The 70,552-nt window shown below is 45.9% G+C and overlaps 5 protein-coding genes across 19 annotated transcripts in view; all 5 read right to left on the reverse strand.

Moving 5' to 3' along the window:
• The window catches only part of LOC121305728 (G protein pathway suppressor 2-like), an 11,852-nt gene extending 9,663 nt beyond the window's left edge, over nucleotides 1–2,189 (reverse strand). For 2 of the 6 annotated variants that reach the window (XM_041237460.1, XM_041237461.1), the window contains exons 1-2: nucleotides 2,007–2,185; nucleotides 501–617 (exon numbers count right to left, since the gene is read on the reverse strand). In XM_041237460.1, coding sequence (XP_041093394.1) covers nucleotides 501–594 — 94 coding nt within the window. In that variant the 5' untranslated portion in view covers nucleotides 595–617; nucleotides 2,007–2,185. The other 4 variants (XM_041237463.1, XM_041237462.1, XM_041237459.1 and 1 more) reach the window with 4 other exon arrangements.
• Nucleotides 2,190–5,215: 3,026 nt separating this feature from the next.
• On the reverse strand, nucleotides 5,216–5,749 carry si:ch73-335l21.2 (RING finger domain-containing protein). The gene has a single exon (XM_041237371.1). The coding sequence runs from the start codon at nucleotides 5,747–5,749 to the stop codon at nucleotides 5,216–5,218; it is 534 nt and encodes a 177-aa protein (XP_041093305.1).
• Nucleotides 5,750–18,283: 12,534 nt separating this feature from the next.
• On the reverse strand, nucleotides 18,284–41,895 carry LOC121305699 (insulin receptor substrate 1-like). Of its 2 annotated transcripts, XM_041237399.1 has the most exons (4): nucleotides 41,073–41,895; nucleotides 40,549–40,959; nucleotides 29,785–32,607; nucleotides 18,284–19,279 (listed from the first exon to the last, which is right to left on the reverse strand). In XM_041237399.1, the coding sequence occupies exons 2-4, from the start codon at nucleotides 40,907–40,909 to the stop codon at nucleotides 19,272–19,274; spliced, it is 3,192 nt and encodes a 1,063-aa protein (XP_041093333.1). In that variant the 5' UTR covers nucleotides 40,910–40,959; nucleotides 41,073–41,895; the 3' UTR covers nucleotides 18,284–19,271. The 2 variants fall into 2 exon arrangements, with proteins under 2 accessions (XP_041093333.1, XP_041093334.1); XM_041237400.1 differs by lacking the exon at nucleotides 41,073–41,895 and having other exon boundaries at nucleotides 40,549–41,065.
• A 5,704-nt stretch (nucleotides 41,896–47,599) lies between these two features.
• slc16a13 (solute carrier family 16 member 13) lies at nucleotides 47,600–54,427 on the reverse strand. 6 transcript variants are annotated; one of them, XM_041237405.1, is made up of 7 exons: nucleotides 54,049–54,427; nucleotides 53,566–53,686; nucleotides 50,837–51,047; nucleotides 50,458–50,601; nucleotides 49,035–49,306; nucleotides 48,398–48,905; nucleotides 47,600–48,173 (listed from the first exon to the last, which is right to left on the reverse strand). In XM_041237405.1, exons 3-7 carry the CDS (start codon nucleotides 51,039–51,041, stop codon nucleotides 47,869–47,871), a joined length of 1,434 nt encoding a protein of 477 aa, XP_041093339.1. In that variant the 5' UTR covers nucleotides 51,042–51,047; nucleotides 53,566–53,686; nucleotides 54,049–54,427; the 3' UTR covers nucleotides 47,600–47,868. The 6 variants fall into 6 exon arrangements, with proteins under 6 accessions (XP_041093339.1, XP_041093336.1, XP_041093338.1 ...); XM_041237402.1 differs by lacking the exon at nucleotides 53,566–53,686; XM_041237404.1 differs by lacking the exon at nucleotides 54,049–54,427 and having other exon boundaries at nucleotides 53,566–54,013.
• Nucleotides 54,428–59,145: 4,718 nt separating this feature from the next.
• LOC121305707 (B-cell lymphoma 6 protein-like) overlaps nucleotides 59,146–70,552 on the reverse strand; it is a 14,761-nt gene continuing 3,354 nt past the window's right edge. For all 4 annotated transcript variants that reach the window (XM_041237417.1, XM_041237418.1, XM_041237420.1 and 1 more), the window contains exons 2-12: nucleotides 69,729–69,819; nucleotides 68,127–68,357; nucleotides 67,581–67,802; nucleotides 66,983–67,231; nucleotides 66,325–66,553; nucleotides 64,539–64,774; nucleotides 62,892–63,019; nucleotides 62,309–62,503; nucleotides 61,853–61,983; nucleotides 61,285–61,422; nucleotides 59,146–60,908 (exon numbers count right to left, since the gene is read on the reverse strand). In XM_041237417.1, the coding sequence (XP_041093351.1) occupies nucleotides 60,768–60,908; nucleotides 61,285–61,422; nucleotides 61,853–61,983; nucleotides 62,309–62,503; nucleotides 62,892–63,019; nucleotides 64,539–64,774; nucleotides 66,325–66,553; nucleotides 66,983–67,231; nucleotides 67,581–67,802; nucleotides 68,127–68,350 (1,893 nt within the window). In that variant the 5' untranslated portion in view covers nucleotides 68,351–68,357; nucleotides 69,729–69,819 and the 3' untranslated portion in view covers nucleotides 59,146–60,767. The remainder of the gene's footprint in view (nucleotides 60,909–61,284; nucleotides 61,423–61,852; nucleotides 61,984–62,308; nucleotides 62,504–62,891; nucleotides 63,020–64,538; nucleotides 64,775–66,324; nucleotides 66,554–66,982; nucleotides 67,232–67,580; nucleotides 67,803–68,126; nucleotides 68,358–69,728; nucleotides 69,820–70,552) is intronic.

Consider the following 70,552-nt stretch of genomic DNA (forward strand, 5'->3'; position numbering starts at 1 on the left):
ATCTGCATTGTGTTATATGCTGTTTGTATTGAGTGTGCTCTGCCCTGTATTTCACTGTATTTAATGTATCTGCATTGTGTTATATGCTGTTTGTATTGAATGTGCTCTGCCCTGTATTTAATGTATTCTGCATTGATCCTCACTATCTTGTAAAGCGCTTTGTGATGGTGGGCCACTATGAAAGGCGCTATAGAAAACAAAGACTGATTGATTGACTGGTTGATTGTACATCATCCAGGGTTGGGGTCCTTCGAAGGAACTCGAAACGATATTTGGAGAGACGCTGTAACTGTCGTGATTGTTCTCCTGCTTTTATTTGAAGCCAATTTAATTCATTAACGTACAATGGCTTCAATTTAAAGTAATTTGTCGTAAGGGACTGGGAATGTGGGGGGGATTGATTTTGAAACAGAACTCAGCCCAGCCCTGACCGTAACATTAACAGTACTGTTACGCCCAGCCTGATCAGCCGGTCCGTGTATAAGCCCGGGAGCGCTCACCTTGCCTCTTGCGTTCGCGCTCTCTCATGATGTGGCGGTGCAGTGCCCTCGCCATGGCGTTGGACAGTTTGGGGCGTTCCAGGAGGGCTGGCATGGCGTCCGGCTGGCGCAGTTCACCTACAGGGTGCACACAGCGGGACGGTCAACATCAGCAGACTCCAGTCCTCGAGGTCTCTTCCGGTTTCCCTTCAAACTTAATCTCTGGGTTAAGATTACTGATCTGAATATTTGTTCATCTGGACGGATTTAATATTTTTTTCTAGGTCTTTTTGAGTTGATGATATTTTAATGCGCTTGATTCAAGATACCTGCGAAACATTCTGGAGACCTGGAGAGAAACGTTAAACCTGTCCAGTTTATCAGATCATTAGACAACTGAGTCCCTGAGAGCTCGGGGTGAAACGAAAACCAGGAGACGCAGCAGACTCTCCAGGAGCTGAGTCTGACGCCCTGGTCAATGCTGTGCATTAATCCAGGCAAGGAATTTAAAAAAAATTCTAATCTAAGAGGGTATAGTTTATAAAGAAAGTCATTTTCTCTGAGGTGAACAAAACACTTCTAATATAACACTTTGACAACCACCTGGGATGGGAATAAGACTCCCGCTGCATAGCGGTGTGATCCATTTCAGGTTTTACTAGGAGTTTAATCAGACACACCTGAGCTTGTTCCCTAAACACACTGGGGGGCTGATCAAGCTGGTAGTAAAACCTGGACTGGGTGACACTGCTGTGCAACAAGAGTCTGATTGCAATCCCTGCAACATGTTTCACATTCTCTGGAGTATTATGCAGAGACTCTACAGAATAGCTTTTATTTTGCAATTATCCACTGCTGTCCTAATTAGGAAACCCACATCCACAGTTGTATTGATATTAATCACATTACCAATTAAAATTATGAATCCAGTTCAATCTAAATGGTCTTGCCCCACTCCAGAGTGGTTTGGAACAGTCCCAGTCACGTTACTAAACTGGGCGCATTTCACAGTCAACGATTCACGTTGGGATGTTTCTTTTATACGGTTAACAACGCAGGGGTGGGAAAGAAGACTCCCATTGCACAGCAGTTTGATCCATTCCTGGTTTTACACCTGAGCTCGTTGACTAGACACACTGGGGGCTGATCAAGCTGGTAGTAAAACCCGGACTGGATCACACTGCTGCGCAACGGGAATCTAATTCCCATCCCGTTTATCACGACGTGCAATGAATTACACAACCGCAGAAAACTAAAATGTGCAAACCTGGTGGGGTCCTGGCTGCAACCGACGTTTAAATCAGAAGAATCAGTTCATAACGTTTACGTGAAAACTTACTAAAATATAAACCACTGTCCACTTTCCCTGCGTTATCTGTAAATCTGCACAGGCCCAGCAACAACTACAGCTGTCCCCAGAAACACGATTTATTTTAATTTCAATATTTCGGGCGGTTTTGTGTATTTTTCGAGGGGTGTAACCGCCCTAAGTCTCGTCCCCCTCGGTTTTGTTTTGATCCCCCCTACCCGGATTCCAGTTGAACTCGAGGCCGATGCTCGCGGATCTCCCCAGGCCTCGCCTCCGATTCCTCTGCTTTTGTCGAGTTGTTTTATTTTTTAATCTTTTTTTTTTTTTTTTTTTTTAATTTACTTTCACACGTCGCCCGCCATCTCCGGGAAGCAATTCTCAGAGCACAACTGCGTCGTGTTTCCGGCAGAGCAAACACACACGCACAAGGGAGGAGCTGTACTTCCGGGGCGAATGTGAAGTTTGATGGAATTGTGGTACTTGTAGTTTTTTGTTTGTTTGTTTGTTTGTTTGTTTGTTTGTTTGTTTTTTGTTAAAACAAAAACAAAATGTAACTTTCACTAGTCAAGACGGCAGACGACGGAAGGACACAGAGGATAGACACCAATAGATCGGCGCCAGACGGTCTGTCTGTCTGTCTGTCTGTCTATCTATCTATCTATCTGCCTGTCTGCCTATCTATCTGTCCTGTGACGGAAAGTCTGTCTAGGATCTGGACTGAAGTACGTCAGATAGACAGACGGCCCCGTAGATACTGCAAACTATCTGACGTCGCATGTCTGTCTGTCTGTCTGTCTGTCTGTCTGTCTATCTGTCTATCTGTCTATCTGTCTGTCTGTCTATCTTCTGTATCTATCTATCTGTCTGCCTGCCTATCTATCTGTCTGCATGTCTGTCTGTGTGTCTGTCTATCTGTCTGCCTATCTGTCTGTCTATCTGTCTGTCTGCCTGCCTATCTATCTATCTGATAGATAGATAGACGTACAGACGGACGGATAGATAGATAGACGATGCAGACGTACAGACAGACTGTGTAGACAGTCGGGACGGACCTAGATAGATAGATTTAGACGGGGACAGGACGACAGATGACAGACCGACGTCGGGGACCGATCAAAGAAGAGACCGGGCCAAGGATAGACAGGACGGCATATGATAGACAGATAGCCGTCTGCAGACGTCAGACAGCAGACAGACAGATAGACGGACGGATCTGCTTTCTGTCTGCCTGCCTGTCTGTCTGTCTGTCTGTCTGTCTGTCTGTCTGTCTGTCTGTCAGTCAGTGTGGAACTCGATCTCTCCACGCTGGCGCTGGCGCTTCACTGCAAGAAAAATTGAACATGAGGGCTTTGTATATATGATCCTGTCAGAGGAATGTTGAAGGTTACAACATTCATTTATAAACAATAATGTTATCGCTGGTGTTGTAAAATGCTTTGAAACATTCCAGCTTTGATTACCCCCCCTCCCCTCCGGCGATTTACAAGTTAATCAAACCAACCCTAATTACACACACACAGGTGCCAATACAACACAGAGGCCGCTAGAGGGCACTGAAGTACTGCTAATTCGATTCAAGACTTATTATTTTGGGGGAGTAATACCGTAGATTGAAAATGCAGAGTTTGAAAAAAAAAAAAAAAAGATTGGCGGATTTTCACGAATGAAAGACCGTTCTCGACCTGCGTTGACTGTTTTAACAGAAACAGAAAGTGGCTGTGTTTTTGCTGTAGGAAACTTTTATAAGCGTAATGAACACTCTTACTTGGGCATTTGGACACACTGCTGGAAACCGTGGCTGCTGACTGTGCTGTAACAGATAACGGGCTCATAGTAACTCAGCACTCAGAGCAGTACAGTTCAATGCCAGCTAGGGGAATGATTTGGGAAAATAAGCTACTTTTGTGAAAATAATTCTATGAATTAAGTGAGATCCCTACGCTGTAAAGAAACGTATTTTAAGGCTGCACATTCAAAACAAGCGCATTTCATGTTAGTACCCGTGTTTATGCAAATTCCAACCCACGACTCTCACGACTTCCCATAGCAAAAGCAAGGTGAAGCACAGAGGTGTGGGAAAGCACAGGGAAGCATTGTAAAGCACAGAGAGGTCTGGTAAAGCACAGGGAAGCATTGTAAAGCACAGAGAGGTCTGGTAAAGCACAGGGAAGCATTGTAAAGCACAGAGAGGTCTGGTAAAGCATAGGGAAGCATTGTAAAGCACAGAGAGGTCTGGTAAAGCATAGGGAAGCATTGTAAAGCACAGAGAGGTCTGGTAAAGCACAGGGAAGCATTGTAAAGCACAGAGAGGTCTGGTAAAGCATAGGGAAGCATTGTAAAGCACAGAGAGGTCTGGTAAAGCACAGGGAAGCATTGTAAAGCACAGAGAGGTCTGGTAAAGCATAGGGAAGCATTGTAAAGCACAGAGGGGTCTGGTAAAGCATAGGGAAGCACTATAAAGCACAGAGAGGTATGGTAAAGCACAGGGAAGCATTGTAAAGCACAGAGAGGTCTGGTAAAGCACAGGGAAGCATTGTAAAGCACAGAGAGGTCTGGTAAATAAACCATGGGAATTCTGAAACACGTCTGTGCTTATTTACTGTGCTAACCTTTTATAAAGGGAGTATTCTTTGTGCCATCTAACTAGAGCCTTGTATAGTCTCAGCTCTGTTCCTGTAATCATTCATAAAGAACTGAAGAGTTTAAAAAATACCAGCTTCTGTTTTTACATTGCAGGTCAGGGACCTTTCTGAATGAGTTTTGGTTATTTCTCAATTCAGGGAACCCCAACACACGCACACACACAATGACACACACTCACGCATACACTGACACACACGAACACACACACTGACACACACTCACGCACACACTGACACTCACGCACACACTGACACACACGCACACACACACACACACACACGCACACACTGACACACACACACACACACACACAGGAGCACACAGGGACACAGAAACACACAGGGACATACACAGATGCACAGGAACACACAGGCGCTGAGAGACACAGAGGGAACAGAGAGACACACAGAGACACACAGAGATACAGCCATGAATGGTGCTCTTTCTCTTTTATTATAAATCACAGACAGGTACAAGAAATTAACTGTTTAGAGATGTATTCATTTATAGTGAGGCTCAGGGGTCCAGCGGATAAAGAAAGGGGCTTGATCCCAGGAGGCTCAAATCCTGGCTCAGCCACTGACTCACTGTGTGTGTGTGTGACCCTGAGCAAGTCACTGAACCTCCTTGTGCTCTGTCCTTCGGGTGAGACGCAAAACAAACGAGGTCCTATTGGAAGTGACTCTGCTAAAAGACTAATTAATAATTATGAATAATAATTCATGCATGGAATTATTGAGAGGAAGCTACACTTTTAAGGAAGGAAAGAAGTAGAGCAGGGCATCTAAAAGTGAAAATAACGAGACCCCACAAAGGCACCCACCACACAAATCACGCCGAATAGCGCCCAGAATGCGACGGACAGCAGCTGCACGTACACCACACCCTGCCTCTGCCGCAGTCCCCCGGCCTGGACAGGAGGAGGCAGCGGAGAGCTAGTCTCCACCACCCTCAACATCTGCTCCACCTGCAGACTCAGGGCGGGCAGGATAATGAAGCGGGGGTCGGTGCTGGACTCCACGGAGAAGACCAAGCGCTGGGTGACCGTCGTCTGTCTGAAAGGCAGGGGCACCGGCTGGCAGGGCAGGGAGAGAGCGCCCCCTGGAGTCAGGGGGGTGGCGTGGCGGCACAGCGGGCAGGAGATGACATTAGAAGGCAAGGCCAGATGGATCTTCTGCAGGCATTCTGTGCAGAAGATGTGGTGGCAGTCCAGGAGCCTGGGGCGTTTCACACCCTGGTTATATTCCTGATAGCAGACAGGGCATTCCACCTGCTCTGTACTGCTGGCATCGGGCACAAACCCTGGTATCTCTGCCATCGCTGGACCGCAGGTTTAGCCGGCACACCTTTTAAAACGATTTTACTCCAAGATTGTTCTCTCCAATTTAGTGTGTCCAATAACCCCCCTCCCCTCCCCTCACCGCAGCGATTCCCTCACACAGCTGCTCAGGAGACCCGAAGGTACAGCAGGCGTCCTCTGATCCCTCGCCAGCTTCCTCTTCCACACCCAGGTCGCTCCGGAGGCACGTCAGGGCCGTCTGCACGGGGGGGACTGGGGGGGGGGGGGGGGGGTTACCAATCAATCGGATTTTACTCAAATATGGACTAATACACGATATGTATTGCACAGCAGTGTCACCCAGTCCGGGTTTTGCTACCAGCTTGATCAGCCCCAGTGTGTCTAGGCAAGGAGCTCAGGTGTGTCTCATTATTAAACTCCCAGCAAAACATGTTGTTTCCCTGGTCTTATCTTCCTCTCGTTCCCTGTGTGCGTTATTATCGACGTATCAATAATTAGCAGATCCCATACCAAACGGTTTCCAATTTTAATAATAAAATTATAAATCATTTTTTAAGCAGTAAACTGAACACAGACAATGTAACTCTTTGTATTATTATTATTATTATTATTATTATTATTATTATTATTATTATTATTATTATTATTTTTTGATGGTCCATTACATACGGTCGAAAAGTAAAGCGTAAAGCTGATCTTCAGAAAGTTCAGACTAGTTAACTTTGTGATTCTCTATCTTATTTTAGAAACGGCCTAAGAGAATTAATATGTTTGGAGTTCGTAATATTAGACTAGCTTTTCTGAAGACATCAAAAGCTTTAGAAAACAGGTCGGTTAAATTCAAATTTATTTTAAGGTTTCCAATATTTGATAACGCTTATTATTATTATTATTATTATTATTATTATTATTATTACTGAAAGCCATCTAAATATTAGTTACCTGGTAAATTGGAAGCAAATTCAAGGTGTGCGCTTCTCGGGTCGCATTTCTGTTGTCTTATTGTTTCTTACTGTCGGTTTCCAGATTCACGTTTATAATGTTTGTTTATTTACTGACCCGCACAGATAGCGCATCCCCGGCCTCTATTCGGTCGCTCCTGACTGAAGGATGAACAGAGACCTCGGGGTTCATATAAACAGGTTACCAAGTTACCAGGCCGGCGGGGAATACGCCATTATTGTTATTGCAGTATATTCATTCATCTTAAACTAGCAGCTTTATTTTGCTGTTTTTGTGTGTGGTTTTTTTATTTTTTTTTTAAAGGGAAGGGCAGGAATTGTAATTAGGTTTTACTGAGTGATTCTGAGTTGAAGATTAACGTTGCCCTGTCTTGTTTTTGCAGGTTTTTTTTTTTTTTTCCACAGCTGAAATGGGCAACCAAAGGGGGGGGGGTAAAAGGATGCCCCTTCATTGATGCCAGTTTGAGCAATGTTTCCATGGCAACCCAGCCGGCCACGTTAACCATAACAAGGGACTCTCCATTATGCAAACACCTGTCCAACACCCGTTGAGAACAGACCAGCATATCCGAATGGATAAAAACACACTGTAGCCTTCTGTTGGAAGCCTGATCAACAGCGTAGAGAGAAACACCGTCTCTAATTGACGAACCCAGGACGGGGAGAGCCCCAAAAAGCTGGCTAACAAGGACGAGCGAGATCTGAAGATAGTCCTTCAGGAATAGAAAGCAGACAAGCGTTGAATTGACAACAGAGCTGGCAGAAGGCACGGGGGTCGCTGTCCATCAAAATGACCTTTGACCATCGTCCAATTTCTGTGTCCTTGTGCATATTTTAGCCTTTTAGTCTTGTTCCCCTTTCCTTAACAGAGGCATCCTTACTGCAACCCATCCTTTCAGTCCTGATTTCAAGAGCGACCTTCGTACTGTCGATTCTGATGGACGGCGACCCCTGCGCCTTCTGCCAGTTCTGTTGTCAATTCAACGCTTGTCTTTTTTTTCTGATAGCGCACGGGTTGTTGCCCACTTTGGTCAGACAGCACCAATGCTGACAATGTGAAACACAGCCCCAGGCTACATGAGGCTCTCCTCAAACTCTTCAATCTGGTAATGAGAGCTGGAACCAATGGGTTATAACAGAACCCGTCACTGCTAGAGCAGTACCGTCACAGACCCTGGACCCTGGCTTCAAACATGGATAAGACCAAAATTATGGTATGCCAGAAGATAACCAGGTCTCAGGGAAACAAATAGAAACAAGCTGTGAACTTATTAACCCGACTATATTAACGCATGTACCCTGTTTGCGTATATTTTTAAAAATGCAGAATGCTTCGCCGTTGCTATTCTGCGTGCGAAACCTAGTCAGATATATCCGAAGCTACAACACGAAGTATAACGTAACCCATTATATCCACGAGGCAGATCTCATTTAGTTCGACTTTTTTTTTTTTTCCACTTCGGCACCTGAGAGAGAAAGATATTCAAATTCTGTTTACAATTTATTTATTGCCAGTAATAAAGGGGAATTAGCAACACTGAAACACGTCTGAAAATGAAAACAACATCCCTCTATTGACCTTGCCAAGAAACACAGTGGTGAGGAGAACGCCGACGCAAATCAAACAGCAGGGTTTTTTTGGAGAGGAGTTAATTTCGCAGGTGCTGCGTTTTGGGCACCCCAGATGCGCAGGGCGGTGTTTAAAAAGCGCAAGCGCTCTCAAACGCGGCGCAAGTTTGCATGGACGCGGTTTGACATTCAGCAGCAGCATTACAGAGAGAGGATGTGCACAGAGCTGGAGGGTGGCATTTGCTACGGGCTTTTCAAGCGAATCCTCCGCTGCCCGAGAAAGCACGACTGCAGCCACTGTTTTTGCGAGAGGTGCCTGGCGACTCACGCCCAGGGTAATTGCCTAGGCTAAGGTTTCTCGAGGACTTCGGTTCATATTGTTGACAGTCCCTATTTACCGTCGCTAAGGAAACCCAGCAGAGAAACATCTGGGTTCTGTTGCATGATTAATGTTTTGTTTTCAGTGGATACATGCTTTCATGCATGACATTATTGAAACTAGCCGGGGGGGTAGTTTTGAACACATAATAAATATAACACAGCATCGGGATATATTATTATTATTATTGTGTTATTGAGCCCAACGGGTTAAAATACTGCTCTCGTATTGCTCTTTCAAAGAAGGTTTTTTATTTATTTATTTATTTATTTATTTAAACATTTGGATTACTGTTTTGGCGTTTTCACATTTTAATAGGCAAAAAAAAAAAGGAGAGCCATTTTTGCGCACAAGGTGGCAGCATTGTCAAGCAAAACGAGTGCCCTTTTTATTCCAGTTTGTTTGTGAAATATTTTCTATCAGCGTATAACATTGGGGGGGGGGGGGGGGGGGGGGGGGGGGGGGTTGTCGAGCTGAAAAAAAAGCGGGGGGGGGAAATTAAGCTACAGAACTGCAGAAGAGCGCGGGGCCCGATTCACCCGTTCATTTCCAGTAGTGAACGGTAATTGCGTAGTCTGGTATTTGAAATGGCTTAACTAATCTGTTATTTATTTAAATAAAACATTTTCAGTTCCATGCCCCGGGTGCAGCGTGTTACTGACTCTGCCATCAAAAAAAAACAACAGGAGTGAAATTTGCCTGAATACAAAAAAAAAAAAAAAAAAAAAAAGTGATTTAAAAGTTTTGAGTTGAAGTTTCCGAGCAGGGCTGGAGGCTGGTGTCGCTCCGGGAGTTTTTTCCTTTGGCAGACATTCATTCCCGGTAGCTGTGCGGGTCGATTTGAAAGCCAAGAAGGGAAAGAAATGGAACAAAAACATCTGCTTCCCGTGGGGGGGTCTTCAAGCTTCAATCACCCCGAACCCCGAACCCCGAACCCCTACTCTATGTGGGTTCAACTGCGCCTGTGACAGATAGAGAGGCACCCGCACCCCCATAGTAACAGAATGTGATATTCACACACACACACACACACACACACACACACACACACACAGACACACACAGACACACACACACACACACACACACACACACACACACACACACACACACACACACACACACACACACACACACACACACACACACACACACACACACACACACACACACACACACACACACACACACACACACACACACACACACACACACACACACACACACACAGACACACACACACACACACACACACACAGACACACAGACACACACACAGGCATACAGACAGACACACACACACACACAGAGACACACACACACACAGAGACACACACACAGACAGACGCACACATGTTTGGTACTCCTGCGTCTCTACCAGAATCAGTATAGCCCCCCTCCCTTCCCATTCACAGAGCAGTGACTCACTCAGCAGGGGGGCGATTAGCGATATTGAACAGAAACCGCTGGGATCCGGAGCAGATCAATCAGGCTTGTTTTTCTCATCTCTCAGTACATTGACAGAATCCTGTTTTCAAGAAGAGAATACTGGGGAAAAAAGAACCTGGATACCTGGTCTACTCATTTCCCTCATCTGTGCCTTTTTGTCTGACAGGCGAGAATTTGACACTTTACAAACTGTAAAATACATTTTAAAAAGTTTTTAAAAACCTCTGAAGGTTTATATAAGAGCTCCTAGGAGCCCCTTGCTTGCTGACTTTGGCAGTATGGATTTCATTGTACAAAAAATTGGGTTAAATTAGTATGTTGACTTTTTGAAAGTTTCCCATAGTAAAAGCACAGCGAAGTGTAATAAAGCACAGTAAGAGCATAGTAAAGCACAGAGAGGGCTGGTAAAGCATAGGAAAGCACTGTAAAGCACAGATAGGTCTGGTAAAGCATAGGGAAGCATTGTAAAGCACAGAGAGGTCTGATAAAGCACAGGGAAGCATTGTAAAGCACAGAGAGGTCTGGTAAAGTATAGGGAAGCATTGTAAAGCACAGAGAGGTCTGGTAAAGCATAGGGAAGCACTGTAAAGCACAGAGAGGTCTGGTAAAGCATAGGGAAGCATTGTAAAGCACAGAGAGGTCTGGTAAAGCACAGGGAAGCATTGTAAAGCACAGAGAGGTCTGGTAAAGCATAGGGAAGCATCGTAAAGCACAGAGAGGTCTGATAAAGCACAGGGAAGCATTGTAAAGCACAGAGAGGTCTGGTAAAGTATAGGGAAGCACTGTAAAGCACAAAGAGGTCTGGTAAAGCATAGGGAAGCACTGTAAAGCACAGAGAGGTCTGGTAAAACATGTTAATAAACTGCACACATGTTACTTGAAACTTTTTTGAATCCTTGTTTATCTAATAGAAACCAAGTCACATGTGTGGCATTATTTTGTAAGCTGCCATTACTTGCAAGAACAACTTGGTATTGGACACAAGAAATGAATGAAAAAGAGCACATGTGGTATTTATGACATCCACCAGGGGGCAGTGTTGCAGTGGGACAGGTTAATGGCTGTGCACGGGTGTAGGGGGCGCTATGGAAGCCAGAGAGTCGCTTGAAAAAGTCTCCAGGATTAAATAAAGAGATCTTAAACAAGAATACTTGTCTCTTTAATCCAAGGAGTTAAAACTCCAATTCCTGTCTCTCGAGGCCAACTCTCCTGAGTCACAGGTGCAGGGGGGGGGTTGTTTCCGACGTGCACCCGTGCAATGACTTCCTGTTCTTTGTGTGACAGGGAAACAATAAATTTGAACAACTTCCTCCTTTCTGCTTTTGGCCTCGTGACAGAGCCTATTTTCCTAAAGAGTAAGACACTTCAGATGCCTGGCGTGCAGGGGGGGAGTCACAGAGTCAGGGGAGCGCTGGGGTCCCCGAGGGTCTCCCCTGGTAAAGGCACAGCTGCGTGGTGTGCAGAGGGGAGTCACACAGTCAGGGGAGCGCAGGGGTCCCCGAGGGTCTCCCCTGGTAAAGGCACGGCCGCGTGGTGTGCAGGGGGGAGCCACACAGTCAGGGGAGCGCAGGGTGAACTGCTGCTGCTGCAGAGTCTCTTCCAATAGGACCTCGTTTGTTTGATGTCTCATCCGAAGGACAGAGCACAAGGAGGTTAAGGGTCAGGGCTGAGCCGGGATTTGAACCTCCTGGTAGCGAAGCCCCTTTCGTCAAAGCTGTTTCGTCTCCAGTCTCTTTAGCAGCCCTGACCCGCCGTCCATTAGGGAGGTGCTGTCTGCAGTGCACGATGCATGTATAGAACAAGCGACGACAGCAAAGCAGGATCGGATTTCAAATGGAGTGCAGTTCAAATGGAACAAGCTGCCAATCTCAGCCTGCCTCTGTTCCATTAACACCAATTAGGACAACACACGCGTTCCTTCTAAATGTCCGCTACAGCTCTGGGCAGCTTACAGGCAAGCCCGCAGGTGCCCGGCCAGGCCACAGGGGTCGCTGGTGCGCGGTGAGCCAAGGACACCCTGTCCGTTCTAACCATCCGCAGAGCAAAATCATAATGAAAAATTCTAAAGGCATGGTAAGGCATAGCTAAGCATACTGAAGCAATGTAAAACCAGAGAGGTGCGGTAAAGCATGCTAAACACATTGTATAGTGGAAGCATGTGAAAATCTTGGGGAGAAAGAAACACTGCAGAATTACTGAGGTTTTATAAGGGAGCTAGCTGGCTGTGTGGGCTTTTTTTTTTTTTAATTGGCTTCTGAAATCTCCTTTCATCTCCTGGCACTCGTATTGTGAGGAGGCACCTGTTGCTAGAGTTACTTAGTCAGGAGAAGCAGAGGAACAAATTTACCTTTATTATCTCCTTTCAATATCCCCTGAAAAGGACTGAGCAAGAACCGTGTCAGAAAGCAGAGCTAGGCTATCAGGAGCTCGATAATAGCCTGACAAGATCAACATTAAACACAACAGAAGCGTGGAGACGATGGGGACAGGGTAATGACGTCTATCTCCCCTCCATCGGTGGGGTGATAAGCAGGGCGATTTTAACGTGAGCTTACCTTGGACAGCCTGGCCAGTAGGGTGCGCTGTGAGGAGAAACGTGAACGTGCCTTTACCAGGGGAGACCCTTGGGGACCCCTGCACTCCCCTGACTGTGCGACTCCCCCCTGCACACCACGCGGCCGTGCCTTTACCAGGGGAGACCCTTGGGGACCCCTGCGCTCCACTGACTGTGCGACTCCCCCCCGCACTCCACGTGGCCGTGCCTTTACCAGGGGAGACCCTCGGGGACCCCTGCGCTCCCCTGACTGTGTGACTCCCCTCTGCACACCATGCGGCTGTGCCTTTACCAGGGGAGACCCTCGGGGACCCCTGCGCTCCCCTGACTGTGTGACTCCCCTCTGCACACCACGCGGCTGTGCCTTTACCAGGGGAGACCCTTGGGGACCCCTGCGCTCCACTGACTGTGTGACTCCACCCCGCACTCCACGTGGCCGTGCCTTTACCAGGGGAGACCCTCGGGGGAAATCTCTTTGGAATTCAACTCCAATGACAATACAAATGGATGACATCACAATGGGCCGCCTAAGTCATCAACTTAAAGGTATTCTCTGTTCAATGAAAATCACAACAGACTAAATAAAAGCCAGCCAGGAAGAGAAATCAAATACAGCTGGGCTAGAACTCGTACACAATCTAAAGCAGTGTAGAATGATGATCGTTATCTACAGGACTGGAAGCATCTGTACAAAATGCAGGTTGCATCAGAGCGCAAGCGTCCTTCTGCACTAGTCCCACAACCCCTTAGTGCGTCACTTTAAATATGCAGTTTGTGTTTTTCCACATTTTGAGAGAAGCCAATCTGGCTCACTGTAACCAGACTTCCTGCGCAGCAGGAGTTAGGATCCCCCTCCTGGAAACGAACAGCGAAATCCACACTCAAGCAAAACAGCTGGTTTGAACCATCAGACTTCTTTTAATGGCTGAACGACAAAAGCATTCCATTTTTATAGCAACTTACAGCATTATAGAAACATTGTGTTTATTATTATTATTATTATTATTATTATTATTATTATTATTATTAACCTTTCTGAATATAATAATTGCACAGGGATGGAAATAAGACTCTTATTGCGCAGCATTGTCACTCATTCCAGGTATGTCTAGGGAACAAGCTCAGGTGTGTCTCATTAAACTCCTAGTGAAAGCAGGACTGGATCACACTGCTGTGCAGCGGGAGTCTCATTATTAAACTCCTAGTGAAAGCAGGACTGGATCACACTGCTGTGCAGCGGGAGTCTGATTATTAAACTCCTAGTGAAAGCAGGACTGGATCACACTGCTGTGCAGCAGTCTCATTATTAAACTCCTAGTGAAAGCAGGACTGGATCACACTGCTGTGCAGCGGGAGTCTGATTATTAAACTCCTAGTGAAAGCAGGACTGGATCACACTGCTGTGCAGCGGGAGTCTCATTATTAAACTCCTAGTGAAAGCAGGACTGGATCACACTGCTGTGCAGCGGGAGTCTGATTATTAAACTCCTAGTGAAAGCAGGACTGGATCACACTGCTGTGCAGTGGGAGTCTCATTATTAAACTCCTAGTGAAAGCAGGACTGGATCACACTGCTGTGCAGCGGGAGTCTCATTATTAAACTCCTAGTGAAAGCAGGACTGGATCACACTGCTGTGCAGCGGGAGTCTGATTTCCATCACTAACAAGAGGAGAGGAAAAGGATTTTCCTGTTGAGTTTTCGTACTGTGAGAGTGAGAATGAACATCGCCCCCTGTCTATCAAAGCTGTGTACTGCAGGGTGAAATCTGTCTTGTATTTCTAGTCACTTGGTTGGGTAGACAGTCTTTGAATGTTACAATACATCCCTAGTTGACCGGTACCTTCTTACACAGTGGCTGTTTTATCACAATACAATGATTTTACAAACATCATGACACAATAAGAGAAACGAAAAACACCGAACTGAGACCCTGGCATATGAAGCATCCATTTACTTTCAAACAGAAACAGCAGATACTGGAGAGGTAACACTTTGAAATAACGGACGCAAATTCATCAGAACAAAACATGTCGAAGAGAATTGCTCAGAAATATATATATATATATACACACACACACACACACACACACACAGCTGTGGTCAGGAGTTTTGCATCATTCCTCTATACAGAATGAACTGATTCTGCTTCATGAAGTCGAATGAAACCTGCTCGATAATGTTAACGTATTGAATCGCACGCCGCTTTGTAGCTTTCCAGATAATGAAAACAAACGACAAAATTGAAAAACATTTGACATTTCGAAATCTAACATGAAATACTGTGCTGCTATTACGGCTTCCGTTATAGACTTTTTTTTTTTTTTTACAATATAATTTGGTATTTTCTCTGATCGCACAATGTTTAATAAAAAGATCTTGAAATCATGTTCGTATAGTTTTTGGTTTTTAATGATGTATCAATCTTAAAATTCTAGGTTACGTAAAACGTTTGGCCAGACCTGTGTGTGAATTTAATATGGCACCCCCACCCCCCCCCCTCCAAGATAAACATAGATTTTTATTTTATTTATTTTTTTAAAACATACCTATATTTACACAAGGAAACATTTACACAAAAAGTTCAAAGAGCACAACATGGTTTTATCATACTTTCTGATTTAAAGTCTGTTCCAAATAATTCTTAGGAACCTCTGAAGCCAGCAGTGTCATTTTTATCCCGGGGGAGCGTTGATTTGATCAAACTATTCCCAGGATTTCATTTTGAGCCTTTTACAGCACAGGAGAAAGCACCCTACATTAAATCAATCACTGACAACATCTTATAATCTTAAAAACAGAGGGCAGCGTTTGAAAACTGTAAGATTATTCCAAATCAAAACACCCAGGAAGACCACTGAGGCCTTCTCTTGAGGGCCTTACAAAAAGCCTTCTTTTAAATTTACAAAAACATCCAATATTATGGCCTCTAATTCCGGGAGCTTGACAATCACAAACAACAGCTCTGTAACCATGGCAGCAACTGGGACTCTGCTACTAAGAACACAGTTATTTCTGACCGATTTTTGTGACTGGCTTCCTGGTAGCCCCGCTCCCTGCCCTCCACATGAGCAACATATCCTTACAGAGCTGCAGGGAGAAGGACGCTCCAGTTAGTTTACATTGTGAACAGAAAAAAAGGCATTTTTTTGTCCCTCTACCGCCCCCCCCCCCCCCCCCGAGTAAAAAAAAAAAACCTTGAAAAAGCATTTTACAATAAGGCAAGCGAGCTACAATTTTAGACTGAACCCAGTTATCTCTGGGGAAAAAAAAAAAGTCTTCAGTTTTTAACAGGTTACAAAAACCCATCAGAGAAATACTGACAGAAACCTAACGAATTCAATGTCGAGCATTTCGCCGAGGAGTCTCTCTCAGCGTCTTCATCACTGGATACAACGGGTTACAAACACGCTGCATTTGGGTTAAAAGTTTGTAAGTATTAAGATGTTTCCAGTTTGTTTCCCCAATACAATTTCGTTAAGCAGATGAAGAATCCACGGTCCTGCCAGTCAGTCAAGAGAATCGCCTCGCTGTTTGCAACCCTTCCCCTGTTCTGATTGAGTGTGTAGACCATTCAAATGGACCCTGTTAGACTTTCAATAGATTCTGGGCTGCAGCGGGCATGGCGCTGGCCTGATTCGTACATGCATAAAAAGACAATTTCTCGACCTAGAATTAACCAGACAGACAGACAGACAAGAGAGGCACTTGGTGTATTCTTGTGTTCGTGGGTGTGCATAGGCATTTGAACAGGATGCAGACTGATGACTCACCAAGAAGGAACAAAACAGATGCACCATTTCTTTCAGGGAGGGGGGAGCTGTTCAGTCTCCGTGCCTCAAGCCTGCCCTGGACTGAAGGGAGCCCCCTTTCTCTTAGGGGGTGAGGGAGCAGTTCAGTCTCTGTGCCTCAAGCCTGCCCTGGACTGGAGGGAGCCCCCTTTCTCTTAGGGGGTGAGGGAGCAGTTCAGTCTCTGTGCCTCAAGCCTATCCTGGACTGGAGGGAGCCCCCTTTCTCTTAGGGGGTGAGGGAGCAGTTCAGTCTCCATGCCTCAAGCCTATCCTGGACTGGAGGGAGCACTCTTTCTCTTAGGGGGGTGAGGTTGAAATTCACAATATTTTTGTGCTTCTTGCTAAAAGCGAAGGGTTACAAATCAGACATTAACAAGCAGGTCAAGTTTTCACTGTGTGTTTAGAAGTGGATCTACCCCCTTTCCCCTCCCCGAAAAGCAGCTAAATCTCCTCCCCCCCCCCCCCCCAGCTCCTCACTGGGACGTTCTTAGCATCGCCAGGCCTTTTTCAGCACGCAGGTCTTCCACATTCCTACTTTGGAAACCGACCGAAATCATGACCAAACGGCTATTTAAAAAAACTGCAGAAAAAGCATTTATTTTGGTACACTCAAATCTCTATCTAAAGATGGGTTTATCTGAGTGTGCCAAACGGTTTTTTGAAAAAAAACATTTATATATATATATATATATATATATATATATATATATATATATATATATTTTTTTTTTTTTTTTTTTTTTTTCAAAATATGTTGCAATCTTTGGCACAATTTTTTATTCAACACACTTTTTATTCAACACATATATTTATTTTTCCCGTGGTCGACTCACAAGCACAGGGGTCTACCGGAAGGGAGTTTTAAAGCAACAAATAAAGTATTTGCTCAGGAAGATGTTTCCCCTTCAATGGAGCTGCCGCAGGGGGAGATATCAGCAGCGCTTTCCTACTGATGCAGTGTCACTGCTTGCCGACGTATTGAATTTTTCCTGTTTGTTTTATAAGGCGATCAGGTCAGGTTTAAAACCATCTCATCTGTTAATAGTCGTTACAGCGCCACAATAGCCAAGTTCTGCAATTATACAGCGTGGTGGTTCCATTAACGCTCAGGCCAAAAGTTTTGCATCACCCTTAAACAGAAAGAACTGATTCTGCTTCATAGAGTCCAGTGAAAGCTGCTGAATAATGTTCCCTTGATATCATATTGAATTGCACCCCCTCTATATAGAATGAACTCCCTCAGCTTCATAGAGTCCAGTGAAAGCTGCTGAATAATGTTCCCTTGTTAACATATTGAATTGCACCCCCTCTATATAGAATGAACTCCCTCAGCTTCATAGAGTCCAGTGAAAGCTGCTGAATAATGTTCCCTTGTTAACATATTGAATTGCACCCCCTCTATATAGAATGAACTCCCTCAGCTTCATAGAGTCCAGTGAAAGCTGCTGAATAATGTTCCCTTGTTAACATATTGAATTGCACCCCCTCTATATAGAATGAACTCCCTCAGCTTCATAGAGTCCAGTGAAAGCTGCTGAATAATGTTCCCTTGTTAACATATTGAATCCCACCCAATTGCATTGTGACATTTTGAAAATCTAACATGAAATACTGCTCTTTTGTTGTGTTTTGCGATCTCTTACTTCTTAGATTTAAATAAAAGATTTGACTTATGTTCACACACACACACACACACACACACACACACACACACACACACACACACACACACATATATATATATATATATATATATATATATATATATATATATATATATATATATATATATATATATATGGCTCTTTGAGCTAAAATGTATTATTATTTTTTTAAAATTATGTCTCAATCCTAAAATTCTAGGTGATGCAAAACTTTTGGCCAGAGCTGTTCTCCATCTTCTCGACCCCAGAGCTCGATCGCTTATCCGAGCCACTGTACCGACTATCAGAAAGGCAGACCTGCACCTGGCATGGCAGGGGTAAGATTGACAAATATTTTACATCTGATAACTGTGGCTTTTCCAAAGCACGCTACAGCGGTCAGATTGCTTCCCAGTGTTCTCCAAGAGGGTGCAGGAGGATCCTGGATCAGCGACCAGCCAAACGAATCTGAGCCAATGTGTCTGCGAGGAGGGAACAGTCTGGAACCTTCTGGAAAGTCTTAGAATGTTCTAGAACCCAGAGACTTGGCTTGAGGCACAACACACAGTAAATAAAGGCTTTTCTTCTTCAGTTTGGATAAATGTTTTTAGTTTTTAAATACTTAAGGCGGATATTTCTTTGCAAAGAAATGTCCAAAGTTTTATTTATATATAAAATTTGAGAAAAAAAATTAAATAAGGACCATTTTCTCAAACTACAAAAAAAAAAAAGTCTGTAAAAGTAAGAGGCACTTTGAGAATTAAGTTTGAGAATTTAGCTCCAGTACTTCGATCATCTTTGATTAATTGTTTAGTTTTTTGGGTTTTTTTCTGGCAAAAGAATTAAAAAAAACTAAAAAAAGTTCCCACTCCCCCTCCCCTCCAATCTGATTGGCTCTCCTTTACAGCAAGACTTTTACACCGCTGTTCCGATTGGCCGAGAGTCCTTGTCAGGCGTTCTGAAGGATCTTCCTATTGGTTGAGCAGTTTTCCACTCCGCTAAATTAACCAAAAGAAACAGATTTTAAAAAAGTAAGAGACACTGCTGATTGGGTGACCAGGACCTCAAATGGGCATCCAATGATGTTAAAGCCTGCAGCCCCTCGCCATGCTATTGGTCGCTGCAGATGAGGAGGCGGGGCTGAAGTGAAGGCTGCTCCTCAAATCCTGCGGTATCCCAGAATTCTCAGAGACTGTCAACATTCTGCAAGAAGAAACAAGCATATTTTTAGTCGGGATCACAGAGGATGACAGATGTCATTCTAATTGCTCGCTGTACAGTTGTGAGGTGTTTACAGATCACTCTAAGTTTAACATTGAGTTCTCATTCGTCTCCAGATCTGTTTTGACCCGTCTCTGTGCTTGGCTGGAGAATCCCAACAGCCGGACACCGGACAAGCTTCCCAATTCCATTCAAATCACGTGACAGTGCCAACTCTGCCAGTCCCCAGCTATTCTCAAAACGCTCTTCCACAGAAGAGCGTGCAAATCTATCAGAGCACCCCTCTGCTTCTGGAGTTGTGACTGGCTGCGTGTACGAAATCAAACCACTGGATCTGGAAATCTTGCAGAATTGTCAGGCAAATTAGCGATTGTCTGATTTGACTGATGACTTTAACAGACACTCTGCCTTTAATGTATTTTAACCTGCACTGATCTGCTCTCTGTTTTACTGTATGTAATCCTGCACTGAACCCAGTCTACAGTATCTTGTATTTCACCTGCACTGATATCTAACTCTCAACACTTATTTGCTCTTGAACTGCCCAGATATCAAACAGCACCGTGTTTGGTATTCGCTCTTATTAGGACTGAAGTCAGTGTATTTTGTATCTTGCTTTTATTTGTATTGTAATTTTTGATATGCATATTTTGTATACAACTGTAAGTCACCCTGGGAAAGGCTGCTTGCTACAAAAATAATAATAATAATAATAATAATAATAATAATAATAATAATGACAGACATGCAATTCATTTAAAATAGTCAGAGAAAAGGAACACAGAAAATGCAGGAGACTTTACAGAAGTTGTTTGAGTGATTAAAGCATAGAGAGGTCTGACATTATCACTGTCTACTGTTTCTATATCACCGATTACTGAGCGGAAAAACTGAGATTTCCCCCACCCAGAGGTGTTTTAATGCAGGCGGGTATATAGAGAAGATCAATGACCCACCTGGGGGGTTCTACAGCTGTATTACTACAGTGAGTTTTATAAAATGTTGTAAAATCCTGCTAGTTACATTATCATGCTAGATTAGGAGTGTGCAATGTTAGAGATTTGAGAATGTCTTAATATAAGAGCACATGTGCGCTATTTTAGAAAATGCAATACAAACGTTTACAAAAATAAATAAAATTGTGGTAAAACTGCCAATGAAAAATATTCCTCAAACTCAAAAAGAAAACAAAAGCACTTTGAATTTGTCTATTTGTGGTTCTGTCCTGAACTTCAGCAGTCGGACACAAAGGGAGACTGGAGCCCTGTTGAGACGAGCGGCAGAGAGAACAAGAGCCGTGTTTACAGAGACAGAGTCGGCACGGTGATAAAAATACACCCACGATGCACTTCACCTTCAAGGGGACTAGACTCTTTCCTGTTTTTTAAAATCGTCAAGACAACCTTCTTTTTATACACTTCTACAGCTATGGCTACAAATAAACTCTCTGTACCCGTCTCAGGGTCAACAGACAAGCCAGCGCTCTCCTGGTGAGATTACACACACACCACTGACAACACACACACCACACTAACACACACACCACACTGACACACACTCTCACACTCCCACAGAGTTACAATGCAAGATAACAACACTGCTAGAATCCAATATGAACTAGGATGCCGTGTATAATAATAACACTGCTAGAATACAATATGAACTGGGATGCTGTGTATAATAATAACACTGCTAGAATCCAATATGAACTGGGATGCTGTGTATAATAATAACACTGCTAGAATACAATATGAACTAGGATGCTGTGTATAATAATAACACTGCTAGAATACAATATGAACTAGGATGCCGTGTATAATAATAACACTGCTAGAATCCAATATGAACTAGGATGCTGTGTATAATAATAACACTGCTAGAATCCAATATGAACTAGGATGCTGTGTATAATAATAACACTGCTAGAATCCAATATGAACTAGGATGCCGTGTATAATAATAACACTGCTAGAATCCAATATGAACTAGGATGCCGTGTATAATAATAACACTGCTAGAATCCAATATGAACTAGGATGCCATGTATAATAATAACACTGCTAGAATCCAATATGAACTAGGATGCAACAAGTTAGGATCACAGTGACAGACAGCCTCTACACACCCCCAGATTCCAACACTCTCAATAACTTTGGCTCAAAAAGGTTCTTAGTAAGTTTCTAGACTAGCGCACAGCACGCTGCCCCCCCCCCCCCCCCCCCCCCCCCCCCCCCCCCCCCGACAGCGTCCAAAGCACATCGTGTCATTCCCCTCATAGGATCTCATTACAGCCATTTGAATTGAAGCAGCGATTGTCTGACTGCTGGAGACTGTCGTCAGCTATTGATGAAAACTGAATAACAAGTCTCACAGCTATTTCTATTAAAGGCAAGACGCTCCAGGGGCTCGTGTAACTGAATCTATCCTATGCGCTTTACTGTCAGCGCCAAGCTGGTCCTGGTATTGAACTATCACAGCAGCATCTGTATTGACGTGCCTCCTTCTGGCTTCAGGGAATGAGATATCTGTTTAGTATTTATTTTAACTTTTAGTAGAATTTTAGGATCGAGACAAAAAAAAAAAAAAAAAAAAAAAAAAAAAACTTAATTTAGATTTTTATTTAAACTACACAATAATATTGTTGAACAGGAATAGCAGTACAGTATCTGATGTTAGACTTTGAAACGCCGCATTTATCAATTTGCCAGTTCCCCCTCCCCTGTTAAGCATATGGAAAACTACAAAGCAGGGGGAATCTGATATGTAGTTTCAAAGGGCAGCATTTAAATATGAACTGTGGAATTTGTTTGAATAGATCTGCTGAAGGAGGGATAGTTAAATTTTGCTGGTCACGACACTGAAAACGTTTGTCGGGTTTCTTTCAGTGCAACAGGCAACACATTCTACAGACACAAAAACAAAGAGAGAGACAAAATAGAGCCTTTTAGGAGCTAGATGTTGCCAAGCGCAGTTTCACAAGATGGGGGGCATCTGGGTATCAAAGGCACAGCCAGGGAGGGGAGAGAGGAGAGGAGAGGTAATTTCAGAAGCAGTAGTGGGACACAGTGTCCTGAGTCAGTTGCAAAATATTAGCGGAGGGGGGGGGGGGGGGAGAGAGAGAGAAGTCCAGTACTCTGCAGTTCCCTGCGCTACCCAGAACTGTTAAAACTCTGAATCGTGCTTCATTTAGAAATACTGAAAAGACCATTAATAAAATTCAAATTCAACAACAAACGTTTCGACTAGAAGCCTTTTTGCAATTAGAATTCGGAGATTTCCACTTCTTATTGTGTGCGTGTGTCTCTCAGCGTGTGTGCGTGTCTGTGTCTCAGCGCGCGCGTGTCTCAGTGTGTGCGTGTGTCTGTATCCGTGTCTCAGTGTCTGTGCTCTGCTGTAGTGACTGGAAGTGCCCTAGGCAGCAATTCCCCAGCACCGTACAAGGCATGACACTATTGATTCATGCGCTCCACTTGCTAGCATTGCATTTCATTTCATACAGGATCTCTGCACCTTCATTAAAACACTGAGCCAGGACTTCAGAGCAATAAACAACATTACAAGAACACCATCCGAAATCACAGCTTATAAACCCTGCAAACAGGAAGCCACTATCTCACATGGTTTCTGAGAGACGTCTAGCAGTATAGGAAAGAGAACTCCACTCTCCACGCTGCAGAGCGCTCTAGCAGTATAGGAAAGAGAACTCCACTCTCCACGCTGCAGAGCGCTCTAGCAGTATAGGAAAGAGAACTCCACTCTCCACACTGCAGAGCGCTCTAGCAGTACAGGAAAGAGAGCTCCACTCTCCACACTGCAGAGCGCTCTAGCAGTATAGGAAAGAGAACTCCACTCTCAACACTGCAGAGCGCTCTAGCAGTATAGGAAAGAGAACTCCACTCTCCACACTGCAGAGCGCTCTAGCAGTATAGGAAAGAGAACTCCACTCTCCACACTGCAGAGCGCTCTAGCAGTATAGGAAAGAGAGCTCCACTCTCCACACTGCAGATTCAAAATGTACCAATGACACATATCCGAGAACTTGAGAAACTTCCCTGTACATCTCCAGAATCTACAGATCCTACAAAATGGTAAATAATGTTAATCCCAAGTTTCAAGTACTCCACTGTACCCCCTGGGACAAGCGATAATTCACAAGAAATTAAAAACACAGGCGCCTGCTTGAGAAGATCGAGTTAATAAAGCATTGCTGTCGATCTTATTTTCACATGTAACTCAACAGCCTCGTGTGGGGAGGCGCGTCAGGGGGGAAGAAGCAGGGGCCGTTGATTTCAGAGCGAGGATAGCCCCCTTTCAACACGGACTCACACTCCTCGAGAACGCACCTCACACTGCAGATCTGGACACAAGTTCTGCATCGCCCTCTACATAGAACAAACTCATTTTGCTGTGTGAAGTCGAATGACGCCTGCTGGATAATGTTACGCTAACATATTGAATTGCACACCGCTGTGTAGTTTTCCCTGTACACTGAACCAAAAAAACGAACGGATTTAAAAAAAATGTACATTTCTACATCCAACATGAAATACCACTGTTCTGCTATTATGGCTTCTGGTAGACTTTTGCGAGATCATATATAATATATATATTATAGCCTAGAACAGTTCCTGAGAACAGGCTAGAACTCTTAATATCCCCCAACCCAGTATCTTTTCAATGACACCTCCCCAATACAACTATATTGTTCCCCTCTCCCCACAATCTTTGCATGCTCCCTTCCCCTCAGTGGGGCAGGGCAGGGTGAAACTCTCGCTCTGGAAATAGACAATGTGTGTGCGAGTGAACCCGAAACTATCTTGACCAGCACGCTGCGGTGGTGATGTGCTGGCACAGTGCCCATATCCTCGGCTCACCCCCCCCCCCCCCTCCCCGTGAGCCCCTCCCCCTCTCCACCTCCCCTCCCCTCCCGACAAGCTCAGTCTGCCTGGAGACACAGAGAGCCCTGGCCCGGGCACTGTTGTGAAAGAATTAGCACCGTCACAGAGAGAGAGAGAGAGAGAGACAGAGAGAGAGCAGCACCATGGAACACTGCTCTGCAATGTGGAAACACACACACACACACACACACACTGTGTACAGTCAGACTCACACACACAGTCAGAGACACACACACACACAGTCAGACGCACCCTGTGTACACACACACTTCTAAAACTATTTTTTACTATGTTCTAAAACATCATTTACATCTCAGTGGATTGGACTGGACTTTCCGTCCATCTGAAGCCCGCGGGGATCGGTTTTGGGGGGGGGGGGGGGGGCTCTGGTTTCGGAGTACATCTGACAAGTTGAGAAATCTCTTGCTACCCCCCGACACACAGGGCAAGCATTCACAGACATACTAAAATCAGCAGGGAGCAATAAGACAGGCTTTTAAAACAGAGTCCATTAGTGGAGCAGCTCTCTGCAAGCTCTCATTCTCCAGTAACTGGTTTTCCATTTAAAAAATAAATAAAAAAATTAAAAGTTAACCGTTTAGCCTACCACCTCTGCCACTGACTGACTGGCTGTGTGTGACCCTGAGCGAGTCGCTTCACCTCCTTGTGCTCAGCGGATGAGATGATAAATCAATCTCCTATTGGAAGCGACTAGGCATATAATGCGCAGTTCACAGCCTGCCTCTGTACAGCGCTTTGTGATGGAGGTCCACTGTGAAAGGCGCTATATAAAGGTAAGATATTGTATTTAGTGCAAACTGCAGCATGTATAGTGCATTACAGCACAGTCTTTTAAGGATTGTAATAATAATAATAATAATAATAATAATAATAATAATGCCAATGACGTCCTTTTTGTCGAAACACAAAAACACATTTTATGAAAGGGTTGCTTCCTCCTGCCCTGTAATTAGTGGCATGTCGTTCTGGTACCAGCCTAAACGCTGACAAAGCCCCATTCAGTGTGGGAATGCGCACTGCGGAAACATGCCAACACAGACAGGCTCTCAATCTTCATTCAGAAAACAGGATTCGTTCAGAGGAAACAAACTCTCCGTGGTGTGGCGCTGTCCTCTTACCTTTCTATGTGGTCCATTGGTTAAAAAAAGGAGCTTGATCCTAGGAGGTTCAAATCCCAGCTCAGCCACTGACTCCCTGTGTGTGGGAGACCCTGAGCAAGTCAACGAACCTCCTTGTGCTCCGTCCTTCAGATGTAAAGCAAACGAGGTCCTATTGGAAGAGACTCTGCAGCAGCAGCATCAGTTGTTGATGATGCAGAGTTCACCCTCCTAGTCTCTGCAAGTCGCTTTGGATAAAAGCGTCTGCTGAATGACTAATCAATAATTCTCACACCCAGACGTGTTCATGCAGGTAGGTATATAAAGGATATCAATGATAAATCTGGAGGGATTTTAATAAATGTGCACACTATTGCATGTGTCATAGATTATACATCTCTCTCTGTCTATATCTATCTATCTATAGATATCTATCGTTGGTCCAATGAAGGGTTTGGTTCAGTAATGGAGAGCTCTGTTTGAATGAAAACCAGCAGACACAGGGGGGTCCCCCAGGACCGGGACTGGGAATCCCTGTTCCACAGGAAACAAGATGTTCGTAACTGCCTGAAGATAATCTGTTGATTCCTCTTACTAACGTGCCAATGAATGTAAATCCCTCGTCGTTGTATCACACTGCAGTACCTCTGTTTCTGTACCGCACTGACGGCTCCGAGAGAAGACAGACAGAAAGGAACACAATCTTCAGAATGAGCCAAGACTGAGGTTTCCCTGGGGGCGACAAAGTGTGGCGCGCGCCAGAGAGCTCTGGGAATCTGGCCCATGGCGAACACAACGACAACAATGAGACCCTGTTTAAATTCGTGTGGTGTTCCTTAAAGCTACACATTTATTTACTGACTGTTTTTTTTTTTTTTTTTTTTTTTAATTTATAGTGACTGTATCTACTCGCGCTACATTTTGTCCATTTGTCTGGAAAAACCGTGAATCCAGTTTTGCTGGAAGCTGTTAAGCTGGTATGTGGAGAGGTCTTTTCTGTACGGAGATCTGTCCAAGTACTGCAAATCTCTCGTGAAATATTCCTTACCGTGACACTAACGTCTCGTTTGCTTGCCTAATATTGCCAGGAGGTGGTCAGCTGGAGTCTTCCGATCCCCAAGCCAACCAATCTCCTCTTTATAAACTCTGCAGCGGGCGTGAGCTACCGCCCCCTGGAGGACAAGCCCTGCAGGTGTTCTGGACAAGCCCTGCCAGGTGTTGAGCTCTCCGGGTGCCACTAGGGGTCGGTGTAGCGCAGTGAGGAGAGGCAGTCACTGTTGATTTTACCTCCCTAACCCAGTGCCAGAGAAAATGCTCCCTGTGGAATCCCCAGCGAAGATCGACACAGCCAGGAACCTGCGCTCCCCTGACTGTGCGACTCCCCCCTGCGCACCACGCAGCCGTGCCTTTACCAGGGGAGACCCTCGGGGACCCCTGCGCTCCTCTGACTTTGTGACTCCCCTCTGGACTCGCGGAATGTGCCTTTACCAGGGGAGACTCTCGGGGACTGTACACAGGGCTGTGCTGTACACAGGGCAATGCTGGCGGGTCTACACTGTATAACACTGATATAAAACCCTGGACAGAACTACAGCAGCTACCCAACACAGTGGCGTCTATATAAAGTAATCCAGTGACATTGCCTGCTGTGTGCTTCACACAGGGATCATGTGATGATGTCAGTTAAAACTACAGACAGCGCTGAATGCTTACTAGAGAGGAGGAGGCAGGGCTGGGAGTTCGCGTCACTCAGGGAACAGCAAGCAGCTGTTTCACTCAGACTCCTATCCTGTCTATCAATAGGATCCGTCTCACTCACACAGGGGACAGGCAGGTACACACACTCACACACACACACCTCCGGGGTTTCCCCAGATAAGACTGGCGGTTCTAATATAATATGGGCGTTGGAGGAAACACAAAAATCGCAGGATCCAGAAAAGTGCGTCCAAATACACTGAACTTATCACAGATTATACCTTGTGTATAGAGCGAGGGAGACTTGTCTAATATGTGGCATCCATCTCGAGGATTGGAGAGGGGAGGAGAGGAGAGGAGAGGAAGGACAGGAGAGGAGAGGGAGGAGAGGAGAGGAAGGACAGGAGAGGAGAGGGGGGAGAGGAGCTGTCACAGTGCATCACAGTGCCCCAACACACCTGTCAGACACGACATCATTCCGACACTAGAGCCCAAACGCTGCTCTGCTTGACTCAGTTTAGTTTCAGTAACACTGATGAAGGCACTAGAGCCCAAACGCTGGTCTGCTTGACTCAGTTTAGTTTCAGTAACACTGATGAAGGCACTAGAGCCCAAACGCTGCTCTGCTTGACTCAGTTTAGTTTCAGTAACACTGATGAAGGCACTAGAGCCCAAACGCTGCTCTGCTTGACTCAGTTTAGTTTCAGTAACACTGATGAAGGCACTAGAGCCCAAACGCTGGTCTGCTACAGCTGGAGGGATTAGCACGGTTCTCAATCTAAGTGTCAGTCTGAGTGGCTAGTTTCCTCTCCTCTGCCGGCTTTCTGAATGGGGAGATTGTGGGACAGCGAGACCGGATTCAAAGTGCAGCTGGCGGGCACCAAGGGAAGGGGGGAGGGGGGTACTTAACCCCTTGCTGCCTGGACCAGAGAGAGAGCGATACAGCATGAGAGAGAGAGAGGCTTAAGTGTGAACTACAAACTTCATTCAAACTGGTCTTTTCTCAGCGAGCGACAGCCAAAAAAATGAAATACCATAGAAGCTGCTTCACTGTTATCGGGAACTAGCACAGTTGCAAACGTGCAGAAATGACTCGGAAGCTCTTTTCAAGATAATTTTGAGCACCTTGTCATGCACGATGACCTCATATGGGGGAACTGATTAAAAAAAAAATAATAATCTCTTCTAGTCTTTATATATTACAATGGGGGGGGGCGTGCGTGTCAGCTTCAACCTGCATCTGGATCTCCTGCCTGTCACTCAGCAGCGAATGCACGCACCCACGTCAGACGGCTGCCCTGTCACGTTAATATCCTGCATCTTTCTAAACAAGGGATTTAGGGGAGCTCCCCGATACGAGCTGAATCTCAAAGCAAGAATTGTGTGAATATAGTGATACAGCTGCGTATAATGGAATTTGAAACAGGATTCATTCATCCTGCTTTTTACATGTCCACCCTGACCCTGGTCCTGTCGCGATGGATTACTGTATAAATCATTTCTGTGTTATGAAACACCTCCTGACAAACCGATTGTATTTATTAAAAGTTAATCATTAACGTTGTAGCTGGTCTGCAATATTTATGCAACGCAACTTTGATAACAGTGGCCCGACTACCCAGTGATAAGACCTCAGCTGACTGATGAATCAAAGCTGACCAACAACTAAATGAACTGCAGTGAAACGAAGCTTTAAAACTCCGTGCAGGTCAGAATCGCAGGGAATCGAATCCCAGCGTGCCACACACAAGCCTGCCTCCTCTCCCTTTCAGTTAAAAAAACAAAGCAAGCATTTCCTTCATCAAAACGACCTTATAATCTGGAGCCAGTGCAAAGAACACACAGTGCTGCTCAACGGACGAGATAACCCAGCTCCACTGCCTGGATCTCTGCAGTCTAAACAGTAGGCGTGCCCAGGCACGAGTCGGCTGATTATGGGGACACACGCGGTCACTCAGCGGTGGAACAGTAGAACTTCGAACCGGAGTTGTGTTTTTTTTTTTTTAAATCCATTCCCAACTTCTGTTCCTTTTGAGATCAATTCCAAACACTTCACTGATCAAAACGGCAATCCGCAGCATTCTGTTAAAATGAGTCTCTCACACAGTGACTTGTTTGCTAGTCAATTAAAAAGCGGCTTTCTATAAGGCAGTGTGGTCCAGTGGTTAAAGTCCAGGGCTGGTCCCCGGGTTCAAATCCCACCTCTGCCACTGACTGACTGGCTGTGTGACCCTGAGTGAGTCTTTTCACCTCCTTGCGCTCAGCGGATGAGATGATAAATCAATCTCCTATTGGAAGCGACTCTGAATATAATGCACAGTTCACAGCCTGCCTCTGTAAAGAGCTTTGTGATGGAGATCCACTGTGATAGGCGCTATATAAAAAAATATATATTAATAATAACAGTAATATAACTACTATATATTTATAATATAATAACAGTAATATAATTACTATTATAATTATAGTATTCAAATGAAAGCATATTACATCGTCCTCTAAAATATAAAAGCCAATTCCAAAGTCCTTCGCAGGAATGAAAGATTTAATTTAAAAGGGAACTGGACCCCAACCCTGCCTGGGACCACTGAAAACCATAAAACATGAAGGGCCTTCTCCAGACAGAGGCATTGTTCAGAAAAACACATACTGGAGCGAAAGAACGCAGGACCGCTCAGAACAAACTTCTAAATACAACGAGGGGAGCGGAAATGAAAAGGACAGTCGCAAGACAGTCAAACACAAAGGAATCAAAAAGAGCTGGGCGCCTGACCTGTGCCATCCTTGCCGCTGCTCTGGTTCGACCGCAGCTCCTCCGACTTGTGGAAGTCGATGCTGGCGTAGGTGTTGACAGCCAAGGCAGGGGCCCCTCTGTTAGACAGGGGAGAGGAGTAGAGCCGAGGAGGGGTAGGCTGGCCGGACGCTGCTCCTTCGAGAACCGGGTGGGCCAGCTCCTTACTGGCCAGATCCAGGTCGATGTAGTTCAGGCCTTGCTCCATGGAGACACTGGCGGGAGGTGGAGGTGGAGGAGCTGCAGCAGAGGGGTAGAGAAGCAGGCAGGACTGGGAGTTGGGCTCGCTGCCAGCGTCCCCTTTTCCCCAGACGCTCTCGAAACCCAAGCACTTGGCAACCTGCGGGTGATCGGCAAAGACCAGGGGCGGCGGGTTGAGCTGCTGGAGAAAGGTTTCAGAACAGTGTCTCCGGCGCAAGTCCGCCCAGATTACCTTCGCCCCCTGATCCGGACTGGGGCTCAACTTGGGCAGGGGGAAGACCTGCCCCAGGTTGGCCTGGTCCCCAGCCGGCTCCTCTTTGGGGGAGGCAGATCTGGGAGTGAGGGAGCCCGCGCTGAAAGCCATTTCTGTGTAGTCTCCGAAAGTGGGCGACTCCGGTCGCAAGGCTCTCAGACAGGGTTCGCTGGCCAGACCAGCTTGGGGGCTGGGCTTCAACAGAACCGGCCTCCTTTCCTGGACCACGGGGCAGCCCGGGAAGGCTAACGGGGGGCCCAGGTCCATGCTGACGTACTCCGATCCCAGCGGGTCTTGCTGAAGCTGGTTGTGGTAGCCGGCTAGGCACGAGGGAGGTCTTCGCAGAAGCCTGACTGAAGGTCCCAAGTCTCCGCTGGCACCTCCGCGAAACTCAATGCTGACGTACTCCCCTGGGCTCTTGGGTTCTGGAGGGAGGGGGTTCTCCCGGACCCGAGGGAGAGTGCTGGCTTTGGACACGTCAATGAACAAGCTGGCGGGACGGCAACGCTGCCCGCCTTTCCTCTGCCCGCTGCTGTCCTCTTTCCCCGTGGCGCCAGTGGAAGACCTCACGGGACGCTCCTCCGTCTCTCCCAGGCTGTCGCTGCTGGCGGAGCTGGAGAAGGAGGAGAAGGTGGAGAGGATGCAAGACCTGCCTGGGTTGTTGCTGTTGTTGGTGGTGGTGGTGGTGGTGGTGGTGGGGGTCTGCGTGCCTCCTTCGAATCGCGCGGGGGCGGCGTGCTTGTACGAACGCGGGAGGGAGTAGTAGGAGAAGACCATCTTCGGGGGGTCGGCGAGCAGAACGTCGGGGGGCGTGCTGCAGGAGGATCGTCCGCTTACGGGGGACATGTTCATGTAGTCGCTCCCGGCTTTGCTGTCCACGCTGCTCCCTCCAGCCCCAGCGAGCGAGTGCCCACCCCAGATACCCCCTTTCTGGTCTGGGGAGCAGCTTCCATTGGGGGACATCATCATGTACCCATCGGAAGGCCGGGGGTTGATCTGATGGGGAGGGGAGACGCTGTTGTTGGGGGTCATGGCCATGTAGTCGGCCAGCTTGACGGCTTTTCCAGCTGCTCTCTCGTCTTGGCCACCGTTGGCCACGCCGGGCAGCATGGGCATGTAGCCGTTGTCCCTCGTCGGCTGGGAGTCACTGGCTTGAGATTTGCTCCCAGGCAGGTCCAGGTAGCTCCCCCCCGCGCCGCGCAGAGCGAAGGACGGCTGACTGGCACCGCGGGACATCACCGCATAGTCCTCCTCTCCCTCCTCCCCTGCCGCTCCCAAGTCCTGAGGGACCCTCCTCCTAGGCAGGCCCGGGGTCAGCTTCTCCAGGGACATGGGAGGCAGGGAGGCCCGTTTGCTTAGCAGCCTCCGCTCGGCCTCGCTCTCCCGGCTGGAGGACCGGCGTAACACCCTCCGAGCCGGTGGAGACGGCAGCGCATTGGCGGCGCCACTATTCCGCCCATCCTGCCGCCCCATGGCAATGTAATTGGCCTCTCCTAGCGGGAGATAACCGCCCAGGATGTCGGAGGTCAAACTGCGGTCTTGCGAGTGCTCCCCGGGGCTAGAGTCGTACTCGTCAGAGGATCCGAAATCGCCGGGGAACCCTGCCGCAGACGCACCCCCAGCACAGAGACTCCGGACGTAGGCACATTCAGAGCCAAGTCCGCTACTCGAGGACAGGCTAGCGGAGCTGGGGGCTGGGGAAGGGGTGGATTTCGCCAGGCTTGGAGGGGTCTTCACAGAGGGACGGACCGATCTCACAGCCGGGGCAGTGGGGCTGGCTCCCTCGGTTTGGGGGCCGGCGTGGCCGTTCTTGGGGGCCGGGGTAGGGGAGGGGTTGCTGCTGGTGCTGGAGGTGTCGGTGCGGGAGCGGCGGGGGAAGCCCACCTGGCTCGGGGGAGGGTTGGGGTGGTGCCTCCTCGAGGGGACGGTGATGGGGTTGGACGAGCTCGAGGAGGACTGGCTCTTGCTTCTCTGTCGGAACTCCTCGCTCAAGGACTTCATGGCTTCCAGGAGGGTTTCGTGCATGTTCTGGGCGACCACCGAGTCTTCCACCTGCATCCAGAACTCCCCGGGGCCCGTCACAGCGGAGCGCCCCACTTCCACGAAGAAGAAGTTCTCCGAGTGCCCGCACCTGCGCACGTTCAGGAGCTGCAGGACCACGGCGGCCGCGTCCGAGTTCAGCTTGACGAAGTTGACCGTCTTCTCGGTCAGGCACAGCCGGTAGATCCCCACCAGGTTCTTGGACTGGCCCAGGCCTTTCGGCCACACTTTGACCTGCCAGACCTCTTTGAAAGCGGGACCAGGAGCCTCCACGACCAGTCTGTACTCCGGGCTCTCCACCTGGGCCTTACCTGGGGAACCGAAGAAAAACAAAGAAAGAGTTTTTAGAAAACACACTGGGCTGTAAAAAAAAAATTAAAAAATCACCCATACCTCGTTACCAATGAGCACAGATTGACCAGTCAATCCGGAGGAGAATGCAAACTCCGGGAGGGAATTAAAAGCTTACGCACGCTTGCCGCTTGATTGGTCAGGTGACTTATTTCCACGCTTTGGTCGGCTTTGGGAAAGGGTTCGAGCTGCCCCCGACTGGCTAAATTAACATGGGACCTCAGGATCAGGGGCAGCAGCGTTCTGAACCCGGGTTCAGTTACCCGTATCAGGCTCCGATCTGGCCATCATTAAAAAAAAAACAAAAAAAAACACACGTTTCTGTTCTCAGTTTCCGATTAACATATTGGCAACCCATGCAACCAATCAGAAAAGCCACTGGCAGAGCCCCTACCGCAGCTTCTAGTTCCACAGACCCTGATCAGCAGCAATCCTGGAGTGCTCAATGTTAACTGAGATAAAGCAGGCTAAGACTAAAGGCAGTCGAGGTCTGTGAAAACAGCGACCAACACCTGACTTGCTTGTAATTTATAACAGTGAAAGGCAGTGAGCGTTTGATACTTGGCTACCTTTTAAATTTTAACACCCCGAGTGCAAACACACACGGCCCACGTGGAATCCACAGTTGACAAGCCTACACCCAGAACGGTTTTTAGAACTTTTTACAGCACCAGAAAGCCTGCTTAGATTGCATAAACCTGGTGTTTGCAGCGGCGATTCCTGTATGGCAGGTGGTGGTGCTGTAAAATGCTCTAAATATCCAGCTGTGGTTTATCAGGGTGATCAAACAGCCCCCTGGAATAATAAATGATGTGATAGCTCAAGGCAGTTTGCCATGCAGACAGGCACTGTGTGTATAGGGGTCTGTATTTTGAATTATTGGTTCTTTTTTTAGAAGCCAGTATGCATTTTAAAAGCATCACCAGGTTTGTTCGTTATTATTTAACTGACCCTGTTGATTATAGGCATCACATTGCAAAATAAATTATTGCCAACTCCAACCCTCACACCTGTACGGAAATAATTCCATCACATGAGAAAAAACAAACAGCCTGCTCTTGCACGCAATGCGATCACTGGAGCTGCTTATCAGCTGAAACGCTTCTGAGTGTGCAATGAAGCCTGCTAAACCAGTCATACACAGAGAGAGAGACACGAGAGACAGAGAGAAAGAAAAAAGAAACAGACAAAAAGAAAAAGGAGAAGAGATAGAAAGAGAAGAGAGAGAGAAAAACAGAGAGAGACAGACAGAGAGCTCTCAAACACCAGTGCCGTGTCCCTCAGATTTGAATATTCTTGATTCATTTTGAAACTCCCTGCAAATCATCAACAGACAGTTAACACTTCTCTCTGTACCCCCTCGCCCATTAAAAGAGAGGAGAGGACCCCTCTTCTGTACAGCAGAAGGAACACTACATTGTTCGATGTCATGCATTGGTTTTACTTCTGATAAAACTTGCATCTCATTGATTGGCGGGTCAGAATCTCTCAAACCAGCCCCAGCGCAGCTGATCTGTCGCAAGGTCCTTCGACCCTCACCTGATCCTTATTTCTATTATTGCTTAATTCTTAGTGGACGCCCTTGTCCAGGGCGAATTACAAAATATCCCCTGATAAAACACTAGAGCACAGAGTATCGCATTGGAGAATTATCACATGGCAGACAAGAGCGAGTTCGGCCAAGAGCAGTTTTCAGATAAGAGCAATTACAATAAAACATGAACACGGGCACCTAAGAGAATCAAGTCAGCTGACGAGTGATAGTTGACTGCAGGACAGACAATACCATCTCATACCTCACCTGGGCTCAGTCCCAATCAATTACAGAATCGTTTGCTGCAATCAGAATTCTATTTGGTTTAATTACAATTGCACCGAGACACTAAAAAGTAACACAAAACAACCAGACACATTATCTCAATTTATTCTAAACAAGTGAGCAATAAGCACAAACTTGCCCAGCCAAAGTGGTTGGAAATGCATGACTAGCGAATCTCCCTCATTAACTGTCTGAGTCAAGTTTTACTTCGTTTGTGTTCTCACTCTGGCAAGACCGGTGTAACCAGTCAAGATCCTCGGAGAAGAACGTTTGCTCACTCGAGACAAAACACTGACTCCTTCTTACTTAGGAGAAACACCACAGATCTCAAGATTGCAGGCTGGACCTGCAGTCCTAATCGAAGAAGCCTGTTTCGCAAGAATCTGCCCTCGGCAACTGCAGCGCCGAAAAACTACTGATCAAGACGGTACTTGACGTTCTTCTTGGGCTGTGATCTGCTGCAGCAGGAGTCTGGCTGTGTGGAGACCAGGGTGTTCGGCGGACAGAGAAGGGGGTTCTTGATCCCAGGAGGTTCAAATCCCAGCTCAGCCACTGACTCCCTGTGTGTGAGACCCTGAGCAAGTCACTGAACCTCCTTGTGCTCCGTCCTTCGGACGAGACACAAAGCAAACGAGGTCCTATTGGAAGAGACTCTGCAGCAGCAGCAGCGGTTGTTAATGATGCAGAGTTCACCCCCCTAGTCTCTGGAAGGCGCTTTGGATAAAAGCGTCTGCTAAAGGACTCATAATAAAAAACTCAGGTGCAACAGGAGGGTCAGGCCTGGGTCAAGCCTGGGTCAGGAGGTTTATGGAATTAGTTCCTGAGCTACAGCGTCGTTAACTGAGAAACAACATCAAGTACAGGGGGTGTCTGTCTGTCTGTCTGTCTGTCTGTCTGTCTGTCTGTCACACCTCTCTTGACAACTGCTCATCCAGCTGTCGTGAATTTTCCCATTAACACTATGGAGCAGAGATTAGTCCGTGGCTAGTTATCTGTGTGCCGAGCTGCAAGTCACGCGTACGCTGCATTGCTAATTCTTACTCTACACTACTCTGCTGATATAGCTGCTCAGCACACTGCTGCCTCTAAATCTGAATGCTATTTGTTCAATTACAATGCTACATCCCAGGCACAAATACAGAAACACACCACGTCATTATTTTTCAAACAAACGGTGCCATTAAAAGCGAATACCGATCGCTCAGTGTAAAACACAACACGACAACTGGGACTGACTCTGCTTGGAAAAGGGTGGAATGAAACTGTCACGGAATCAAACTGCTCAAGACTTGCTTTCGTTTCTCCCTGCCTCAAAAGCGCCGGCTCTCTTTAAGCTCTGCGGCTCAGTGTGAAGTCAGGCTCCTCAGAGAGGCACAGCTGTCTCTGATTGAGGCCTTGCTTTCCTGACTATCCTCTGCCTGGCCGCAACGCTCCTCCTGCGTCACAAGAGAAGAAACTGTTTACCATCTTTCAAAATCACCGGAGCAAGCAGACATCCGCTACAGAGATCTAGAAACTGTCAGAAGAAACTTCACAAGTTCAGAAGCTCAGCATGTTCTTTTTTTTTTTTTTTTTTAAGAGTTCCTAAAATTAGCTCCACCAAGCGTTTCACTCACAGATGATAAACGCATACAGCTGTACCCTTGCTTACAAAATAATTTCACCTTTTCTGTGCACTTCTAGTCATTACACTGGTCTTGACAGCCTTTAAAGAAACGTCGCTGTGCACAGACAAAAGTTCTGCATCGCCCTACAGAAAGAACTTCACAAAGTGAAATGAAACCTGCTGAATAATGCTGCGTTAACACAATGATTTGCACGCCGCTTTGAAGTTTTACACTGACGAAAAACAGACATGCAAGGGCAGTCTGTCTTATAAAGCACATTGGATCGCCTCTGGCTGTTCTGAAAGCCATACTGAATGCATCTCTGATCCCAATGCGCACGCGCTCACACATGCCCAGGCAAGGCTAACGAAGGCTGCTGTGCACAGCCACTGCAGAAAAGCTTACGCAGGACCTCTGAAAGCTGGGAAGGGACTTCAGTGGTTAAAGGCTGGAGACAGTCCCAGATTTTATTGCAAAACAATGAATGGCACGTTTTTTTGAGTGTGCGTGTGCAGGGGTGTCAGTTTACACCCCCAGGCCTGTCCCCTGTTTATTATATGCGATAGCGTGTTTTAATTATCGCTCTTATAAAGGGCAAGCAAAGAGATTTTTTTAACCCACCGAGTGCCGATCTCCTCATTTGAGGATGGGTACTTTGTAATTTTTTGACTTGGCTAAACACTCGAGCGCTCTTAGCCTGATGGCCCCCTGACTCTCTGGAACTGTCCCAGCTTCAGCGCGTGCGACTCCCACAGCCGCTCGCTTCAGATCAACTCTCCAGACCCGCCTGTTCTCTCTTGCTCTCCGTGCTCTTCAAGCCTGATTTCTATTGCTAGCTGTTGTCTAAATTTGCTATTTCAGGTTTCTCACTGCATCTTATTCGTGTGATTCTGTATGACACACGCATCCACAGTGTCTAGAATTCACATCCTAGCCTTGTATTTAATGCAATATGCCTGTATTTAATGCATCTGCATTGTGTTATATGCTGTTTGTATTGAATGCGCTCTGCCCTGTATTTCACTGTATTTAATGCATCTGCATTGTGTTATATGCTGTTTGTATTGAATGCGCTCTGCCCTGTATTTCACTGTATTTAATGTATCTGCATTGTGTTATATGCTGTTTGTATTGAATGCGCTCTGCCCTGTATTTCACTGTATTTAATGTATCTGCATTGTGTTATATGCTGTTTGTATTGAATGCGCTCTGCCCTGTATTTCACTGTATTTAATGTATCTGCATTGTGTTATATGCTGTTTGTATTGAGTGTGCTCTGCCCTGTATTTCACTGTATTTAATGTATCTGCATTGTGTTATATGCTGTTTGTATTGACTGTGCTCTGCCCTGTATTTCACTGTATTTAATGTATTCTGCATTGATCCTCACTATCTTGTAAAGCGCTTTGTGATGGTGGTCCACTATGAAAGGCGCTATAGAAAACAAAGACTGATTGATTGACCATTTTGAACTGGCATCCTCAACCTGTTATTTTAATTCTCTTTAACTGTACTGTTAAGATAACTGACTCGGACTGTGTGAGCAAAAGTTAATTCAGTTTTCTACGTGTGGCGCTCCGCAGCTGGCGTGAAATTTCACGGCTCAGATTTACACGAACACTTTCTAACAGATTGAAAAGGGGCAAGCCAGTGGATTTTAAACTCTCCCTTCGCATTCCTTTAGAAAGGACAGCGGTTATGTACCAATCACAGACACAGAACACTGCGGATGAAAATAACATTGCAACAAACAGGCAGACAGACCCCACCTGCACAAGCAACTGGAAAAGCAGTTTTTCAGACATGTGTTAAAAACTGTGTGCCGTATCTATGGCCATCTCCGATACAGCCCTGCTAACAGGGACAGCGCAAGAGGTCACCAATTCTATTTTAAAACCTTTTTAAATGGCGAGGGAGCCCATCAGGCTGGTGCCAGTGCTAATAATAGGTCAGAAAGAGGGTTAGCTGTGGCAAAGCTGTGTTAACTGTCTAGCCTGATTTGATCATCATCTCTACTGAAGCACAGACCCTGGTGTTATGCAAGCCAGGGAGAACGATACCAGGGCTCGTTACGGCTCTAATGCTGCCCCGCCTCTCCGAATAAATAAGGCTGCTCAGCCGAAAACAGCGCCATCGCTTCGGGCTCTCAAACTGTCTCTTGCAGGGGTCATACTTTTAAGAAGGCGTTAGGGTTAGGGTAGTTCAAATCTGTGGAAAAGAACAATAAACTGCAGGCTCTTTAGGTGGACATCTGCATCTATTATTATTAACGGCTTACAGAAATTAAAATCCAGTCACTATAGATCGCACCCAACAATTAAAGGGTTAAGTACTGTCAATTTAATGCAACAAGCGTTTAAAATTTTTGGAAAGACACCGCACGAAAAATTTCAATGGAAAAAATTCAAAATCTAAATCACTGCCAACATGCTTTGCAAAATCTCTCGAACATAACCATGTGGTTTTCATTGTAGCCACCCACTGCACTGACTAACCACTCAGCTGAGTGAGGCAACAAGCCAGCCAAGTTACTGTGTTAAAATCTCTTTAGCTTCTGAGGGAGTTGTTGTGTTTGTATTTTGCAGCTGAATATGACAGCAGACAGCTTGCTCCAGCAACTGGATTTGAAAACCAATTTTTAAGGCTTAGGGGCCATGCGGCTCCTTAGGCAAAATGTCTGCCCAGGGTGGCCGTCCAATCACTAGGTAGATCTTAAAATGTGCATTTCCTGACACTACAACCTTTTCCTTTGTAAAAAAAAGAGTCCCGTCCCGTCCCGTCCCCCCCAAAAAAAAAAAACACTTCCTAGGTCATTCAGGGATCTTACTGGCTGGAGAGCACGTCAGTCATTAAGGGAAGCAGCTGGTTGGCTGCCGAGAGGCAACCAAAGGGGCGGGGGCAATTTCACTCTCCGGGTGACCACGGAAGCGCAAGGCTAGCTGAAAACAAGGCTTGCAGACAGATTTCTTAAACTAGCACCAGACATTTTAAAATGCACATTTTCAAATCCCGGCTCGGCCACCGAGCGTGGGACCCTGAGCCAGTCGCTGAACCTCTTTGCGCTGCGCCTTTGGGGTGAGACACCCTTGTGAGCGATGCACAGCTCACACACCCTAGTCTCCTATCTTGTGAATGTGGTCCACTATGAAAGGCGCTATATAAAAATAAAGATGGTCACTTATTTAATTAAGACAATAATTGGTTCAATTAAGTAAAGGAGAAGTCGGTTGAAACGCAAAACAGAAGCCGCAGAAGCTCTCCTGGATCCGGGGTAGGGGACCCCTAATCTAAATGCCACTATCACAGCACCCACAGCTGACCCAGGATGCTGTGCTGGTGACGTCAGCATCACGAACACTCCTGTGTGTGTGTGTGTGTGTGTGTGTCCGGATTTGGTTTACAAAATAATGGTCACTTTATTTGGCTTGTGTTTTTCAAAACACCAAACAGAACTGAAACCCCGCCACTGAAATACATAAATAAATAAATAAAATCGAAATATTTCGGACAGCTCTCCTGCCCTCAATGCAGTAAGATGTAACAATTCTTGAGGTACAGCAGAACCCTGTGTGTGTGTGTTTCCTTCTGTTAATAATAATAATAATAATAATAATAATAATAATAATAATAATAATAATAATGCGGTGTTATGTGTGCATATGTTCGTTTTAATTGCGTGTGCAATATCAATACATTGCGCAAAGACAACAAGGATTGCTCCCGACTGAGGATAAACTTCAAAGTTAGCTGTGAAACGTTTTTGCAAAGACTGAATTAACATTTTATTTTTTGTTATTATTATTATTATTATTATTATTATTATTATTATTATAGGGGGAATTTAAATCAACGTTGTGTATTTAAGTTGAACTGTAGGTTATAAACAGTTTGGTTTTTAAAAAATTGTAAAAACAAACAAACAAACAAACAAACAAAAAGAAAAAACACAAACAGTTAACTTTTCATTATAATAAAAATGTAGCGAATAAGAGACCTGTCGTTCTAAATGTAGACGCGCACATCCGAATCAACCACTTAACCGATATTCTGCGTTTCGGTTCTCTGTTCAGCTTATATTAACCGTATATTTGATTTTAATAAGAAAATAATGCATGCACACAAACATCTTTGCTGCGCGTTTTTGCAGACGCGTGGACTGTGCTGCAGTAAACACACCTACATTCTGTACATACCCCGGCTTTACTAACCTATACTGAGTGGACAACAAGCGAGTCAGCACAATTTCCAACACGCACGCTTAAACACTAAAGCATGCACTTATTTATTTGCAAAAACAACCAGGGCTGATGCTTTAAAATGAACTTTTTTTTTTTAATGTATATGTATTCGAATGCATGCAGAAGCCTGGGCTTATATACATATATGGCTGTGTTTGCTTGTGAGAATAACTATATGAATTATACCTAGCCACACACACACAGTGTCTGTGCGTTTAACCCTGCAGCGGTACTTACGCTGGCACTGAAGTTTCACCATGGCCTCGTACCACCCCTCCTGCTCCTCCTCGCTGTCTGCCGCGATGCAGAAGCTCTCCTCCCGCGTGTACACCACGATCAGGTGCTTGTTCTTCGAGTCGGCCCGCTTGTTGATATTAAAACAAGTCTCCAAGTTGAGGGCTTTTTTAGGGACGGGAGCCTTGGCCCGGAATTTTTTCTCGTTTTCGTAATATTCCAGCCGGGCCGGACCCCTCTCCGAGGGCCCCCTGAGCACAAAGTAGCGCTTGTGCATGGATTTCTGCTTTCGGAGGTAACCCCATTTCCTCACGTCGTCGTGAAACTGTTCGGGGGCTTGGTTCTCCATGGCGTTACTGTTCATATTATTAATCTTGTTGCTGGTCCTATCCCACCTTCGTTCAGTTTTCCACCCTAAAATAAAAAAAAGCCTTTTATTTTTTTAAAAGGACGTTTCTCTCATTGCACGCATGAAGGAGCGCAGCCCTGTGCTCAATACTTTCCCCCTAGACCAATGCAACACTTACTGTACACACTTCACTCAGTCTCTTCTGCTCTGCGGATCAGCGATGCCGTAGGCATTATGCATGTTGTTTTAAAAGTGTTATTAGGTGTCAAAAGTCCAAAACGTGCTGAGCTGTTATTTTCAGTTTGTTGTGTAAACCGAAAAATGTCTCGCTTTGCCGCGTAACAACAGCCGGGAGCCGGCAGCTAAGCTGATAATAAAAATAATCATAACAATAATCATAATATTTGCACTACAACACATACAATTCAGCTGTCATGCTAGCACTCCTGTTTCAATCCATCTTTCGAGGCTAGAAATTAATACATAAACCAACCCTGGAACTCGCAAATATTTCAAATGTATTTAACTTTATTTTGCAAGCTTTTTATTTTTTGTTCGGGCTTGAAAAAAAAAACAAAAAAAAAAAATAATTAAAAAAAAAAAAAACTTTTTTTAATACGATTTTAAGAGAACTACCGGTGTTCTTTCCTCTAATGCAAACATATATAATTAAATGCGATTATACTTTTTTTTTTTTTTTTTTTTTAATAATTCAAGGTGGTCGTGTTTGTTATTTACGATTTGCGGATGTTTTTTTTAACACTTCTACCTAACAGACGCACTGAACTGTGCCAAATTCAAAAGCGCATTTCGTTTTGTTTGTTTTGTTTTTTTTCACACCATGAGTTTGTTTGTAATTCCAATTGTAATAAACGCAACTGTACAGAAATATGAATCCATCTGGTTTTGGTGTTGGTGTTCCTGTTGTTCTCATTGTCCGGAAACGTTACTGTCTAGAAATGTCCTCCTTCTGAAGTTAATAAAACTGCAAGGTTTGACCAAAAAAATATATATATATATATATATATATATATATATATATATATATATATATATATATATATATATATATATATATATATATATATATATACCGTACATAATTGTATTGTTTAGCAGCGTGACACACCAGGTTGCAACGCGCCAGGACAAATGTTTATGTTTGTACAAACGTTTGCGAACGAACGAGGCAGGAGTTTTTTTTTTAATCAAAAAAAAAAAATTGATGCGAACGACTGACGATCCTCTCTAGGAGGTCTCCTCCAGTCTCTCTCTCTTTTTTTTTTTTTTTTTTTTTTTTTGCAAATGTTTGTTTTCCTTTTTATTTTATTGTATTATTCTTGAAGTTATCCGTTTTCTGTCACGTTGCATTTTTGCAATGTCCTTGCTTGGTTAGTTTGCCGTGCCGGAGAGGGATACTAACTTGTAATTCCCCTCAGAACTTTAAAACAAAAACAACAACAAAAAAAAAGCCTCGCTGTTTTTTATTGTAGAGAGACGTCGCTGAATTAATTTTTCTCTCCTTTTACTCGGAGCGTGCGTCTCCAGAGCCAATCCGAGCTGGCTTTGCGTTCACTGCGTTTAAACACATTACCGACAGACTAAACCTGGCAAAAGGCTACTAGGGTCGACCTTTCGGGTCCTAGTGCCCGGGAAATGCAGTATACCATTAAGGTAATCGATATTGTAGACTGAACCCCTCCAGTCCAGGGCAGGCTTGAGGCACGGAGACTGAACTGCTCCCTCCCTCCCTCACCCCCCTAAAAGAAAGGGGGCCCCCTCCAGTCCAAGGCAGGCTTGAGGCACGGAGACTGAACTGCTCCCTCCCTCCCTCCCCCCCCCCTAAGAGAAAGGGGGCCCCCTCCAGTCCAGGGCAGGCTTGAGGCACGGAGACTGAACTGCTCCCTCCCTCCCTCACCCCCCTAAGAGAAAGGGGGCTCCCTCCAGTCGCAGCTGGGGGTGACCAAGGAAGTGAAGCTGTAACAGACTTCCTGGAAGGCAAGGCACGCAAACTGAGAACGTTTTTAAAAGAAAACACAGGTTTGCAATAAGATGTGTTTCTTTCAAAACTCCACCTCGGAGGCCTACAGGGTATGTAGCCAGTTGGAAGTGCAAAATAGGGAAGATTTCTGGAATTGTTTTGAAGAAAATAGCAACAAAAAAACTAACTGGCGATTATTAAATATATATATATATATATATATATATATATATATATATATATATATATATATATATATATATATATATTCTATATATTATTTGACCCGGTGACTTATGGACCTGTAAGCCATTGCTTTCTCCTATAATTCTGAGTGGGTCTGGGCTGCTGAGTTATTCCCTTTTAAAATTTACGACTTGACCTGGCTAGAAAGGCTGTGCTTTGCGGGACGGTGGAGACCTAAACGCCGAGCACCGGCCTGGCCTCCTTCCGGACAAACCTAGCCGCTTTCAACGCCCTGCCTGTGTAGAGTCGGTGGGGCGAGACCCGAAAGGCCGCATCTGCCCCGTGTTTCAAATGCAAACGAGGAAGGCTCCGGACGAGCTCCGAGCCACGCAAAAGACTTAGAGGAAAATGACAGTAACTCAAATACTGAAAAGCAACAGAACTCAAAATGAGATCTGAAACTACTTACTCCTGAGTTCCGCTCCTGGTCTTTGTTCCAACCTGGTTCTAAATCGTTGAACCAATTAACAAACCTCCAGCCAGACCCTCATTGTCTCACCTGTTAAACCTGGAGTGGAGTACCCCTCCAGAACCGGGATTTGACTCCCCAGACTCCTAAGAGCTGTTGGGAAATACCTCAGACAAGCACAGTGATAATTACAGCCTTATAAACACAGTTGAGGTCTTGTCCTCTGTCTCTCTCCTGGGACACTAGCAGCAGTGTTTAACCACAAGCACTACACTGCTATTGTGTGTTGAAATATCTCATGTAGCCCTTCTCTGTTTATATGTTAGTGGTATCAACAGCACAGCCCAATAAATAAATAAATAAATAAATAAATAAATAAATATCATACTTTTATTTAATATCACATAATCAAAGAAAACGATCTCGCAGAACCATAACAGTTCTCCAGTAGAAGTTCACATTAGATTTCGAAATGAGCAGGTTTCATTGAGCAGGTTTCATTCGACTTTAGGAAGCAAAATGAGTTCATTCTAGACGGGGGATGCAACACTTTCGGCCAGACCTGTAGGTCATAAATAATAATAATAATATCTTTATATAGCGCCTTTCACAGTGGACCACCATCACAAAGCGCTTTACAGAGGCAGGCTGTGAACTGCGCATTATATGCAGAGTCACTTCCAATAGGAGATTGATTTATCATCTCATCCGCGGAGCACAAGGAGGTGAAGCGACTTGCTCAGGGTCACACACAGCCAGTCAGTCAGTGGCAGAGGTGGGGTTTGAACCTGGGGCCAGCCCTGGACTTTAACCACTGGACCGCACTGCCTCCTAAAAATATTATTAAAAACTATTGGCATAGTTTTTTTTGTTTGTTTGGTTTTTGGTTTGTTTTTTTTTAGGTCAAATGTGCAGTTGTGAAAGAAACACACATTCGTCTTAAAACACGACCTCCTAATGTCTCAGGATTCTTTGTCTTCTTGTCCGGAAATCTGTTACGTTTGCACTTCCTAGGTGATTCCACGATTCGTGTTACTGGCGGAAAAATAGCTGGTTTTAATGACAGAGAAGATGAAAGGGGACAGCGCCCCCTTCAGGTGACCAGGGTAGTGCAACGCTATCTGAAGGCACTGCTTGTAACGCACGTCTCTGTGTGTGTGTGTGTGTGTGTCCCCTAATGCAGCCTCTCTTTCTATTAATGAGATGTACCTGTGCTCTCGCCTCTATGTGCAGACAGACGGGTGGAACAGACAGACAGACACCGCCATGCATCATCAGAATCTGATACCCCCAGTAAAGTATGCTAAATAATGCGAGTAGCAGCCTTCATAATAATTTAATAGGTCGTTCTCTAGCTGCATGCAAAAAAAATATGAGAGTGGGCAGACACAGCAGCTTCGTGATTGGCTAGTCGTGGCACGATTTCTCACGGTCCTGCGAATTATTTTTGAAATACAGGACAATGGGGAAATTCTGCTATCTTGTGGTAACAGAGGTGAATTACACCCAAACATAATGTTAGCTGTATAGGACCAATGGATGTTTTACCATCGTATTATCACAGCACTTGTGTGTTCTGTTCCAGTGAAGGGCAATTTCACTCAGTGTGGTTCTTTCAAAACTACACATTTCAGAGCTAGATAATGAAGGTCTGTGAATGGCAGAGAATATCCAGCTCCAATGACTTCACTCTCTGTATGAAGAAGAGTCTCCTTCAGCAACATGACTAGGCAACCCATTCCATCCCCTCACCACTCTCTGTGTGAAGAAGAGTCTCCTTCAGCAACATGACTAGGTAACCCATTCCATCCCCTCACCACTCTCTGTGTGAAGAAGAGTCTCCTTCAGCAACATGACTAGGTAACCCATTCCATCCCCTCAGCACTCTCTGTGTGAAGAAGAGTCTCCTTCAGCAACATGACTAGGTAACCCATTCCATCCCCTCACCACTCTCTGTGTGAAGAAGAGTCTCCTTCAGCAACATGACTAGGTAACCCATTCCATCCCCTCACCACTCTCTGTGTGAAGAAGAGTCTCCTTCAACAACATGACTAGGTAACCCATTCCATCCCCTCACCACTCTCTGTGTGAAGAAGTGTCTCCTTCAGCAACATGACTAGGGAACCCATTCCATCCCAGCTGTGCACTAGACGGTGCTGATGTGTACTAACATAAGAACATAACATAAGAAACATATTTATAACTAATATAAATACCCTTTGACTGCCTACATTATGTCAGGTGAGTTGTTTTTCCTATTGCTTTATATTGGGAAACACTGGCATCCTCATAGGTTGCCATGGATTTGCTTGCTAGACTTCCATTCTCTCTCTCTCCCCCTCATTTTACAAATTTTAAAATCCTTTAAAGCTGTAGTTACACCTTTTGACCACTGTGTGCTAAGGTAACATCGGTCAAAAAGTGCAGTTGTACGACAAAGCAAAAAGCAAAAAAAAAAAAAAAAAAAAAAAAAAAAAAAAAAAAACATTATAAAATGTTATTTGGCATCTCTAGTTGTTTAAAAGTGTAAAAATAATAGGGGGACATGACGTTTATATGAGTTTGCCCCTGCGTTTTCAAAGCCTTGTCATTGTCATTCTGTGTTTCTTGTTCAAAAGATCGGTGACATTACTTGACCCCCAGAACAGAGTCAGAAATCAAGGCTTTCAAAAAGCTTTATAAACACTATCATTGACCTTGTCTTTAAATTAGTTCTACCTACCTACTGCACACATTTTTGTATATTAAGCTTTTTTTAAAAAAAAAGCAGCAGATTTTCAGATCAGTATTGCAGATTATACAGCAAGTTGCTGCTGTTTCCTGGTAGCTAGTCACTTTCTGTGCTGTAGGTACAGTATGTCTCAAGCTCAGAGCTCTGTTCGGGTCAGGCAATGTCACTGCTAGATGGTTTTATAAAGATGAAACTGCACTCCAGGCTCGGCCATGTTGGCTCCATCTCCTCCATTTAGTTGATGGCGCTGTGTCCAAGTGTGAGCCAAAATGGTGGCAGTTGCCTGGTCTGTAAAAGCAGTTAATTTCAGTCCTGCTGTGAAATTGCTGTATAGATCTTGTGTCTATTAGTGTTTTAATTGATTTGTTGTCCCCCCCCCCCCAACCCCCTTCTACTTGCCTTGTAGTCTGTGTATCCCTTGCGCGTGATTGTCATAAAAAACATGCAGAATTGCAGGAGCGACTATCAGCTGCAAAACGTAGGTGTGTGTGTGTAGAAAGACATTCAGAATAATTATTAACGTTAAACTTCTCTCCCTTGGCGACTCTAGCATTTCTTTTGGTGTCTGTAGGTTTAAAACACAATTTACTTTCTGCAAAGAATGACACACTCTCTGCAATGGTTTTATCTGCAAATAAGAATATTAAATATTCAAATAGACAAATGTTACAATAAATACATTTCTCTCATTAAAATCCCCATTGCATTTCAATATATAAAGGATGAAATAAGACTTGACTAACTGGCCCCTGTAATGTATAACAGCAGCACAGATACCCCACAAAACAATTGTAAGGATAATCTCAAACACAAACCTTTCTAAACTAGACAAAGAGGCGACCGAGGTTTCTGTACTAGGATAAAAAGCCACTGTGAAAGACACTGTTACACAAGTGAGTGCAGATGTGTTGAAGTTTGAGTCCAGAGATTTGTGTCCTGTTCTTGTGTACACTTAACAAGAACGTTACCTTTTGAATCCTATAATTTTGCATTCTTCAGCTCGACAAAAATTATTCAGGACTGAAAGGGTTAATCAGGTTTTGTTTATACAAGGAGACAGAAAACACACACAAATACCCACCCACCTCCCTACACAGACACACACATACACACACCTACCTATACACATACACACACCCACCCACCCACCTACCTACCTACACAGACACACACACCCATCCTCCCACCTACCTATACAGACAGACACACACACATCCACCCACCTACCTATACAGACACACACACACACATCCACCCACCTACCTATACAGACACACACACACACACCTACCTATACACACTATACAGACACACACACACACACCTACCTATACACACACACACACACACCTACCTATACAGACACGCACACACACACCTACCTATACACACGCACACACACACTTTTTTTCCCATTCTTGCCTCCTCCAGCCCCTGCACACACTGCAGCCCTCGTGTCTCAAAGCAGAAATCAGTGTGGAGCTCTACACAGCTGCAGAGCACCCCATTTGTTTTAAGACGTATCGTGGAATCTGATTGGCCCTGTAGGCTTAGAATGTCAAACTCCTGTTCTGATTGGCTCACAGAGATAGGAGAGTTTGGCTCTGTCAGCAGTTTGCGTTCTCGACCTGCGTGGCACTGTGGTTCTGACCCGACCCGACGAAGGTCACAGTCTCACTTGATCCGGGTACCAGGGCTGCATGGGTTTCTGTGGAGTTCTGGGGTTCTGGTTGGCTGCTGCTGGGGGGCCTGGTTCCATTGGATATTGGTCCAGACTCGGGGCATTGGTTCTGTGGAACCAAACAGGAGAAGAAGCAGGGCAGAGCGAACAGAACCAGCGTCCCGGCCAGGAGGAATGCCCCAGCGACCAGGAACGAGGCAGTGAAATCCCCAGTGAGGTCCCGGAGCCAGCCTGAGGAGAGACACAGCATTCACAAGCAGGACAGCGAGTTACACAAGAGACACAGCATTAAATTAATAACAGTGTAATCCAGAATTTGATCACACGGAAATAAAAACAGACAGATAACAAATGTGGTTTTAATTGTAAAATTTTAAATAAATAAAATTTAACAAATGTAATAAAATTGGAATAAAAAAAAAAATTACAACAAAAGCTCCCCCCCCCCCCCTCACCTGACAGCGGGGACCCCAGCAGCCCCCCCACGCTCTCGATCATCTGCAGCAGCCCCAGTGCCCCGAAGATGCGCCCCACTCCCACAATATCGGGGAGCAGCGAGAACACCACGGGGGTCATGGCTCCAGAGCAGAACCCGTAGACCAGACCCAGGGCGAGCAGGACCGGGTAGGAGACTCCGAGCGGGATGACCAGCATGGAGAGGCCGGTGAGCCCCGTCCACAGAGCCAGGATGTGAGGCAGCCTCACCCTGCGCAGGTCCGACACCCAGCCGGACACTCCGCGGCCCAGGAGGTCTGTCAGCGCGGTCAGAGACATGACGAGGGCAGCCTGATACTCATGGAAGCCCTTCTGCTGGATATGGGCCACCAGGTGGATGTATGGGATGAAGTAGCCGGCATTGAAGAGGGTGACAGCGGCGGTGTAGGTAAGGAAGGGCCAGTCCTTGAGCAAGGAGAGGTCGAACAGGGACCACAGCCTGGAGAGGAGCGGGGAGGAGGAGGGGTGCTGGGAACACAGTGGACAAGAAAGACTTACAAAGCTTCGCATTAGACCAGGGCTTCTCAAAACCAGCGTTCCAAGTGAGCACTCAACTGCTCAACCATTTGCTTGACTGTTTAAGAGCTCTCTCTCTACCTGCGGGCTGGGGGTGATGCTCTGGTCCTCCAGCAGCCTCAGGGGTCGGAGCAGAGCCCCGCACACCACGAGGTTCAGGCTCAGCCCCCCCAGGATGAGCAGGGCCCCCCGCCAGGCGTAGTGATCCACCAGGAATTGGAAGAGCGGCGAGAAAGCAAAGGAGGCCACACCCACCCCCATGAACCCCACCCCCGTGGCCAGAGTGCGTCGCCGGCAGAAATAGCGAGTTACCATGGCGACGGAGGGGGTGAACACCAGCGCCCAGCCCAGACCTGAGAGAAAGAGAGAGAGAGAGAGAGAGAGAGAGATCATTAGATGGCTCAGTACGTTAACATTATCGAGCAGGTTTCATTCGACTTCATGAAGCACAATGAGTTCATTCTCCAGGGAGATGCACAGCTGAATACAACCCCTGTAGATCTGACAATTATATGGCTGATCCCTTGATTTTCTATAAATGATTTGTTTAAACCAGAGGTCCCTAAACTCTATAGTCATGGTGACCTCATTCTCTGGCAGCACGCTGTGAAACTGCAGGACTGCCAAGCGAAGACCGTTCTAGTTTTATTGTACGCAGTGACTGATTTACCTGGTCTGGGTTTCAGAGTTCAAGTGGGTAATATTGCAATCTGCACTTTCAAACTTTTTTGGTTTTCAGTGTTAAGGCCAGGGCCTGAAGTCAGCTGCGTAGCTGCACAAATTAATATTAACTGTGCGACTCCCCCCTGCACACCACACGGCCGTGCCTTTACCAGGGGAGACCCTCTGGGACCCCTGCGCTCCCCTGACTGTGTGACTCCCCCCTGCACACCACACGGCCGTGCCTTTACCAGAGGAGACCCTCGGGGACCCCCGCACTCCCCTGACTGTGCGACTCCCCCCTGCACACCACACGGCCGTGCCTTTACCAGGGGAGACCCTCGGGGACCCCCGCACTCCCCTGACTGTGCGACTCCCCCCTGCACACCACGCGGCCGTGCCTTTACCAGGGGAGACCCTCGGGGACCCCTTACTGTTTTGTGGTGTTTGCAATTGTTCGAACATTGAGTTAGTAAAACATTTTCTCTAAACCTGCCTTTCTGCCTGGCAATTCCCTTCTTTTGGTTTTATAATCCAGAAAGGCAATGAGTTCCCTTAAAAAAAAAAAAAAAGTGCTGTGCTTTTGCAAACAGAGCGTGGATTATGAAATGAAGGACTCTTCTTTGACTGGACTGCAGGGGAGAGAGAGGGGGGGGGGGGGGCGAGACTGGACTGCAGGAGAGTCTCTTTACAGAAATGACGGCTCTGTGCCCTGAACTCGATAAACAACAGACACCACCCAAGAACAGGACAGCTGCCAAACCAGCAAGCGTATACTGAGAGAGAGAGTCATTCAAGATCTAACAACGGCTTTGAAGTGGATAGTGCTGTGCAGGTCTCTCACCTGAGACAAGCCCGATGGACAGGTACAGGTGAGTCAGGCTGCTGGCCAGAGAGCCCAGGATCATCCCCAAACTGGCCAGGAGTCCACCCACCATCACCACCGACCGTGCCCCCCACGTACTGCTGAGCGCACTCGCGAGCGGACCTGAGGAGAGGAGAGGAGAGGGGGATCACAGACCAGAATAACCAGGGAGAGAGGAGAGGGGGATCAGACATACAAATAACCAGGGAGAGAGGAGAGGAGAGGGGGATCACAGACACGAAGAACCAGGGAGAGAGGAGAGGGGGATCACAGACCAGAATAACCAGGGAAAGAGAAGAGGGGAGGGGGATCCCTCCCTTTAACCACCCTTTCTAAGCCCCCCCCTCCGTTGACTGACTTGCAAACTGCTGCACTGCGACCCCGATGGAAGTGATCCAGGACACGGCTCCAGCCGGCTCCTCGAAGTATTCCACGAACTCCACGAAGAACACACCGAAGGAACGGATCAGCCCGAACACCAGCGCCGACTCCAGGAAGAGAGAGAACACAATGACCCAGCCCCAGCCCCCGTCTGGGGGGGAAGAGTACAGTGGCACCGCCATGCAGCCCTGCGGCACAGCACAGCACACACTGGGGTTAATATACAGGAGGAACGAGGGAGGAGAGAGAACACCTGCACAGCACAGCATACACTGGGGTTAATATACCAGAGGAACTAGGGAGGAGAGAGAGACAGAGAGAGAACACCTGCACAGCTCTATGGAGCCCTGCTGCACAGCACACACACGCACTGGGGTTAATATTCCAGAGGAACAGGGGAGCAGTAATAGCTGCAGAGTTTGTAGTGTCCTGCCACAGGATCAGAGACACACAGACGAGCCCGACACACAAACAGCACTCTGTTTATTTCATGTACTATTGCACTGCTAATCAGTCACTGTAGATAGAACTCACTGTGATCTTAACTTGTTGCCTCCTAGTTCATATAAAAGCTATACTGACCAGAGTTGCCAAGAAAAACAATACTTGAGTGTTTGGTTATAAACCTCTGATAACTGCAATCTCACTACAGCTGCAGAGGATGAACCTCGTGGGGGGTGTGCAAGGTACAAACAGACGCAGAGGAAAATAAAAAAGAAATAACAGAAACGTGACACCTGCTTTCTTGATGGCGATTTCTGTCCGTGTCAACTGCACGCAGGGCTTTTCCATTTGAAAGCATGCGGTCGCTATCACGAGTCTGACCAGCTGATTCAATTAAACAGAGGTTCCACCATTATTATTATTATTATTATTATTAATAATTTAGCAGACGCTTTTATCCAAAGCGACCTACAGGGGTAAACTATGCATCAGCTGCTGTTGCTGCTGCAGAATCACTTGCTGCTAACTTAACCCTAACTGCTCTCTAAAGGAATTCAAAGCAGAGAAGATGCACGAGTCAGCGCCAAGCGTGAGACGCAGATACAGCCGAGACAGCGCTAGCAAGCGCTCTGGCTAAAAATACTGGACATGGAAGACACAAGAAAGAAAGACAAAATCCATCCCCTGAAAGTCATCCAAGAGTGCGCTGACTTTACTTACCGTAATGCTGTCTGTCTCTCTGGCGTGGATTAAGGAATGCAGCTATTTGGTTTGATCTTTAGCTCCCTAAACCAGCTGAACTCTGTCCTGGGGGGGGGGGGGGGGGGGGGGGGGTGGGGGGGGGGGGGGGGGGGTGGGGGGGGGGGGGGGGGGGGGTTGAAACCCCTCCCATTTTTATGCAAAACAGGACTGGTGGAGATAAAGCCACTTCCATTTAGGGGCGGGGTTGATTAACACAATAGAAATTTTGTAGAATCTGTAGAATGAAATCATTTTGCTTCATAGAGTCCAGTGAAAGCTGCTGAATAATGTTCCCTTGTTAACATATTGAATTGCACCCCCTCTATATAGAATGAACTCCCTCAGCTTCATAGAGTCCAGTGAAAGCTGCTGAATAATGTTCCCTTGTTAACATATTGAATTGCACCCCCTCTATATAGAATGAACTCCCTCAGCTTCATAGAGTCCAGTGAAAGCTGCTGAATAATGTTCCCTTGTTAACATATTGAATTGCACCCCCTCTATATAGAATGAACTCCCTCAGCTTCATAGAGTCCAGTGAAAGCTGCTGAATAATGTTCCCTTGTTAACATATTGAATTGCACCCCCTCTATATAGAATGAACTGATTCAGCTTCATAGAGTCCAGTGAAAGCTGCTGAATAATGTTCCCTTGTTAACATATTGAATTGCACCCCCTCTATATAGAATGAACTCCCTCAGCTTCATAGAGTCCAGTGAAAGCTGCTGAATAATGATCCCTTGTTAACATATTGAATTGCACCCCCTCTATATAGAATGAACTCCCTCAGCTTCATAGAGTCCAGTGAAAGCTGCTGAATAATGTTCCCTTGTTAACATATTGAATTCCACCCCCTCTATATAGAATGAACTCCCTCAGCTTCATAGAGTCCAGTGAAAGCTGCTGAATAATGTTCCCTTGTTAACATATTGAATTGCACCCCCTCTATATAGAATGAACTCCCTCAGCTTCATAGAGTCCAGTGAAAGCTGCTGAATAATGTTCCCTTGTTATCATATTGAATTGCACAGCACTTTGTAGTTTTCCACATAATGAAAAACTACTAACAACTGAAAAATGTGACATTTAGAAATCTAACATGAAATACTATTATACTACTATTCTGGTTTCCAGTAGACTTTTTTTGTGATGTCATTTTGTAGTTTCTTTGATTGCATGATGCTAAATAAAAAAATCATAATTATGTTTGTACAGTTTTTTTTTTTAAATCTCTCTCAATCCCAAAATTCTAGGGCACGCTAAACTTTTGGCCTGCGATGTACTACTGAAGTATTTAAACATAATCCACTAGCAATATTGGACCTGCTTTTAAACCACAACATCTGAAAAGTGTGAACGAATATTCGACTCTCTAACCAGCACAGCTAAGCATCCGAACATGAAAATGAGAAGGAAGGACAGCGAAAGCAAAATATGGAACAGGGTCAATAAAGCTATAGATTAAAGTCAGCACGTGTTTCAAATAACAATAAAAAAATTAAAAAAAACACTGTTTATTACGGCAATAAAACCTCGTGGGCGTTATCTGACCACTCCTCTCATCCTGCAAAGTGACAGTGTGGATTTTTTTTTTTTTTTTTAACGTCACAGTGGGTCCCATTGACAGCACAGCGACAGAAGCCTGTAGCAGAATGACGGATTCAGTTATCACATAATTACAAAAGAACATAGAACAACACACTTACAAAATAACACATCACCATTAAAGCGCTCTGTTGTAACCAATATTCATAAGCTCTCATAACAAGCGTTTATTCAATTATTTTGTATATATATTGTTATGGTTTCTGGTCAAGTAACCCGCATCCTGGGCTTGCATCACCTTTTTAAATGCATTACTTAGACAGCCAGATAGAAGCAACGTGTTTACACTGAAACTGCTACCCCGTCACTTATTTCAGGGCATCGAACAGGTAAATTCAAGAGTACGTTTGCAATAATAATTTAAAACAAACTAACAACGAATTATGCAAAATGACTCACGTCCTCGTGTCTCAGGCGGTCCAGTGGGTTGCTAAGCAGCGACGAGAAGCTATAATAACCAGCTATCGTTTAATTAACGCCATTTGGTCTTGTGAGGGAACATCTTGATCAATAAACAGCGGATCTAGAGTCGTACCGGCGTTCTCCGTTTAAAGAATGAATGTTATTCTTGTTTTTCTGGGCAAAGAGTCTTTTTTTTTTTTTTTTTTTTTTGCTTGCTTGCTTGCTGAATTCAGCCACCACGTAGCTGCAAACACGACACACTGTTGCAAACGTGTAACTTTGCTAAATCGGATATTTTCACCCAGTCAGTATTGTTTATAACAACACGCAACAATGTTGCGTGCTTAAAAAGAAAACACTTGCATGCAATCATTAAATTTGCAGGGGCTGTACGAACAACGTTGTGAAATAGCGACACCTGCTGGATTGGAGGACAACAGCAGGCATGCCGGCACAGCATGGGTGACCGCACATGCGCATTGAGAATTGAGCGAAGTGACCTGTTGGGGAAAATAGTTTCTTAAAAAAAAAAAAAAAAAAAAAAAAAAAAAAGCTTCTGTAATTTGTCTTTGAAACAAATAGCAGAGCTGTCTATCAACCTTTTTTAAACTAATTAATTAGAAATTTAAAAATAAATAAATAAATATTTTATTTAGGACTGTTGACAAAAATACCTTGCCCATTTAAAAAAAAATAAAAAAAAATAAATAAATTTGGTAATATTTTGCCTTATTTTATGATTTTATAAATTCACTCCCCCCCCCCCCCCCCCCCCCAACGTCAAGTTTACCAAATACTAATTGTAACATATTTTGCCCACTAGATGGTGCCAAAGTCTAAGCGCAGTGAAGGCACCCAACAGCACAATGGAAGAGGTCCAGATACCGTTCTGTTATGGTTCGGGTCATATTACTGAGCCGGTGCAGTTTCAAGCAAATTGAAACAGCTTTGAATTGATGAAACATTTTCCTTGGCATAGCTTTTAAAAAAAGAAATATAGCAAACTACCATTGCAAAGCTCAAAGATATATTGAATGGCATCATAAGGTTAAATTACCATTTTGTATTGATTATCAAAAATGTATAACAGTTTGTGTGAGGCGCTAAAATGTAATCAGACTGTATGGGATATTTACTATAATACGATCAGTATATGTTGGCTTTCCTATGTGTGTCTTTTTAAACTACACATTTCTGGCCCATGCAGGGAAGGGGTAAAAGCGCCCTACAGAATCTCGAATCTCGCAGTCTGAGGAGGTTGAAGGGCGCAGGAGAGCGCAGGGCACTTCAGCATTGCCATACAAGAAGTGGAGAACTTTCCAGGGTTCAGAAAAACAGGATTGAGAGGATGCTCCTGAGGGAGCTTTCCAGGTGAAGTGAGACAACCCAGTCCAGGACATCCTGTGCAGGGCATGCTGGGAGGAGAACACTTCCTCTCCGTGCAGGATGCAGATGTGAGTGGGAGAGAGGTTACCGGGACAGCAGCCAGCACTGTGATTCAGCCCCGGGGCAAACCTGAGAGGAAGAGATCGCAGGGTTAATGCTGTATCCTTTAGTGAGAATGTGATCTGGATCAAAACAGGAAAAACAAGTGGTTCCAGCCCCACCCCTGTGAAAATGTTTAGACTTCTCATGTAATATAGTTCACCCTGTTTTTTTTTTGTTTTTTTTTAATATGCTTTATCACACATCGATCTAAATAATTAACCCTCCTGTTAGGTTTTGGGATCTATTTGACTCGACTCTAGTTTCCAATCAGCTTAAATGTTATTTTTCTTTTCATTTTCTGTATAATATTTTATGACTTTTCCTAGGTTGGGGTCATGAACTTACACACAGGAAACAGGAGATTTTTTTTTTTTTTTTTTTTTTTTTAGAACAGGTCATGTGTACAAATAAGATGTTTCGGGTCACTGTGACCCCTGGCATTTATCTGTGTGGATCTGTGTGCAGGAATAAAACAAACCCCTTCAATTTTTTATTTTATTATTATATTTGTATTATTATCTCTGGAAATGGCTGCACCTGTCCGGAGATATTTATAAACAAACAATATATATCTACAAGGCAGGGCCTCGTTTTCTCTGTCAGTTTTGCAACAGCATCTCCCTGGTAAAGACACCCCAGAATGAGGAGCTCCCAGGCTGGCAGTCAAAGAAGTTTTATCACAGCTCCTGGACTGAAAGAGCAGAAAAAAGAGTCAAACCTTTGCAAATAAAAACAGTTAATCAATTTAAAGCTGTTTTAAATCGGTTTGAAATTGCATCGGGTCAATATGTCCCAAAACATAACAGCTGTACCTAAATTCTGAACATAATAGGAGGGTTAAAATTACATTTCGAATGAATGAAAGAAAAAAACAATCTCTCAGTAAAATGTAACCTGAAAAGTAACTATTTGTAACTGCTTTTTCAAAGTAATGAGTTACTGTAAGTAGTTACAGTTTTGTTTAAGTGACTTGTAATGACAGCGCTGGTTAGGAGTGGCAGAGACAGGCAGACCTAACTTGCCCGTTCAGAACTGCTGTGTATCCTCTCTACCACACAGCTGCTTCTCTGACAGGAAATGACACGCGCGCCGTGGATTCGGGCCCTGGCGGAAGCAGGTGTCTGGGGCTGCATTGTTCCTCGGCTACACCTCGGACAGGAAGTTGACTCACCGCAGGCGGACTGGAGCGTTTAATGAAAGAGGAAGGAAGGGCTGTAAAGAATACGATGCAGTGCGATTCTATTTGAACAGCAGGAACTGTTTCAATCCTGTGTCGCTGGGAGTTAACTCGTCAGCTCCCCGAAGTTCAAGGATTTGTTGAATACATGGAAACTATGGCAAGGACCCAGCTAATATAAAGTATTGGATTGGTGCCGCTATAAACAAAATTGAATAGACTCAGACTGGGCTTTATCACTGGAATCATTGTAAAGCACAGAGGTCTGGTAAAGCACAGGGAAGCATTGTAAAGCACAGAGAGGTCTGGTAAAGCACAGAGAGGTCTGGTAAAGCATATTATTAAACATGTCAAACCAGGGTAAACTGTGTTAAACACATAGCATAACACACAGGGATCATTTGCAGATTTACAGGGTGGGTGCAGTCTGTCTGTTAGGTGTTAATGCATAAACAGTGATGTTCCTTTCCTGCACAGCAAACAGAAGCCCATTACAGATCACACTTCCTCTGCCGCTGAAGCTGTGGAAATCCACATTGATCACGAGCGGAAATATGTGATGGATACAAATCTAAACACGGAGCAGCTGTACTGTAACAAAACACAGACCAGGCTAGACAACGCTTCACAGAACAGGGGCTCTGATCAAGAGTACACTGGTGAAGGCACTAGAGCCCAAACGCTGCTCTGCTTGACTCAGTTTAGTTTCAGTAACGCTGATGAAGGCACTAGAGCCCAAACGCTGCTCTGCTTGACTCAGTTTAGTTTCAGTAACACTGGTGAAGGCACTAGAGCCCAAACGCTGCTCTGCTTGACTCAGTTTAGTTTCAGTAACACTGATGAAGGCACTAGAGCCCAAACACTGCTCTGCTTGACTCAGTTTAGTTTCAGTAACACTGATGAAGGCACTAGAGCCCAAACGCTGCTCTGCTTGACTCAGTTTAGTTTCAGTAACGCTGATGAAGGCAGTAGAGCCCAAAGCTGGTCCGCTTGACTCAGTTTAGTTTCAGTAACACTGATGAAGGCACTAGAGCCCAAATGCTGGTCTGCTTGACTCAGTTTAGTTTCAGTAACACTGATGAAGGCACTAGAGCCCAAACGCTGCTCTGCTTGACTCAGTTTAGTTTCAGTAACACTGATGAAGGCACTAGAGCCCAAACGCTGCTCTGCTTGACTCAGTTTAGTTTCAGTAACACTGATGAAGGCACAAACAGGCAATTTATTTCTCTGTTCCGAGATATTGTTTATTTGAGTTGTTCTTCTAACCGCTGTTCTCATGTGACTTTGGTTGATTAAAATCATTCTTGTACTTGCAATGGTAATATGCTTCATTTATTGTGGCTATTTTTTTATTTTGTGATCAGTCTGTGTTGAGGTACTTTGACTCAGAGCTCAGGAGCTGCTTTTCAGTTCTAGATCCCTGCTATATAGACTAGTGTAATACAGCAATATAGACTAGTGCAGTATAGCTATATAGACTAGTGCAATATAGCAATATAGACTAGTGTAATACAGCAATATAGACTAGTGTAATACAGCAATATAGACTAGTGCAATATAGCAATATAGACTAGTGTAATACAGCAATATAGACTAGTGCAGTATAGCTATATAGACTAGTGTAATATAGCAATATAGACTAGTGTAATACAGCAATATAGACTAGTGCAATATAGCAATATAGACTAGTGCAGTATAGCTATATAGACTAGTGTAATACAGCAATATAGACTAGTGCAATATAGCAATACAGACTAGTGTAATACAGCAATATAGACTAGTGGAATATAGCAATATAGACTAGTGTAATACAGCAATATAGACTAGTGCAATATAGCAATATAGACTAGTGCAATATAGCAATATAGACTAGTGTAATACAGCAGTATAGACTAGTGCAATATAGCAATATAGACTAGTGTAATACAGCAATATAGACTAGTGTAATATAGCAATATAGACTAGTGTAATATAGCAATATAGACTAGTGTAATACAGCAATATAGACTAGTGCAGTATAGCTATATAGACTAGTGTAATATAGCAATATAGACTAGTGTAATATAGCAATATAGACTAGTGGAATATAGCAATATAGACTAGTGGAATATAGCAATATAGACTAGTGTAATATAGCAATATAGACTAGTGTAATATAGCAATATAGACTAGTGTAATATAGCAATATAGACTAGTGGAATATAGCAATATAGACTAGTGCAATATAGCTAGATAGACTAGTGCAATATAGCAATATAGACTAGTGTAATATAGCAATATAGACTAGTGCAGTATAGCAATATAGACTAGTGTAATATAGCTAGATAGACTAGTGTAATATGCCAGTCTTTATAAAGCAGTGTATTGCCAGTAATACAAAACTTGTCCACTAGATGGTGTGATAGCAACAAAAAAATACTCACAAATGCTGAGAGGATACCAGAGCTTTATTGAAGAAGCGGACAGACAGGGCAGTAACAGAAAACAAAGCCAGCTTTGCAAATAACCCGGACATTGCAATACAATCGAAATAAAGGGAACGTCGCTGCCATGGAAACGACATCGTATTACACACAGCCATTCTACACCGGGAGTAAATTGTTCTATATTATCTCATATATTTAAAAGAGGAGATCTGTTCAAGATATTTAGTGAGCGAGGGCCCCCTGAGTGTAGAAAAAATAATAAATCTCCACCCTCAGTCTCTTGTTTGAAAATTGCTCCAAAAGTACATTTTATTCCTCTCCATGCCAAGCAGACAGTCGTGTAAATGAAAACATCTCCTTTACTGACTCTCTGCTTTTTTCTTAATGCAACGTTTTCCTGCGTTTCCTCCTTCGTGACGGGCAGGTTGTATGAAACGTCATTTCCATGTTTTTTTTTTTGTTTTTTTTTACAAAACAAGACAGCTCCTGCACAGCGCACCGCACCATCGGTTCTGTCTAAGCCCCAGTAACACACAGGAACTGGGAACCAGCAGACACCAGTCTGGAATTTAGGGAGACTGGGCAAAAGAAGGAATTTTTAAAATCCCTTTTTGATATAACAGGTGCTTCTTTCAAAACTGCACACTTGGGGACCCATGTAGCCAATGGGAGTGTAGAACAGGTCGAATATCGCTAGCGACAATCAGGAGCAAATATCTTTGACTAACTAGCCCAGGATAATCCAGCCACAATGGAAAACATAATCATTTTACATAAACAAGATTGGTTTTTCTCAGCAGACATCTTTGGCCAGCAAAATTATTTAATTACATTTTTATTTCAATATTCTGATACATAGATACTGTAGTTAACTGCTCTCAAAGCATCAACAGCATCTTATAATATTTAAAGAGGAGGCAATGAGTTACTCACAGCTCTCTCTCATTCTGCTTCAAGACTGATAAGACACGGTATCAACATTGAAACATTACATACAAACTGTGTTCAGTGTAATACTGTCTACTACAACACAGCTCCATTGCAGTCAATGCAATGCCCCTTGAATAGAGTCCCTGTTTAAGTTCATCTGAAGTGATACTGAAAGGGCTTGATAGCACAATTGAATCTTACATACCTTAACAAAAAACAAACAAACAAAAAAAAATCACCTTATTTCAACTTCTCTGAAGACTCGATCAGGAATGCATGAGAACAGCCTGCAAACATAGCCATTTCGACTAGTGTAATATAGCAATATAGACTAGTGTAACATATAGAAACCCCCTATAGAATGAACACATTCTGCTTCATAAAGTCCAATGAAACCTGCTGAATAATGTTCAACATACAGAATTACACACAGCTTGGCAGTTTCCCATATACTTAGTTTAGCAATTAAGAAAGGCAACATTTCGAAAATCTAACTCTACTGTTATGGATTCCGGTATAGACTTTTTTTTTTTTTTTGCCTTCTCTTTTGATTGCATGACGTGAAATAAAAGATCGAAACCGTACAGCTGTGCTGCCCTACAGCTTTTCAGCTAACGTGGGACCAGTGTTTGGGTCAGCTCTAGCAGAAGCACATTATCTCCATGCCGCGGAGCCCGCCTGACGGGGAAGGGGGTCTAGCAGGAGCTGACGGGCGCTCTATAGGGGTCCGACAGAACCTTGTACCGGATCTTGGTGTTGGTGACCGCTCCGTGCTTCTGTCTCAAGTGCAGTCTTAGCTGACTCTTGTGTCTGAAGTGAAGGTCGCACTTCTCGCACTGCGGAACAGGAGAGGGAAGAGAGGAGTGAGGAGCAGGGCTGGGGTCAGCCGCCACGGGCACCGTGCAATTCAGAATCAGAGGCTGCCGCAGCTGTAGGTGAATCGTGTTCGCGGTTACGATGATGATCATTCGGTGACCCTCAGAACTACATTTCCCATCGTCCTCCTGCTCACCGGTAAGTGCATCCCAGTTACATATAGGAAAGGATAGTAAATGTGAAATGATAGGAAATGTAGTTCTGAGGAGGCCCACGCGGGACAGGGTCACTCCAGTCAGAATTGCAAGTGCTGGAGGGCGAGTGTAACTGGAACTTGCAATGGAACACAGAGGCAGCGCGGCTCTGCGGCTCGGGTCAAGCGTGTCGGGCACTCACGTGGTACGGCTTCTCCCCCGTGTGGATGCGCACGTGGCTCTTGAGCGTCTGCAGGTGTCGGAATCGGGTGCCGCACGTCTCACACGGGTACGGCTTCTCTCCGGTGTGGATGAGAACGTGAGCACGCAGGTGAGCCACCTGAGAGCGAGAGAGAGAGAGGACAGAGAGAGAGAGAGAGGAGAGAATGAGAGGAGAGAGAGAGAGAGAGAGAGAGAGAGAGAGAGAGAGGAGACAGAGAGAGAGGAGAGAGAGAGAGAGAGAGAGAGAGAGAGAGAGAGAGAGAGAGAGAGAGAGAGAGAGAGAGAGAGAGAGAGAGAGAGGAGAGAGAGAGAGAGAGAGAGAGAGAGAGAGAGAGAGAGAGAGAGAGCAGTTATACACAGGGGAAGACACCAGGGAGCAGAAACTGAACACAGTATTGTGAGCGTACCCAGTGCGCCGCACACCCTCATCAGAACCGCCTTCGATCGACACTCCTGCTTACAGAGCCCACTCTGTTTGCCTTGTTCGAAGGCCTCCCTGCTTGTCCTCCCCCCCAGCCCCTTCCCCGCATTGCTCTGGCGCCCCCTACCTGTACGAAGCGAGCCCCGCAGGTCTCGCAGGGGTAGGGCTTTTCTCCAGAGTGGATTCGGGAGTGAGTCTTGAGGTTGGCGGGACGGTTGAACTGCGCCCCACACACGCTGCAGCGATAGGGCTTCTCACCTGAGAGAGGGGGGTGTGAGAGAGCGAAGCCGAGTGAAATGACGTCTCCGATGCAATTAGAGACACCCTACGCAAGACGGGTCAATGCATTTCAAACCACGCAAATGACAACTGAGCTCAGGAACAGCTTTAAAATGGGATTTTATTTTTTGTTAAAAGTAACTTTTATTACCCCCACCCCCAGGTCGTGAAATGGTTTTGTCCTGAATAATGTGTGTAGGTCAACAGGTGCTCTGTTGTGGTGAGAATGTTTTTTTTTTTTAGCCAATCCTGGAATTCTGGCAAATACTTCACTGTGATTGGCTGATTTAGGATTTGCAATTACCTCGGTGGGCGGTCTTGTTGCTGGTCAGGTTGCCGCGGTAACGGAACTCCGAGCAGCAGCTGTCACACTTGACGCTTGTTTGGCTGGGATTGTCGTCGCAGTCTCCGTCGCCACGGCGACACAGGAAGTGGCGCTGCTGGGCTTCCTCCTTGGTGAGGTGGCGCTGACACAGCGAGCAGGTATAGGCTCCTCCCACTGGGCGGGGCATGAGAGAAAGTTTCATTTTCTTATAGGTTGTGTTAAAGTTATATAATTCTGGCTGGATATTAGCTCCAGACCCATGCAAAGGACGCCTACTATTATCAGCTATGCTTCCCTATGCTTTACCAGACCTATCTGTGCTTTACAATGCTTCACTATGCTTTACCAGACCTCTCTGTGCTTTACAATGCTTCCCTATGCTTTACCAGACCTCTCTGTGCTTTACAATGCCTCCCTATGCTTTACCAGACCTCTCTGTGCTTTACAATGCTTCCCTATGCTTTCAAGACCTCTCTGTGCTTTACAATGCTTCCCTATGCTTTACAATATTTAAATCGAGGGACTGAGCTGAAGGAAGTGACCTCAGAAGGATGTTGGTTACCTGTGGCGCAGTCTGGAACGGGAGAGGGGAATTGTGGGAGGTCTTCGCCGGGGTGCGTGACCAGGATGTGATGACAGAGTTCAGAGACCTGCTGAAAACTCTGCTGACAGACCTGACAGCAAAAGCACCTATGAGAGAGAGAGACACTCACATCAACCAGGGAGGAGGCAGGGGGATCTAGGGGTTAGAGCTGAGGAGGGACTGGGAGAGAGGGAAGCAGTGTGGCTCTAGTGGAGCTGAGGAAGGACTGGGAGGGAGGGAGGCAGTGTGGCTCTAGTGGAGCTGAGGAAGGACTGGGAGGGAAAGCAGTGTGGCTCTAGTGGAGCTGAGGAGGGACTGGGAGGGAGGGAAGCAGTGTGGCTCTAGTGGAGCTGAGGAGGGACTGGGAGGGAGGGAAGCAGTGTGGCGCTAGTGGAGCTGAGGAGGGACTGGGAGGGAGGGAAGCAGTGTGGCTGTAGTGGAGCTGAGGAGGGACTGGGAGGGAGGGAAGCAGTGTGGCTCTAGTGGAGCTGAGGAGGGACTGGGAGGGAGGGAAGCAGTGTGGCTCTAGTGGAGCTGAGGAGGGACTGGGAGGGAGGGAAGCAGTGTGGCTCTAGTGGAGCTGAGGAGGGACTGGGAGGGAGGGAAGCAGTGTGGCTCTAGTGGAGCTGAGGAGGGACTGGGAGGGAGGGAAGCAGTGTGGCTCTAGTGGAGCTGAGGAGGGACTGGGAGGGAGGGAAGCAGTGTGGCTCTAGTGGAGCTGAGGAGGGACTGGGAGGGAGGGAAGCAGTGTGGCTCTAGTGGAGCTGAGGGGGACTGGGAGGGAGGGAAGCAGTGTGGCTCTAGTGGAGCTGAGGAGGGACTGGGAGGGAGGGAGGCAGTGTGGCTCTAGTGGAGCTGAGGAGGGACTGGGAGGGAGGGAAGCAGTGTGGCTCTAGTGGAGCTGAGGAGGGACTGGGAGGGAGGGAAGCAGTGTGGCTCTAGTGGAGCTGAGGAGGGACTGGGAGGGAGGGAAGCAGTGTGGCTCTAGTGGAGCTGAGGAGGGACTGGGAGGGAGGGAGCAGTGTGGCTCTAGTGGAGCTGAGGAGGGACTGGGAGGGAGGGAAGCAGTGTGGCTCTAGTGGAGCTGAGGAGGGACTGGGAGGGAGGGAAGCAGTGTGGCTCTAGTGGAGCTGAGGAGGGACTGGGAGGGAGGGAGGCAGTGTGGCTCTAGTGGAGCTGAGGAGGGACTGGGAGGGAGGGAGGCAGTGTGGCTCTAGTGGAGCTGAGGAGGGACTGGGAGGGAGGGAAGCAGTGTGGCTCTAGTGGAGCTGAGGAGGGACTGGGAGGGAGGGAGGCAGTGTGGCTCTAGTGGAGCTGAGGAGGGACTGGGAGGGAGGGAAGCAGTGTGGCTCTAGTAGAGCTGAGGAGGGACTGGGAGGGAGGGAGGCAGTGTGGCTCTAGTGGAGCTGCGGAGGGACTGGGAGGGAGGGAGGCAGTGTGGCTGTAGTGGAGCTGAGGAGGGACTGGGAGGGAGGGAAGCAGTGTGGCTCTAGTGGAGCTGAGGAGGGACTGGGAGGGAGGGAGGCAGTGTGGCTGTAGTGGAGCTGAGGAGGGACTGGGAGGGAGGGAGGCAGTGTGGCTCTAGTGGGTTTTTCGTACTTCACAAATGTCAGCCGGTCAACTCACCTGTTCAATTGGCTCCTCTCTGCCTCATGCTCTGCCTCCTGGGCGGGGCTGGCAGGGGAGTCCCGCCTGTCCATGTCAGTGGGGGTGTGGTTGCAGGGTTCTGGCCCCTCCTCCAGCCCCTCCCCTTCCTCTCCTTTGATGGAAGCTCTTCTGCACAGCGGGTTCAGGACAATGTATTTGTACTTCTTCCAGTTGCAAGCCTTAGGGTCTCGATTCAGACTGGGTTCAGTGACAGTCTATCCAAGGGGAAGCAAGGAGGGTTTAATATATTAATACTGCTCACTGTGGACTATACAGCTAACCCTGCTCACTGTGACTGGACTATACAGCTCACCCTGCTCACTGTGACTGGACTATACAGCTAACCCTGCTCACTGTGACTGGACTATACAGCTAACCCTGCTCACTGTGACTGGACTATACAGCTAACCCTGCTCACTGTGACTGGACTATACAGCTCACCCTGCTCACTGTGACTGGACTATACAGCTAACCCTGCTCACTGTGACTGGACTATACAGCTAACCCTGCTCACTGTGACTGGACTATACAGCTAACCCTGCTCACTGTGACTGGACTATACAGCTAACCCTGCTCACTGTGACTGGACTATACAGCTAACCCTGCTCACTGTGACTGGGACTATACAGCTAACCCTGCTCACTGTGACTGGACTATACAGCTAACCCTGCTCACTGTGACTGGACTATACAGCTAACCCTGCTCACTGTGACTGGACTATACAGCTAACCCTGCTCACTGTGACTGGACTATACAGCTAACCCTGCTCACTGTGACTGGACTATACAGCTAACCCTGCTCACTGTGACTGGACTATACAGCTAACCCTGCTCACTGTGACTGGGCTATACAGCTAACCCTGCTCACTGTGACTGGACTATACAGCTAACCCTGCTCACTGTGACTGGACTATACAGCTAACCCTGCTCACTGTGACTGGACTATACAGCTAACCCTGCTCACTGTGACTGGACTATACAGCTAACCCTGCTCACTGTGACTGGACTATACAGCTAACCCTGCTCACTGTGACTGGACTATACAGCTAACCCTGCTCACTGTGACTGGACTATACAGCTAACCCTGCTCACTGTGACTGCTGGACTATACAGCTAACCCTGCTCACTGTGACTGGACTATACAGCTAACCCTGCTCACTGTGACTGGACTATACAGCTAACCCTGCTCACTGTGACTGGACTATACAGCTAACCCTGCTCACTGTGACTGGGACTATACAGCTAACCCTGCTCACTGTGACTGGACTATACAGCTAACCCTGCTCACTGTGACTGGACTATACAGCTAACCCTGCTCACTGTGACTGGACTATACAGCTAACCCTGCTCACTGTGACTGGACTATACAGCTAACCCTGCTCACTGTGACTGGGACTATACAGCTAACCCTGCTCACTGTGACTGGGACTATACAGCTAACCCTGCTCACTGTGACTGGACTATACAGCTAACCCTGCTCACTGTGACTGGACTATACAGCTAACCCTGTTCACTGTGACTGGACTATACAGCTAACCCTGCTCACTGTGACTGGACTATACAGCTAACCCTGCTCACTGTGACTGGACTATACAGCTCACCCTGCTCACTGTGACTGGACTATACAGCTAACCCTGCTCACTGTGACTGGACTATACAGCTTGTTTATATATAAATATATATATATACATGTCATTGTTTGCTTCACTGCACAGACAGCTCTGACTGCTCCCATCCACACAGTTACAGAAGGCTGTCGGACTCACAGTGCTTGTGGGGTCGTGTGGGGGCTGGTTCCCGCAGCCGCTGGCCTCTGAGGGGGAGTTGGGGTGACAGCTGGAGCGGGAGGGGCTGTCTGGGGTGGGGAGGGGGGATACAGCGCCCTGCCTCAGCACCAAAAGCTTCCCCTGGCCCTTCTCATCCACCTCCATCTTCACCCCAGCCAGAGCGGCTCCCGGTGGGTCAGACTCCAAATCTAGCCTCAGGCCACAGAATCTGGAGGGGGGAGAGGAGGAGAGTGAATCACAACAGAGATGCTGGACAGATTATTAACAGTGATGAAGTTAACACAGCGAGGCACTGGAGCCCAACGCTAGTCTGCTTGACTCAGTTTAGTTTCAATAACACTGATGAAGGCACTAGAGCCCAAACGCTGCTCTGCTTGACTCAGTTTAGTTTCAGTAACACTGATGAAGGCACTAGAGCCCAAACGCTGCTCTGCCTGACTCAGTTTAGTTTCAGTAACACTGATGAAGGCACTAGAGCCCTAACGCTGCTCTGCTTGACTCAGTTTAGTTTCAGTAACACTGATGAAGGCACTAGAGCCCAAACGCTGGTCTGCTTGACTCAGTTTAGTTTCAATAATACTGATGAAGGCTGTAGTCCATCAGTTTGATCCGTCATCTCCCTCTGAGCGCTTCTCACCCGGGCATTTCTCCCTGCAATCTGTGGGAGTCCTGGACAGCGCCCCCGTGTGGCGTGGAGGATGGCTTGCGCGCTACCGGAGCACGGAGTGCGTTGACAGGTACAGCTCCGCCGCTGCCAGGCTGCGGGGTGAGAGCGGGGGTCAGGGGGTGCACACCTCCGCTCAGCAGGACTGCAGGGGGCGGTAGAGAGACCCCAGCGGAGGGTAAATCTACGCCTGGTCTCGGGTGAAAGGTTTCTCGCTCCCCACTGCAGAAAACAAAACCTGGACATCAGCTGCTGTCTGGATGTGTTCCCCAGAGACGCCTGCAATGATACTTGAGAGGTTCCCATTGTCATTATAAATCCAATTCAATATATCATACTCACCTTGCTCAGCATAGTATTCCAGTGTTGAGTATATGGAAAACTACAAAGCAGGTGTGCAATCTGGTATGTTAACGTAACATTATTTCAGCAGGCTTCGTTCGACTTGATGAAGCAAAACTGGTTCATTCCACACTAGGGCGACGCAAAACTTTTTTTGGGCCGTAGCTGCAGTTGCTGCCACAGGCCTGTGTGATACGGGGCTAGACAGCGTGACGGTCAAGAGGCGTACCTGCCCCGGATGAAGGAGCGGCAGGCGTCTGCGACGTGCTCCATCTGCAGGTAGGTGGCGGCAGCGAGCACCCCGCCCACGCTGCGCGGGGACAGCGGCAGGCGGGACGAGTACATGAAGTCCAGCAGCAGGGACACCCCCTCGGGGTCCAGGGACTCCGGCAGGTAGAGGACGCCCAGGGCCCCGGGGCCACAGCGAGAGAACAGGGAGTAGAAGAAGCCACTAGGGGGAGACAGAGAGAGAGAGAGAGAGAGAGAGAGAGAGAGAGTCAGTATTCTGGGCTGGCTGGTACAGTGCTTCTGGGCTGGCTGGTTCAGTGATTCTGGGCAGGCTGGTTCAGTGATTCTGGGCAGGCTGGTTCAGTGATTCTGGGCTGGCTGGTTCAGTGATTCTGGGCTGGCTGGTTCAGTGATTCTGGGCTGGCTGGTTCAGTGATTCTGGGCAGGCCGGTTCAGTGATTCTGGGCTGGCTGGTACAGTGATTCTGGGCAGGCTGTGTCAGTGATTTTGGGCAGGCTGGTTCAGTGATTCTGGGCTGGCTCTGTACCTGCAGGCGATGAGCACGGCCCGGTGGGCGCGCAGTCTCGCTCCCCGCACCAGCAGCGTGGCGTCAGTCAGGATCTCGCGGAGTCGCAATTCGTTCAGGTTCCGAAGCACGGCGCTCGAGTGCCGGGTGAACTCCTTCACGTATCCCTCTGCCGGCACAACGCCCGTGCTGACAAAGAACTCCTTCCCGTATCCCTCCGCCACTGCGGGGCGAGACGAGCCCATGACGAATCTGAGAGAGAGAGAGAGAGAGAAATATTCCCTTGTATCATTTCAAATGCACAGTCGCATTCGTCTACAGCAGAATGTATTAAGACAAAAAGACGCATAGGAAAGCAATGGCTGAAATAACAGCTTACTTTAAACAGCAAATGAACTGGAACTATAAAAATTCTCAATGGTGGTGTACTAATTAAAACATAAAATCATAAAATTCACTGAGAAACATTTCAGCTAGAAGTCTTTCTCTTCATGGAGGACGTTGACAAAGGCAAGGCTGTCAAATGTTACTTTAATTAATTGAAAGAAAGGCATAAGAGAAGCATTGTAAAGCACAGAGAGGTCTGGTAAAGCATAGGGAAGCATTGTAAAGCACAGAGAGGTCTGGTAAAGCATAGGGAAGCATTGTACAGCACAGAGAGGTCTGGTAAAGCATAGGGAAGCATTGTAAAGCACAGAGAGGTCTGGTAAAGCACAGGGAAGCATTGTAAAGCACAGAGAGGTGTGGTAAAGCATAGGGAAGCATTGTAAAGCACAGAGAGGTCTGGTAAAGCATAGGGAAGCATTGTAAAGCACAGAGAGGTCTGGTAAAGCATAGGGAAGCATTGTACAGCACAGAGAGGTCTGGTAAAGCACAGGGAAGCATTGTAAAGCACAGAGAGGTCTGGTAAAGCATAGGGAAGCATTGTAAAGCACAGAGAGGTCTGGTAAAGCTAGGGAAGCATTGTAAAGCACAGAGAGGTCTGGTAAAGCATAGGGAAGCATTGTAAAGCACAGAGAGGTCTGGTAAAGCATAGGGAAGCATTGTAAAGCACAGAGAGGTCTGGTAAAGCATAGGGAAGCATTGTAAAGCACAGAGAGGTCTGGTAAAGCATAGGGAAGCATTGTAAAGCACAGAGAGGTCTGGTAAAGCATAGGGAAGCATTGTAAAGCACAGAGAGGTCTGGTAAAGCTAGGGAAGCATTGTAAAGCACAGAGAGGTCTGGTAAAGCATAGGGAAGCATTGTAAAGCACAGAGAGGTCTGGTAAAGCCTAGGGAAGCATTGTAAAGCACAGAGAGGTGTGGTAAAGCATAGGGAAGCATTGTAAAGCACAGAGAGGTCTGGTACAGCATAGGGAAGCATTGTAAAGCACAGAGAGGTCTGGTACAGCATAGGGAAGCATTGTAAAGCACAGAGAGGTGTGGTAAAGCATAGGGAAGCATTGTAAAGCACAGAGAGGTCTGGTAAAGCACAGGGAAGCATTGTAAAGCACAGAGAGGTCTTGTAAAGCATAGGGAAGCATTGTAAAGCACAGAGAGGTCTGGTCTGGGTTTCTCAGGCTATGAAAGGGCGGGAGGCAATGAATGGCACCTCAGCTCTCAGACAGGAAGTCGCTCTCTCACCTAGAGTTGTGGTTCCTTCCTGTGATGACAGCGCTGGAGTGGATGGGAGTACCAATACATCCATGAAACGAGGCCAGCTCGCAGTCCGTACCTTCAGAGCGACAAAACACAGTGAGAGACAGTCCAGGGGTCTTCAAAACACCTCTTCTGTATTATAATCATCATTATTAACCATGAGAGACAGTCCAGGAGTCTTCAAAACACCTCTTCTGTATTATAATCATCATTATTAACCATGAGAGACAGTCCAGGAGTCTTCAAAATTACCTTATTATTATTATTATTATTATTATTATTATTATTATTATTATTATTATTAACCATGAGAGATAGTCCAGGAGTCTTCAAAACACCTCTTCTGTATTATTATTATTATTATTATTATTATTATTATTATTATTATTATTATTATTATGAGGTACCTCTAGAGATAGTCCAGGAGTTTTCAAAAGAACCTCATATATTATTATTATTATTATTATTATTATTATTATTATTATTACCATGCTCTATCAGGTCCCTCTATTAATACTATTATATTATTATTATTATTATTATTATTATTATTATTATTATTATTAACCATGAGAGATAGTCCAGGAGTCTTCAAAACACCTCTTCTGTATTATTATTATTATTATTATTATTATTATTATTATTATTAACCATGAGAGATAGTCCAGGAGTCTTCAAAACACCTCTTCTATTATTATTATTATTTATTATTAATTATTTATTAATATAATTATGATAGATAGTCCAGGAGTTATTATTATTATTATTATTATTATTATTATTATTATTATTAACCATGAGAGATAGTC

This window comes from Polyodon spathula, chromosome 44 (genome assembly GCF_017654505.1).
Source record: "Polyodon spathula isolate WHYD16114869_AA chromosome 44, ASM1765450v1, whole genome shotgun sequence".
NCBI lineage: Eukaryota > Metazoa > Chordata > Actinopteri > Acipenseriformes > Polyodontidae > Polyodon > Polyodon spathula.

Bases quoted from the DNA above. Each gene is read 5' to 3' on its own strand.
- si:ch73-335l21.2 (XM_041237371.1), bottom strand. From the start codon at position 5,749: ATGGCAGAGATACCAGGGTTTGTGCCCGATGCCAGCAGTACAGAGCAG.
- LOC121305699 (XM_041237399.1), bottom strand. From the start codon at position 40,909: ATGAACAGTAACGCCATGGAGAACCAAGCCCCCGAACAGTTTCACGAC. The intron at 32,608-40,548 runs GTAAGTACCGCT...TCGGTTCCCCAG, and splicing joins GGTGAAACTTCAGTGCCAGC to GTAAGGCCCAGGTGGAGAGC.
- slc16a13 (XM_041237401.1), bottom strand. From the start codon at position 51,128: ATGCTGTGCTGTGCAGGTGTTCTCTCTCCTCCCTCGTTCCTCCTGTAT. The intron at 50,602-50,836 runs GTCAGTCAACGG...TCCTCTCCTCAG, and splicing joins CGCAGTGCAGCAGTTTGCAA to GTCCGCTCGCGAGTGCGCTC. The intron at 48,174-48,397 runs GTGAGGGGGGGG...GTCTCTCCTCAG, and splicing joins GCTGGGGTCCCCGCTGTCAG to GCTGGCTCCGGGACCTCACT.